Source organism: Triticum aestivum, chromosome 1D (genome assembly GCF_018294505.1).
Source record: "Triticum aestivum cultivar Chinese Spring chromosome 1D, IWGSC CS RefSeq v2.1, whole genome shotgun sequence".
NCBI lineage: Eukaryota > Viridiplantae > Streptophyta > Magnoliopsida > Poales > Poaceae > Triticum > Triticum aestivum.
Window position 1 is genome coordinate 386289019 of NC_057796.1, and position 72089 is coordinate 386361107.

Sequence of the window (72089 nt, forward strand, 5' to 3'; positions counted from 1 at the left end):
AAGCATCTTGTGGTGGGGAAAGATCTAGGCACATATATCCAGTTGAATGTGGATGGGCATGAGTTATTACTATTGACATCACCCTTGAGGTGAATAAGTTGGAATTTCTATCTTCCTCTGTGTCTGGCTGAAACTTGATGCTCCATATGTATGGTGTGAGTGTTAGCAATTATGAAAGACTAAATGATAGTTGAGTATGTGGACTTGCTGAAAGGCTCCTACATGTGACCCTTCCTGAAAGTACAATGAATTGCAATTGCATTGTTGACCAAGAACATAGTTTGTTAGTTTTCAAGAAAGTTTATGCTTCATACTTCAGTATTGTGGTGAATTGTTACTCATTCATATGAAGTCTATGATAATGATTGTTGTTGCTATGATATTGTTCATGATGCTTCCATGTCCGTATTTTGTTTTTATCGACACCGCTCTCTCTAAGCATGTGGGCATGCTTTTTTATTTCGGTTTTCGCTTGAGGACAAGCGAGGTCTAAGCTTGGGGGAATTGAAACGTCCATTTTGCATCATGTTTTATTGCTGTTGTTTATAAAGTCTTTGATCAATATAACACTTAATGGAGTATTTCTAATGCCTTTTCTCTCTAAATATGCAAGGTTTACACAAAGAGGGAGAATACCGGCAGCTGGACTTCAGGGCCTGAAAAAGCTACAACAGAGATACCTACTCCACACATCTCCAAATGGGCTGAAACTTCATGAGGAATTATTTTGGAATATATAAGAAATACTGGGTCAGAGAACAACCAGAGGAGGGCTACCAGGTGCCCACACAGCACCTGGGCGCGCCCTGGTGCTGTGTGAGGCCCCTGGCCCACCTCCGGCCCTCTCCTTCTGGTATATAAGTCATTTTACCCTAAAACTTTTATGGGGAGACTTTTGGGACGAGGCGCCACCGCCACGAGGCGGAACTAGAGCATGAGCAATTTGGCTCTCCGGCAGGCAGATTCCGCCGGGGGCACTTCCCTCCGGGAGGGGGAAATTGAAGCCTACGTCATCACCAACAACCCTCTCATCGTGGGAGGACCAATCTTCATCGTCATCAACCACAGCACCATCTCATCTCAATCCCTAGTTCATCTCTTGTATTCAATCTTTGTGTCCAAACATCAGATTGGTACTAGTGTGTTGCTAGTAGTGTTGATTACTTATCGTAGTTGATGCTAGTGGATTTACTTGGTGAATTACTAAATGTTCAGATCTTGCATGCCATTTATTTCCTATCTGATCATGAACATGATGATGATGTGTGAGTAGTTACTTTTGTTCTTGAGGACATGGGAGAAGTCTTGTCATAAGTAGTCATGTGAATCCGGTATTCGTTCGATAATTTGATGATATGTATGTTGTGATTCTCTTAGTGGTGTCATGTGAACGTCGACTACATGAAACTTCACCGTTCATGGGCCTAAGGGAACTCATTGTGGAGTAGTAATTAGATGATGGGTTGCTAGAGTGACAGAAGCTTAAACCCCAATTTATGTGTCATTCCGTAAGGGGCTGATTTGGATCCACATGTTTAATGCTATGGTTAGACTTTGTCTTAATTCTTCTTTCATAGTTGCGGATGCTTGCGAGAGGGGGTACTCATAAGTGGGAGGCTTGTTCAAGTAAGAACAGCACCCAAGCACCGGTCCACCCACATATCAAATCATCAAAGTACCGAGCGTGAATCGTATGAACATGGTGAAAGTGACTAGATGAAACTCCCGTGTGTCCTCAAGAGCGCTTTTCTCATTATAAGTACTTGTTCTAGCCTGTCCTTTGCACTAAAAAGGATTGGGCTATTTTGCTGCACCTTATTTACATTTGTCATTTTTTACACGTTACAAATTATCTTGCTATCGCTCGTTTCAGTGTTTGCAGAAATATCCTTATTGAAAACCGCTAGCCATTTCCTTCTGCTCCTCGTTGGGTTTGACACTCTTACTTATTGAAAGGACTACGATCGATCCCCTATACTTTTGGGCCATCAATCACATACAAACCACGCCGAGCTATTAAATCTCAGGTGTTGGCCGACTTCGTCACGGAATGGACGGAGGCCGAACTCCCGAAGGAATACATTGCATACTCCAACTGGACAATGTATTTCGACGGTTCTAAAATGCTAGCCGGACTGGGGGCTGGCGTCATCTGAACATCCCCTACAGGGGGCACAGTCCGCTACGTGCTGCAAATCATGTACACAGACTCCAACAATGCTGCCGAATATGAGGCATTGCTACATGGTCTCCGCATGGCCGTCTCCATGGGCATACAACGCCTAGAGGTACGTGGGGATTCAAACCTTGCAATCTCTCAGATAAACGGAGAGTTCGATGCAAAAGACCCAAAAATGGCGGCGTACAGAAATGTCGTATTAAAAATGTCGGCTCGGTTCGAGGGGCTCGAGTTCCATCATGTCACTCGAGACAGCAATCAGGCGGCAGACGTACTTGCCCGCATGGGCGCCAAGCGCGATCCCGTCCCGCATAATACCTTCATGGAAAGGCTTCTCAAGCCATCAGTAGTATGGCAGGAAGAAGGCAAGGATGTCAGTCTGGACCTGATCACAACCCTAGAAGCCGAACACGACGAAGAAATCGTCGGGGGTTCGGATATTGAGAAAACCCCTTCTGCTCATGAGGTCATGGCCGTTATCGCTCCATGGACCGAACCATTCCTGGCCTACCTTAATAGGCAGGAGCTTCCCGATGATCAAAATGAGGCCCGTCGCATAGTTCGGCGCTCTAAAGCCTAGAAAGTTCACGAAGGTGAACTATACAAGAAAAGCACTACTGGTGTTATCCAAAGGTGCATCTCCGAAGAGGAGGGAAGGCAACTCTTAGCCGAAATACATGCTGGTATGGGCGGTCACCACGCGGCAGCTCGAGCCCTTGTAAGCAAGGCTTTCTGGACAGGTTTCTTCTGGCCAATAGCCCGGGCAGACGCACAAGCCCTAGTCCAACGTTGTGTGGGATGTCAGCTTTTCGCTAATCAAAGTCACATGCCTCCCACCGCTCTGCGAACCATACGAATAACCTGGCCCTTCGCGGTCTGGGGACTGGACATGGTCGGACCCCTTAAATGGGGAAGTTGTTGGAAATATGCCCTAGAGACAATAATAAATGGTTATTATTATATTTCTTTGTTCATGGTAATTGTCTATTGTTCATGCTATAATTGTGTTATCCGGAAATCATAATGCATGTGTGAATACATAGACCACAACGTGTCCCTAGTAAGCCTCTAGTTGACTAGCTCGTTGATCAACAGATAGTCATGGTTTCCTGACTATGGACATTGGATGTCATTGATAACGGGATCACATCATTAGGAGAATGATGTGATGGACAAGACCCAATCCTAAGCATAGCTCAAAGATCGTGTAGTTCGTTTGCTAGAGCTTTTCCAATGTCAAGTATCTTCTCCTTAGACCATGAGATCGTGCAACTCCCGGATACCGTAGGAGTACTTTGGGTGTGCCAAACGTCACAACGTAACTGGGTGACTATAAAGGTACACTACGGGTATCTCCGAAAGTGTCTGTTGGGTTGGCACGGATCGAGACTGGGATTTGTCACTCCGTATGACGGAGAGGTATCTCTGGGCCCACTCGGTAATGCATCATCATAATGAGCTCAATGTGACTAAGGCGTTAGTCACGGGATCATGCATTACGGTACGAGTAAAGAGACTTGCCGGTAACGAGATTGAACAAGGTATTGGGATACCGACGATCGAATCTCGGGCAAGTAACATACCGATTGACAAAGGGAATTGTATACGGGATTGATTGAATCCTCGACATCGTGGTTCATCCGATGAGATCATCGTGGAACATGTGGGAGCCAACATGGGTATCCAGATCCCGCTGTTGGTTATTGACCGGAGAGGCGTCTCGGTCATGTCTGCATGTCTCCCGAACCCGTAGGGTCTACACACTTAAGGTTCGGTGACGCTAGGGTTGTAGAGATATGAGTATGCGGAAACCCGAAAGTTGTTCGGAGTCCCGGATGAGATCCCGGACGTCACGAGGAGTTCCGGAATGGTCCGGAGGTGAAGAATTATATATAGGAAGTCAAGTTTCGGCCACCGGGAAAGTTTCGGGGGTCACCGGTATTGTACCGGGACCACCGGAAGGGTCCCGGGGGTCCACCGGGTGGGGCCACCTATCCCGGAGGGCCCCATGGGCTGAAGTGGGAAGGGAACCAGCCCTTAGTGGGCTGGGGCGCCCCCCATGGGCCTCCCCCTGCGCCTAGGGTTGGAAACCCTAGGGTGGGGGGGCGCCCCACTTGCCTTGGGGGGCAAGTTCTCCCCCTGGCCGCCGCCCCCCCATGCAGATGGGTTCCTGGCCGGCGCCCCCCCCCCCTCCCAGGGGGCCTATATAAAGGGGGGAGGGAGGGCAGCACTACTACAGCCTTGGACGCCTCCCTCCTCCCCTGCAACACCTCTCCCTCTCGCAGAAGCTCGACGAAGCCCTACCGAGATCCCGCTACATCCACCACCACGCCGTCGTGCTGCTGGATCTCCATCAACCTCTCCTTCCCCCTTGCTGGATCAAGAAGGAGGAGACGTCGCTGCTCCGTACGTGTGTTGAACGCGGAGGTGCCGTCCGTTCGGCACTCGGTCATCAGTGATTTGGATCACGGCGAGTACGACTCCATCAACCTCGTTCATTGGAACGCTTCCGCTCGCGATCTACAAGGGTATGTAGATGCACTCCTTTCCCCTCGTTGCTAGTATACTCCATAGATGGATCTTGGTGAGCGTAGGAAAATTTTAAAATTCTGCTACGATCCCCAACAGTGGCATCATGAGCCAGGCCTATGCGTAGTTACTATGCACGAGTAGAACACAAAGCAGTTGTGGGCGTAGATGTTGCCAATTCTTCTTGCCGCTACTAGTCTTATCTTGTTTCGGCGGTATTGTGGGATGAAGCGGCCCGGACCGACCTTACACGTACGCTTACGTGAGACAGGTTCCACCGACTGACATGCACTAGTTGCATAAGGTGGCTAGCGGGTGTCTGTCTCTCCCACTTTAGTCGGAACGGATTCGATGAAAAGGGTCCTTATGAAGGGTAAATAGAAATTGGCACATCACGTTGTGGTTTTACGTAGGTAAAAGTTTGCTAGAACCTACAAGCCACGTAAAAACTTGCAACAACAATTAGAGGACGTCTAACTTGTTTTTGCAGCATGTGCTATGTGATGTGATATGGCCAGAAGATGTGATGAATGATATATGTGATGTATGAGATTGATCATATTCTTGTAATAGGAATCACGACTTGCATGTCGATGAGTATGACAACCGGCAGGAGCCATAGGAGTTGTCTTTATTATTTTGTATGACCTGCGTGTCATTGAATAACGCCATGTAAATTACTTTACTTTATTGCTAAACGTGTTAGCCATAGAAGTAGAAGTAATCGTTGGCGTGACAACTTCATGAAGACACAATGATGGAGATCATGATGATGGAGATCATGGTGTCATGCCGGTGACGAAGATGATCATGGTGCCCCGAAGATGGAGATCAAAGGAGCAAAATGATATTGGCCATATCATGTCACTATTTGATTGCATGTGATGTTTATCATGTTTTGCATCTTATTTGCTTAGAACGACGGTAGTAAGTAAGATGATCCCTTATAATAATTTCAAGAAAGTGTTCACCCTAACTGTGCACCGTTGCGAAGGTTCGTTGTTTCGAAGCACCACGTGATGATCGGGTGTGATAGATTCTAACGTTCGCATACAACGGGTGTTGACGAGCCTAGCATGTACAGACATGGCCTCGGAACACACGCAATACACTTAGGTTGACTTGACGAGCCTAGCATGTACAGACATGGCCTCGGAACACGGAGGACCGAAAGGTCGAGCATGAGTCGTATAGAAGATACGATCAACATGGAGATGTTCACCGATCTTGACTAGTCCGTCTCACGTGATGATCGGACACGGCCTAGTTAACTCGGATCATGTTTCACTTAGATGACTAGAGGGATGTCTATCTGAGTGGGAGTTCATTGAATAATTTGATTATATGAACTTAATTATCATGAACTTAGTCTAAAATCTTTACAATATGTCTTGTAGATCAAATGGCCCACGTTGTCCTCAACTTCAACGCGTTCCTAGAGAAAACCAAGCTGAAAGATGATGGCAGCAACTATACGGACTGGGTCCGGAACCTGAGGATCATCCTCATAGCAGCCAAGAAAGATTATGTCCTAGAAGCACCGCTAGGTGAAGCACCAATCCCAGAGAACCAAGACGTTATGAACGCTTGGCAATCACGTGCTGATGATTACTCCCTCGTTCAGTGCGGCATGCTTTACAGCTTAGAACCGGGGCTCCAAAAGCGTTTTGAGAAGCATGGAGCATATGAGATGTTCGAAGAGCTGAAAATGGTTTTCCAAGCTCATGCCCGGGTCGAGAGATATGAAGTCTCCGACAAGTTCTTCAGCTGTAAAATGGAGGAGAATAGTTCTGTTAGTGAGCACATACTCAGAATGTCTGGGTTACACAACCGCTTGTCTCAGCTGGGAGTTAATCTCCCGGATGACGCGGTCATTGACAGAATCCTTCAGTCGCTTCCACCAAGCTACAAGAGCTTTGTGATGAACTTCAATATGCAGGGGATGGAAAAGACCATTCCCGAGGTATATTCAATGCTGAAATCAGCGGAGGTGGAGATCAGAAAAGAACATCAAGTGTTGATGGTGAATAAAACCACTAAGTTCAAGAAGGGCAAGGGTAAGAAGAACTTCAAGAAGGACGGCAAGGGAGTTGCCGCGCCCGGTAAGCCAGTTGCCGGGAAGAAGTCAAAGAATGGACCCAAGCCTGAGACTGAGTGCTTTTATTGCAAGGGAAGTGGTCACTGGAAGCGGAACTGCCCCAAATACTTAGCGGACAAGAAGGCCGGCAACACCAAAGGTATATGTGATATACATGTAATTGATGTGTACCTTACCAGTACTCGTAGTAGCTCCTGGGTATTTGATACCGGTGCGGTTGCTCATATTTGTAACTCAAAACAGGAACTGCGGAATAAGCGGAGACTGGCAAAGGACGAGGTGACGATGCGCGTCGGGAATGGTTCCAAGGTCGATGTGATCGCCGTCGGCACGCTACCTCTGCATCTACCTACGGGATTAGTTTTAAACCTCAATAATTGTTATTTAGTGCCAGCTTTGAGCATGAACATTGTATCTGGATCTCGTTTAATTCGAGATGGCTACTCATTTAAATCCGAGAATAATGGTTGTTCTATTTATTTGAGAGATATGTTTTATGGTCATGCCCCGCTGGTCAATGGTTTATTCTTGATGAATCTCGAACGTGATGTTACACATATTCATAGTGTGAATACCAAAAGATGTAAAGTTGATAACGATAGTCCCACATACTTGTGGCACTGCCGCCTTGGTCACATTGGTGTCAAGCGCATGAAGAAGCTCCATGCAGATGGACTTTTGGAGTCTCTTGATTACGAATCATTTGACACGTGCGAACCATGCCTCATGGGTAAGATGACCAAGACTCCGTTCTCCGGAACAATGGAGCGAGCAACCAACTTATTGGAAATCATACATACCGATGTGTGCGGTCCAATGAGTGTTGAGGCTCGCGGAGGATATCGTTATGTTCTCACTCTCACTGATGACTTAAGTAGATATGGGTATGTCTACCTAATGAAACACAAGTCTGAAACCTTTGAAAAGTTCAAGGAATTTCAGAGTGAGGTTGAGAATCAACGTGACAGAAAAATAAAATTCTTACGATCAGATCGTGGTGGAGAATATTTAAGTCACGAATTTGGTGCACACTTAAGGAAATGTGGAATCGTTTCACAACTCACGCCGCCTGGAACACCTCAGCGAAACGGTGTGTCCGAACGTCGTAATCGCACTCTATTGGATATGGTGCGATCTATGATGTCTCTTACCGATTTACCGCTCTCATTTTGGGGCTATGCTTTAGAGACTGCCGCATTCACTTTAAATAGGGCTCCGTCGAAATCCGTTGAGACGACACCGTATGAATTATGGTTTGGGAAGAAACCTAAGCTGTCGTTTCTAAAAGTTTGGGGATGCGATGCTTATGTCAAGAAACTTCAACCTGAAAAGCTCGAACCCAAGTCGGAGAAATGCGTCTTCATAGGATACCCTAAGGAAACTATTGGGTATACCTTCTACCTCAGATCCGAAGGCAAGATCTTCGTTGCCAAGAACGGGTCCTTTCTGGAGAAAGAGTTTCTCTCGAAGGAAGTAAGTGGGAGGAAAGTGGAACTTGATGAGGTGATAGTCACCCCTTCCGTACCGGAAAGTAGCGCAGCGCGGGAAGATGTTCCTGTGGTGCCTACACCGACTGGGGAGGAAGTTAATGATGATGATCATGAAGCTTCGGATCAAGTTACTACTGAACTTCGTAGGTCCACAAGGACACGTTCCGCACCAGAGTGGTACGGCAACCCTGTCCTGGAAATCATGTTGTTAGACAACGGTGAACCTTCGAACTATGAAGAAGCGATGGCGGGCCCGGATTCCGACAAATGGCTAGAAGCCATGAAATCCGAGATAGGATCCATGTATGAAAACGAAGTATGGACTTTGACTGACTTGCCCGATGATCGGCGAGCCATAGAAAATAAATGGATCTTTAAGAAGAAGACAGACGCGGATGGTAATGTGACCATCTATAAGGCTCGACTTGTCGCTAAGGGTTATCGACAAGTTCAAGGGGTTGACTACGATGAGACTTTCTCACCCGTAGCGAAGCTGAAGTCCGTCCGAATCATGTTAGCAATTGCCGCATACTATGATTATGAGATATGGCAGATGGACGTCAAAACGGCATTCCTTAATGGCTTCCTTAAGGAAGAATTGTATATGATGCAGCCGGAAGGTTTTGTCGATCCTAAGAATGCTAACAAAGTATGCAAGCTCCAGCGCTCAATCTATGGGCTGGTGCAAGCATCTCGGAGTTGGAACATTCGCTTTGATGAGATGATCAAAGCGTTTGGGTTTACACAGACTTATGGAGAAGCCTGTGTTTACAAGAAAGTGAGTGGGAGCTCTGTAGCATTTCTCATATTATATGTGGATGACATACTATTGATGGGAAATGATATAGAATTCTTGGAAAGTATAAAGGCCTATTTGAATAAGTGTTTTTCAATGAAGGACCTTGGAGAAGCTGCTTATATATTAGGCATCAAGATCTATAGAGATAGATCAAGACGCCTCATTGGTCTTTCACAGAGTACGTACCTTGACAAGATATTGAAGAAGTTCAATATGGATCAGTCCAAGAAGGGGTTCTTGCCTGTATTGCAAGGTGTGCAATTGAGCACGGCTCAATGCCCGACCACGGCAGAAGATAGAGAAAAGATGAGTGTCATCCCCTATGCCTCGGCCATAGGGTCTATTATGTATGCCATGCTGTGTACCAGACCTGATGTAAACCTTGCCGTAAGTTTGGTAGGAAGGTACCAAAGTAATCCCGGCATGGAACACTGGACAGCGGTCAAGAATATCCTGAAGTACCTGAAGAGGACTAAGGATATGTTTCTCGTTTATGGAGGTGACGAAGAGCTCGTCGTAAAGGGTTACGTCGACGCTAGCTTCGACACAGATCTGGATGACTCGAAGTCACAAACCGGATACGTGTATATTTTGAATGGAGGAGCAGTAAGCTGGTGCAGTTGCAAGCAAAGCGTCGTGGCGGGATCTACATGTGAAGCGGAGTACATGGCAGCCTCGGAGGCAGCACAGGAAGCAGTCTGGATGAAGGAGTTCATTACCGACCTAGGGGTGATTCCCAATGCGTCGGGCCCGATGACTCTCTTCTGTGACAACACTGGAGCTATTGCCCTTGCGAAGGAGCCCAGGTTTCACAGGAAGACCAGGCATATCAAGCGTCGCTTCAACTCCATTCGTGAAAGTGTTCAAAATGGAGACATAGATATTTGTAAAGTACATACGGACCTGAATGTAGCAGATCCGTTGACTAAACCTCTCCCTAGAGCAAAACATGATCAACACCAGGACGCAATGGGTGTTCGATTCATCACAATGTAACTAGATTATTGACTCTAGTGCAAGTGGGAGACTGTTGGAAATATGCCCTAGAGGCAATAATAAATGGTTATTATTATATTTCTTTGTTCATGGTAATTGTCTATTGTTCATGCTATAATTGTGTTATCCGGAAATCGTAATGCATGTGTGAATACATAGACCACAACGTGTCCCTAGTAAGCCTCTAGTTGACTAGCTCGTTGATCAACAGATAGTCATGGTTTCCTGACTATGGACATTGGATGTCATTGATAACGGGATCACATCATTAGGAGAATGATGTGATGGACAAGACCCAATCCTAAGCATAGCTCAAAGATCGTGTAGTTCGTTTGCTAGAGCTTTTCCAATGTCAAGTATCTTCTCCTTAGACCATGAGATCGTGCAACTCCCGGATACCGTAGGAGTACTTTGGGTGTGCCAAACGTCACAACGTAACTGGGTGACTATAAAGGTACACTACGGGTATCTCCGAAAGTGTCTGTTGGGTTGGCACGGATCGAGACTGGGATTTGTCACTCCGTATGACGGAGAGGTATCTCTGGGCCCACTCGGTAATGCATCATCATAATGAGCTCAATGTGACTAAGGCGTTAGTCACGGGATCATGCATTGCGGTACGAGTAAAGAGACTTGCCGGTAACGAGATTGAACAAGGTATTGGGATACCGACGATCGAATCTCGGGCAAGTAACATACCGATTGACAAAGGGAATTGTATACGGGATTGATTGAATCCTCGACATCGTGGTTCATCCGATGAGATCATCGTGGAACATGTGGGAGCCAACATGGGTATCCAGATCCCGCTGTTGGTTATTGACCGGAGAGGCGTCTCGGTCATGTCTGCATGTCTCCCGAACCCGTAGGGTCTACACACTTAAGGTTCGGTGACGCTAGGGTTGTAGAGATATGAGTATGCGGAAACCCGAAAGTTGTTCGGAGTCCCGGATGAGATCCCGGACGTCACGAGGAGTTCCGGAATGGTCCGGAGGTGAAGAATTATATATAGGAAGTCAAGTTTCGGCCACCGGGAAAGTTTCGGGGGTCACCGGTATTGTACCGGGACCACCGGAAGGGTCCCGGGGGTCCACCGGGTGGGGCCACCTATCCCGGAGGGCCCCATGGGCTGAAGTGGGAAGGGAACCAGCCCTTAGTGGGCTGGCGAGCCCCCCATGGGCCTCCCCCTGCGCCTAGGGTTGGAAACCCTAGGGTGGGGGCGCCCCACTTGCCTTGGGGGGCAAGTCTCCCCCCTGGCCGCCGCCCCCCATGTAGATGGGTTCCTGGCCGGCGCCCCCCCTCCCAGGGGGCCTATATAAAGGGGGGAGGGAGGGCAGCACTACTACAGCCTTGGGCGCCTCCCTCCTCCCCTGCAACACCTCTCCCTCTCGCAGAAGCTCGACGAAGCCCTGCCGAGATCCCGCTACATCCACCACCACGCCGTCGTGCTGCTGGATCTCCATCAACCTCTCCTTCCCCCTTGCTGGATCAAGAAGGAGGAGACGTCGCTGCTCCGTACGTGTGTTGAACGCGGAGGTGCCGTCCGTTCGGCACTCGGTCATCGGTGATTTGGATCACGGCGAGTACGACTCCATCAACCTCGTTCATTGGAACGCTTCCGCTCGCGATCTACAAGGGTATGTAGATGTACTCCTTTCCCCTTGTTGCTAGTATACTCCATAGATGGATCTTGGTGAGCGTAGGAAAATTTTAAAATTCTGCTACGATCCCCAACAGAAGTCACAAAAAGAAATATTTACTAGTTATGGTGGATAAATTCACTAAGTGGATCGAGGCCAAACCAGTAAAAACGGTCGAATCCGGACTGGTGATCGACTTTATATCCGGTGTGGTACAGCGCTCCCTAAGGGAGTCAGACAAGCACTGGGTTGAGGAACTCGATTCCGTACTCTGGGTGCTGCGGACCACCCCTAACAGGACAACCAGATACACATTATTTTTTATGGTGTACGGCGCGGAGGTTGTTTTGCCTTGCGACATTATTCATGACTCACCTAGAGTGCGCATGTACGAAGAGAGAGAAGCCGAGCTCGATCGACAAGATGACCTAGACGGTCTAGAAGAGGAGTGTGACATAGCACGAGCTCGTTCTGCATTCTATCAACAGCAGGCCAGGCGATATCAAAGCAGAGAAATGCGGGCTAAAACATACAACGTTGGCGATCTCGTCTTACGTCTCCCGGAGAAGAAAAAAGACAAGCTCAAACCAAGATGGGAGTGCCCCTTCATCATAGATGAAGTACTCACATGATGAGCCTATCGCCTTCGTGACGCACCGAATAATCGCCTCGAGCCAAACCCATGGAACGCAGCTCGGCTCCGGTGATTATACGGATAGTTCGGCAATGGTTTTCCTCTCATTCTCTCCCTCCTCTAGGCTCCTTTTACTACTCTCTTTTCTGCTTTTTTGCTCTCTTTTCCTTTTTATTATACTTCGGAATATCCCAGGACGTGTTCGGATCTACCAAACTATTCGGGGCACACATCTTCAAATGTACATACCCTGCGATACCTGGGGGCTTCTTTTATGAAGCCTAATATTATAATTTTGCTTATATTATTATGTCGATTGTTTTATACATCTTTGTCATTATATGCACCTCTATGACTTAAGTTTTGGCCAAGCTGGGTTGCCTCGCTCCTGTGTTTGTACCCTACGTGCCCGATTGTTCGGCTAGGGTGTAAGGAAGCACCTCTGTGATTGTTACAACCGGGTCATTCAGATCTGTACCTCAAACGGATGAAGCCAAAAGCTAGCGTTCTTAAGGGAATAATTGGTTGGCAAAAATATTCACTTTTTATATACAAGGATAGGCTGCCCGTAAATCTATCCTTCGGATAGAAGCCTAGTCATGCACAATTACGCATAATAACCCAAGGAAAGGAACCGTTAATGGAACTATTTTCCTTGGAAGATGTTTCTTACGTTAAATAGTAATATAACATAACTCCCCAAACAAGTTTTGTCTATTCAAGCAATACGACCAGATTGCCTAGTTTTCGATTATAAAGAGTGTTTATTACATTCTACATAGTATCCGGAAACACTCCAACCTTTCGATTAGGGGCCCGAAGTCGAAGCTCTGCCATGACAAATATTGATAAGTTCGTATGGAGATAAGTTTTATGATAAAGTACATTGATACATAGAATCAAACGTCTACTCCTTATCTATGCCATCAATAAGACTATCTAAACTACAGTCTTCTTGAGAATATTCCGCGGCTAGCATCACTTGGTCATATACCAGGTTCATGGGAATCTCTTTTCCATCCGATCCCCGAGGTCCAACTCGGGCCATGTGATTTGGCTCGAGTCCGGTGTAGCGTGTCTTCACCATCGCCCACGCTTCTCGTGCACCTTCATGACAGGCTGAAGCCTTCCATAGCTCCAAACGGCGCCAAGCACCTTTGAATAGGTTCGCCAGATCCTCCATGCTTTCTAGAGGGGTATCGGATGGCCACAAGGCTTTGACCATACTCTTCATGGCTTTCTGGGCCCGTTCATGCACTATGGACAGCTCTTTTACTACGTCGCCCCGAAAGCCGGACACTTCTTCTTCATGACACCCGGTAAGCAGACCTGTAAGTACAACATTAAGCACTCCGAACTGCTGGACAATAAGACATCTCATGAACGCTTAAAAGGTTATACCGAATATGCCGCCTTTCAACTTTTGGTTTTCTTCCAAAGCGCTAGATAATTGAGCCTTTAAGCTCTTTATCTCTTCGGCTTGCTTATTCCTTTCTTCCTCCAGTTTGTTCTTCTGGTCAACAGTCTGAGCTAGTACTCGGCGACCGGCTGCTTCTTGCCTCTCAGCGTAGTCCTGGGCTTCCTTGGCGGCTTCCAAGCTTTTTTCCAATTGGCCTATTGATTCTGCAGCTAAATGCCAAAATAGATGCTTAAACATCATTACAATGTCTCATATCATATGATACCCCTTTTTCCTTACCATGGGCTTCCCTCATAAATTTTTTCACTCCCTCCAGCTCGGCGGTGGCGGCATTTAGCTTTGTTCGACTGGCCTCAAGCTCCTGGGACAGCATATTGTTCTTTTCTTTCAGAACCTGCGGTGGCAACGATCCTTAAATCGGTTAGTCTAACCGCTTCAAGTCTCGGGGGCTACTGGGATATATCCAGTAAATTTATACAAATCTTACCTGCATATCCTTTGATAGCAGGTGAGCAACTCCTTCAAGTCCATCCCGTGCAGCTAGGATATATGCATCTACGGAGCCGAAGGCATTGAATTCTTGTTCAGTAAAGGCCGGATTGCGAATGGCCTCCTTCAGTCGTCGATGATTCATCGCGCTCTCCACTTTGGAATTTGTGACGGAGACGTTATCGGAATCCTCATGGGGTGGACGGCTTGGGGCTGTACCCGCATTGTCTCTAGTCCTTGTTGATGAGTTCGGTGCCGGATTGTCTGGTGATCGGATAACTGGGTCTTTGGATGCGGTTCGCGCCGTATACTCCTTCTGTAATTAGATAGGAGGAGATGGGTGACGATTTGGTTTTATACCTAAGTACAAAATAAAATTTATACCTCTTTGTTGAAGGAGGTGGCTCGACGGCACTTCCGGTTCCTTCCACTTTGAAGATTCACCCTGCGTAGGCATTGTCTTCTTAGAAGCCGCCCTTGATGGAGTACGACGCGTCGAACGCCGACCCTTTGAAGTGCGAGTCAGTGGAATAGGTGAAGCGCGAGGGGGATGCTCCTTTTTGGAGGACGTCTTCTGAGTACTTACAGCGGAAGAAGGAAGAAGGCCGGGGTAGTCGGCTATAATGGCCACTTCCAAACCATCAAGGCTTGCTTGAAAAAAGACTCTGTTATCAAGTTCTATATATATCCGGATCCTCATGAAAGCCCGGATCTTCATTGCGGGCATAATCTTATGGCTGCGGGGAGGGACAATAGACCTTTTCGATCCACTTTCTCCATGTCTCTTCAAAGAAGACCAGGATGATTTGGTTAGCCTTTCTAAATTATAAATTGGACGATGCTGATAAACAGATACTTACCCAGTCAATAGGGTTATACATGGAGAAACCTTCCCAACAATTTAAATGGGCAAATTCTTCCTCTTCCCCCTTAAAAAGATCAGCCAGGATGGCGGCCAGAGTGGCTGGGTTATCCGGGCCCTGGCGCTTGTAACGAGACGCGTCGTCTGTTTCGTTATAGCACCATAATGGGTGTCCCCTGGACTGAAGGGGCTGAATGCATCGCTTTATCGCAATAGCCATGACTTCGACTATCGAAAGCTTGGAGTGAGCAAGCATCCTGACCTTGGTAACTAGGCTCCTTACTTCTGCACTGTCTCCCTGCTTGGGGCTCCGGGGACGCCAGTTGAAGCGTTTCTTCAAGGGAGCGCTGGAGAATTCGGGAAGCCCACGCCGAACTGGGTCCGGGAGGGGGACATCTTCAATATAAAACCATTCCGAAGTCCATTCTTCAGATTCCTTCTTGGGAGTTCCAACATGATATCCTGTCCTGGCAATGCGCCATACTTCAGGACCGCCTACTTCAAATATGGAGCCCCTTGGGAGCGAGGAACGAGGCAAAAGAACTTTCTCCACAGTTCAAAATGAGCTTCGCAACCCAGAAAGAGCTCGCAGAGAGCGACAAAACCAGAGATGTGCAGAATGGAACCTGGGGTGAGATTGTGCAGCTGGATCCCATAAAATTCCAACAGACCTCTGAGGAAAGGGTGGATAGGGAATCCTAAGCCCCTCAGCAGAAACGAAACGAAGCACACCCTCTCCTCCTTGTTGGGGTTGGGGAAGTTTTCAGCCAGTACCTCGCTGCCGATAGTAGCTAATCCCGCCCGTACGGAGACTAGATCCGCGGGAGGGAGATATCCCTCTGTCTGAAGTCGATTCAGGTGGAGGTGAGAAACCGAGCAGCTTGCCCAATCACCCGCTTGAGGGCCATGAGGGCGTGAGGAAGAACCAGGGGCGCCTGCCATGTTTGGGAGTTTTTCGTGGATGCTCTAATGTTCCTCACGAGATGTTGAATGGCATTTGGGGATCTGACCTATTTAAATATATACTGTCCTCGTGTAATGAGGGACATGTTTGTAAAATAACATTGCAGACTGTTCGCATTCGTCTGACGTGTGGAAATCGAGGCGGCGACGGGAAGGAATCATAAAGCAGAGTATAAAGGTCAAGCCGGACTGCCACCAATCCGAAGTGTAATAAGGAACTCGCCTTGCAAAGCCGAAGAGATAGGCCGGATACTACATCGTCATTGAAGGCTAGTTCGGGTGCTATTGAGGGAGTCCTGGACTAAGGGGTCCTCAGGTGTTCGGTTTACTCAACATGGGCCGGGCTGTTGGGCCGCGGAGACGAAGCAGAGGGCCGCCCCCGTGTCCGTACGGGACTCTAGTATGCGAGTTATGGTAGGCGTAGGTGTCCAGGTGTATTATTTCCTTTCTCTGTAACCGACTCTGGACAACCCTAGGCCCCTCCGGTGTGTATATAAACTGGAGGGTTTAGTCCGTAGAGCATATCAGAACAATCATAGGCTAGCCAGTTAGGGTTTAGACATTACGATCTCAAGGTAGATCAACTCTTGTAACCCACATATACATTGAATACAACCAAGCAGGACGTAGGGTATTACCTCCTTCAAGAGGGCCCGAACCTGGGTAAATACCGCTTCCCTATTGTCTCTGTTACCATGGATCCTCAGACACACAGCTTGGAACCCCCTACCCGAGATCTGCCGGTTTTGACACCGACAACGACCTCCACCTGGTCCGCGACCAGCATGCCCGCTGGCACGTCTACCACCTGCCGCCTTCCGCCGGCGGGCCGCTTCTTAAGCGTCTCCTCCTTTGCGGTTTTCGCTTTGACGCAACGTTTTCTCCTTTGAGGCTTTCGCTTTGACGCGTCGTTTTTGCCACGTCGCCGAGTTGATCTTCCAGGAGAGCATGATGCTCGGATCTTCCAGCACCTCCACCACGTCCTCCATCTCCGGCAGGCTATCCTCCGGTTCCATGCGGCGGCGGTGGCGGCAGGAGGGAAGGAGAGACTGGGAGAAAAGGGTGAGAATTGGGTGGAGAGCGGCGGGATGGAAGAAGTGTGTGGGGATTTTGTCACGAAAACATGGCGGGCATCTACAGAAGTGCTGGCTCCGCCTGCCTTTTGGGTGAGCCGTGCGTGTCGGAGTCCTACGTGTTTGCTGTTCGGACTACCGCAACCCCACCCCCTTGTTGGGTACCATATTGCCCGAAAAAAAAGTGGTCTGATCGCTCAGCGGACGGATACAGATCTGTATTGGATGGCACAGTCCGAATGTATACAGATGGTTTGAGGGTCGGCGTTTGAGATGCCCTTAGATGTTAGCATTATTTTTTGTGAATTGAATGTATATAGGTGCGTTCTAGTGGTCACTCATTTCAGTCCTTATATATATCTTATTAAAATGTTCGAAACATCTTACAATTGATATAGACTCGTTCGTCAACAAAGCATGTTGGATGAAAAAAGCCACAATTTGACGCGTACTGTAATCCCGTAACAGCAACCTGGTAAAAAGAACTGCGCGTACATGTAGCATCACCGGCATGAGCATACGCTTTCACCATCCGACATTCCGACTCCATTTGGACGGTACAGGCTCGTTCGTTAGCTCTCGATCTTCCACCACAGGTGCCGTGGCCGGTTAATTAGTTTGGCGACAAGATCCATGGCACAAACACGTGGAGAAGCAAGCACGAACGCCAATCAAGAACGTACGGTGGGCGCGGTGGGCGCGCGCTCGACACCGCCCCGCCAAGCCGAGCCGCACACGTACGCGCGCGCGGCCAACCGGATCATGATCACCGGCAGCCACCGCAGCGCAACGGAGGAAAATGAATGGCGTTGGTGGGGGCTCGGCCGTCCCGTCGCGGCCGACCCATGTGTGCCCATGTGCGTCCGCCACCCCGATCAACGTGGCGCTGCCCCCCTCCTCTCGCCCGATCGCCTCGGCCGTGCGCGCGCCGGGAGCGTGCGCGCGGCTCGATCTGGACGTGAGCTGCGCATCGATCCCCTGTGTCGCGCGCGCACGGCGAAAGGGGAGGGAGCCCGTCCGGAATCACGGCGCGGGTGGTTGCACGCTCGCGACGAGCTGTCCTCGCGCACTTACCCGCGAACGTGTCGCTGCTGTCCTGATTGACGCGCGGTGCGCGGTGCCCTGGCCGATCGGGCTCCGTTTGCATGTGGCCATCTGTTGATTGGATTGGATTCGATTCGATCGAGCTGATGTTTTCGGCAGGAAGCTTCCCGGGCGCGCGATGCCAAATTCCGTGTCGCGGGCATACAAATTTCACTGAAAACAACTTGGCATTCGCACATAGTATTAGCGTTGCGCGTGGATCAAACGGAATGGACGGAGCGTCCAACGATTGAACGTAACCAAATGGCGCGAACTAATCGGAGAAGCAGAGCGTGGCCTCCCATCGAAATTTCCGCTGTTTTATTCGCCGAGGAACCGCCGGACTCGAGAGGATAAGGACTGATCTCTCTCTCTCTCTCTCTTGCAAGTGCATCCTGATGCATGCACGAGGCGCGGCCGCAGAGGTCCAAAATCCTTGTTAAAACGTTGTCGCCTGGCGACATGCCGCATGTCCACGGTACAGGGCTGTCAGTGCGTGCATGCATGCACGGATGCGGCCATTGCAGGCGTTCTGCCACCCAATCCGTGCTTCAATATCTCTTCCTGCACGATTATTATTTTCTCAGCCAATTTTTGCAGCAGCAAACTACATTTTATAGGTGGTCAGGACAGGAGTAGCCATTCCTATATTGCCATTGCAAAACATTTCTTTTTTTTTTGCAAAACAAATAACATTTCTTGATTATATGTTGGGTTGTACATCCAAGTACCCCCGCAAAAAAGGTGAACTCCACTTACAAACAATAAAAACATCATCTACTGGACATATAGATTTGTTTGGCTGGAATACTAAAGCATATGTTCTGAACGTTTGCCATGAGAGGCCAAAAAAATTGGCTGTGTGTTACACCGATTTCCAAGTGTACAGCACCATTTTCATGGGATTTTTCTTCGTTTCTATGACTCCTGGCAATGGCCACCTGCTCGATTCTATCATATGAGATGGACAAGGTAACTAACTAATGTGTGTGATAATTGTTTCTCGTGAATAATGGAAATATCTATGTACTACCAGGTGATGCCAAAACAGTTCGTTAATGATGTTCCTTTGTCCAACAAAAGGGAAATTAACTCTTATCACCAGCCGTCCAAACTGAGCATTCGTCCTCCTATATAAAGCCTCCGCCTCCCTTGCTCTCTTCCCACCACAACACCATCACCCACCCACACACACGGCCAAGGCGACCGAAGCGAGTCCTCGTGTCCCCGTGCACACACACCTAACCTTGAACCATGTCGTCGCAGCGGATGGGGCGTCACCAGCGCCGGGCGTCGCAGAGCGTGTTCGCGCTGCCGGAGAACTTCGCGGTCCTCGACGACGTGCCGGCGTCCGACGAGCACCGGAAGGCGGACGGCGGCGCGACCGAGCAGCAGCAGCAGCAGCAGCAGGGGGCGGGGCGCCACCGGCGGGCCATGTCCATGGCCGTCGCCTCCTCCAGGGACCTCGAGATGATCAAGGAGGACATCGGCGGCTACAGCAACTACAAGATCGGCGCCTAGATTAGTAGCGGCGGCGGCGGCGCGCACGGCCGGCACGGCTCAGAGCACACACGTGTACGGTGTTCGTAATACGTGCGTGCGTGCGTGCCAGCGTGCTGGGCGGCGGTCTCGGCCGTGTTCGGGCCTCGCGCGCGCGGCGGAGCTTTGCTGCAGCCGGTGGTGCCGGAGGCCGTGGCGCGTGCTGGTTCGTTGTGGTTTGTGTATGGTCAAGCGGCCGAGCCCGGTCGAGGTCTTTGCTTGCTTCGATTCCCTTTTCTTTTGCTCAAGACATGCATGTAAGGTGTGATGTTATTTACGAGTTTAAAGCTCTTCAAAGTTCAAACTACTAATGGTGTATCTGATGATGTTTCACCATTAGCGGCTGTATGCATCTATTGATGCAGAGGCCGGGGAGGCGGGGATTTTAACCTCCTTTTTCAAAAAAAAAAATTAGCGTTACTCTGAAAGTCCTAAAATGTCTTTCTTTTGTTTGTTTGCCAATAATGCTACACCTACGTGATGGTTTACTAAAGGTTACGTAAATCCATTCCACGCTAACTAAACTGCCCCCCCTGATTTTTAGGGTGGGCCCGTGTGACGAGGTAAGGCCCAATATAATTTCACCACGTCGGATGCTACGTAAGGTAGGTAGAAATCCTTACGTAAGTGTAGCATCACACAGCTGTACCCATAACGTGAAAAAAGAAGGGACCGTTCAGATGCCTATTCTTTTAGTTTCAATCGATCGCTCACAGCCGTTGGATTAGGATCCAACCAACAACCTAGGATTGGATGACAGGTAGGATCAACCCAACCCCTACAACTAAACAATGCCTTAGGAAAATATAAAACGAACGTCTCCGCCTCCGACATGCCCTAGCCTAAGAGCAAACTCTAGCAGAGCCTCTAAATTCCCTATCCGCAAAATCATTTTATGATTCGCCCTAAAACAATTTTACGCCAGTTCATCTCCGATGCAGAACAGATACCGTAAATTTTAAAACTTAAAATTAAAAGGTTCCCGCTACATAGATCAGTTCGGAAAACTTAGATCAACGGAGGACCGGCGGCGGCTCACGGCTTCATGTTGAGGAAGTGCTCGGACACCGAGTGGTAGAGGGTGTAGGCGAGCTCGTAGTCCGCCTTCGCCGCCTTGAGGCGTTCGGCGGCACCCTCTTTGCCGGCTGCCACCGCCTCCTTCGTGGCATGGTGCACGATCTCTTCCTCGTGGAGCTTCTTCCTCGTCAGCCAGAGCTGCTCGTGGAGCTCGCTGAAGCGCTGCAACGCACGGTTGCCGCCGCTGCGGGAGAGGGCGCCGCGGTTGCGTGCCCGTGCCGAGCGCCACGGCTCGACGGCGGCCTGGCTGGAGCTGACGGCCTCTGTGTCATACCGGATGAGCTTGGGCGACGGCAACCCACGGCAGGCCCTACGTCTGCGCCCTCCCGCTATGGATGTGCGTTTGAGAAGGAAAAAGCCGGTGGGAATCACTCGCTGGAGCTAAGAAAGGAAGGTGGCACAGGGGGAGTGGACTGCCGCGAAAGGGGACAGATCTATCCGAGACGGGAACTCTTAAACGTCCCCACCTACATATAGCGGCGGAAGCATCAGTTTGCAGGCCGCCCATATATTTCTTTCTCATGGACCGGTTAAAAAATAGCGGTTCTGTTCCTACTCGCAAACGCTAAACCAGCCGCAAATATACGGGCCGGCGGTGGGAAAACACAACTGCTAGAGATGCTCTAAACGCTCGCTCCCGCCCCTGTGGCTGACGGACGCTGTCGCGGGTCGACCCGTCCTTTTCTAGCTGCCCTTGGCTATCCCTCTGACCCCCCCCCCCCTCCTCACGTCATGTTCTTCTTCGGTTCTGACAGTCCTCTCGCAGCACCTGACCAGCCAATCTCTGACTCCCCTCCACCTGAAACACCTTTACCGCACCATACCTTCTCCGGGTCGCTCACTTCCAAGGCCTCGTCGACATTCGCCAACCTCACTGCGCTCACAGTGGCGCCGTCGTTTTGGGTTTCAGTGCCTTGTGAAATTTTGAATAATATGGATTCATTTTTCAGAAGACTGAGAAAGGCAAAACCGAAGAAAGAACATTCGACCACAAAACATAGGAAACATATCCGTGCTCTCGCTGAATAACTACCACTCCCCAAAACAGCATCAGCACAGAAAATGAAAACCGCTGATGCTCTGTCCCTGATTCACGAAACACGCGCATGTTCATCCCACTTTCCTTTCTCTCTCCAAACCCAAGTGGGGTGTGCGCATCGAACAATCCAGCCACGCACGCATGTTCTCTCATCTCCGTATATGGCAGGGTATAGCGCAATAATACCCTAAAATACTAGCGTATATACTTCAATAATGCACCCCTGCCGATCAGGATCTGTACGTACGCGCAGCTGTACCGCCCGTACCGTACTCCAGGTCCGGGGTACGCGACGCATCTACTCTGCTGTATTTCTGCACGACGATCGCGTGCGTGCTTTTGATCTCGCCGTCGCTCTCGGGGCTGCTTATCCTGCATGATTGCCCCCCAGATCTCGATCTGGAAGAACATGTACACACGCATGACGGATCGTGCAGGTGCAGCAAGCGGCAGCTGGGTGATGATAATCCTTGATTTGACGGCTCTGTTTTCGATCGGTTAACGCGTACGGTATTCGGTGGATATTTGTACGGTTGGCAACCGTATGGATAGATCCGCCTCGCTTTCGTTTGATATACATGTACAGTGACTGATGAGGAAAAAGAGGAAGCGACCTTGTCGCCTGTGTGATCGGTCGCGGCGGCCGGCGGGGAAGCAGGTGGAGGCCGACACGTCGCGACGGGCCGGACAATTTGTACTCGCTCCTACACTGACAGGCCTGCTTATGTACTGTAGTATACTGTCCAGCGTACGTTCTTGTGTAGCTACGGCCTACGTGTATCTTTTTCATCCTCTAGAAAAACAGTACTTCTACTTCCGTTTCGAAAAAAAGAACAGTACTGGGCTCGCTGTGGAGATGGTAAATTCATAAAAGCTCATGGCATGCAGTTACATAATCTAGTGGGATTCATTCTCAAAAAAAAAAATTAGTCTAGTGGGATTATCTCAATCAAAATAAAATAAAAACATAATCTAGTGGTGTCAAACAGCAAGGGCTCATTACCCGCAAAAAAAAAAAACAGCAAGGGCTCATGCAATATTAGCGATAGTATACTACGATTCATTACCCGCAAAAAAAAAAAACAGCAAGGGCTCATGCAATATTAGCGATAGTATACTACGATACCGGTAATCAGCAGACAAACCGCCTAGGTGGAGAAGGGTTTGGGCTCCTTGACGCAGCCGACTCCGACGGTCGCGGGGAGGGAGGTTACGGCCGGCGGATTGCCGACGTCCATGCCGATCTTGTACCCCATCTTAGCCATCATCTTCGCCACGGTCTTGTTAGCCTGCAGGCTACCAGGGGCCGGCTCTTCCTTCCAAGCCCCCAGCAAAGGGGCCTGGCCGTGGAACGCGGCCGTCGTGCTTTCCCCGCGTGGGCGGAAGAACGCCTCGTAGTCAGGAGAATCGCCGTCAGGGAACACGCCGTAGAAGATCTGGCTGCGGTCCTGCGGGTGCGGTTGCTGCCGCTCGGGCGGCGATCGCAGTGGGAGTTCGGCTCCATGCCGCCGCCGCCGTCGCCGTCGCCGATGCTCTGCGCTGATTAGGGTTTAGACTTCTGTTAGATCGTAGTATGCAGGGGAAAATAAGGGGTTTCCAGCAATCTTATTTACGGATCCAAACGCAACCCGATACGGACACAACACAACACACAAGTCCGACTGAAAAAATACAGGACAGCCTACCGATCAGGATCAGGTAACTCGATTTTTTTTCTTTGCTGGCACTCGTATTTTTTTGGCAGTTAGATCTCCATCCAATGGCCGGAATATTTTTCTAATTTACGAATATATTTTTAAATGCCGGAACATAATTTCAATTCTTGAACATTTTTTAAAATTCACAAGTGTTTTATTCAAAATTACGAACATTTTTAAAACCCATGAAGAATTTTCCATATTCGTGATTTTTTTCAAATTCACAGACATTTTTAAATCACTAAACGTTTAATAATAATAATAAGCAATTGTAAAACTCTGGATTATATTTTCTATAATTCTTCACGAATATTTTTCTGATTTACGAATATATTTTTAAATCCGGAAAAAGTTAAATTCTTGAACCTTTTTTCATATTCATAAGTGTTTTATTAAAAAATTTGAACATTTCCAAAAGTCCTTTTAGTTTTTCTCATATTTGTGAACTTTTCAAAATTAACAAACATTTTTCTTAAATCTCTGAACATTTTAAAAATTCTTTACCATTTCAAAAAACTCATGAACAACTATAAACTCTGGAATATTTCTAGAATTCATGAATAATTTTCTAATTTATGATGTTTTTAAAATACCGGGACATAATTTAGATGTGTGAACATTTTCTGAAATTTCTAAGTGTTTTATTGAAAATTGTCAACATTTTTTAAAAATCCATGAAGATTTTTTCATATTCGTGAACTTTTTAAAATTAAAAATCTTATTTAAATCATTGATTTTTTTAAAAATAAACTTCACCAGTTAAAAAAATTGGCCAATTGTGAAAATCTAAGTTTTTTCAAGAAATATATTCGTGAGAAATTTTGTATTTTGTGAAAATTATTTGAATTTATGAAAGTTTAAAAAATTTATGAATAGCTTGGAAGTTAACAAAAAAAGCTGAATGTTTTTAATAAAATGTCGTTTTCAATACTGTCATATGGGACTCGAGAACCAACTAAACTCTTACATGTGAGGTTTACTTTTAGGTAAGAACTCGGAAGCTCTCCTAGGCTTCTATTTCTGGCAAAATGGACAAAATTGACCTTTGGGCTAAACAGTTTCACAAAGTGAGCCGTGGGTGAAAGAATTTTATACAGCTGACCCTTTTCTGTGGCGCCCGACAGGTAGGCGCTGCCCTACACTGTGCCGCACCGTACTGACAGGCGCGACAGACCTAGCCAGCATGGCACCCCCGGGACCCATTCCTAGTTGTGCAGCGCCTAGCTGAAAGGAGCTGCACTACCTTATATTAAAACCCTTGTAACTTTTAATCCGTGCATTTGATGAAAATGTGCCTTATATGAATGTTGTGCATTTTTCTGTGTTCTACACAATGGTGGCATTTTCATCTATGTTAGGATTAGTTTCCTTGATGGAAACTCTGTTGCAAAAGTGCATCAATATAACTAACATAATCTGTTAAAACTTACAAACTTGACATGATGATAGCCATTGACCTATAGCTCTTATGCGTTTGCATCCTACATGAGTTGTTGACAGATCTGTTGCATATCTTGACATAATCACATCTTTGAGTTTTACAAAAGCCCTTTGGCATGAACTTGCTATGTTTTTCATTTAGAATTTTGTGTGGATCGGTTTAGTTCTCCTTCTGACTAAACTCTGGTTTTTCATTATGCTAGTAAGATAAGCCTTCTGACTTCCAGCTAGTCTATACCTCTATATCTATATCTATACCTACTAATAAAGCAAAGTGTGTTTCGTCAATTTTTTCATTCGTTCACCGCCGAAAAGATTTTTTTCTATCCGAGGTGGTACTAAATTCGTATGTGTTTGTCTGCTAGAAAAAGAATTTTCGTATGTGGGCCACGGGCTATGGCCCAGCGAAGCCAGCCCACTTATTTTTCTAACCACACAGCTGGGAAAATTCTATTTTCCGCACTGGGCGATAAGTAGCTGGAGTGTCGCACATGACAACAAATAATGGGCTGGCACATTTTTCTTTTTTCTGTGTTTTACTTCTATTTTTATTCTCCTTTCCCTATCTCTTTTTTCTCATCCAAGTATCTTTTTCTTTTAGAATTTATTTCGTAAATAAAAAATTCTCAAAAAAACGTTCGGAATTGAAAAAACAAACTTTGGAAAATGTTCAGAATTCCAAAATTTGTTGCTATTTTGAAAAACATTCGGAACTTGCAAAAAGTTGCCCATTATTTTAAAAAATATATTATTATTTTTGAAAATTGTTCGGGATTTCTAAAAAGAAAATGGCATTTCAAAAAATGCTCCAAATTTGAAAAATATTCATGTTTCAGTGAAATTTCTAAATTAAAATAATGTTTGTGTATAAAAATGTTTTAGTGAAATTTCTAAAAGTTCTTATGATTTTTCAACACATGTTCCCGTTTTAAAAAATGTTCACAAATTCGAATAATATTCATGTTTTTATAAAAAACTTAGTGTTTTCAAAAAATATTTGTGAGTTTCCAGAGATGTTCCCTTTCATATTTTGTACGTGTTTTTCGAAAGTGTACATAATTTTCAAAAAAATGTTTAGGATTTAAAAAATTATTCATGTTTCCTAGAGTATTCAGAAACTTTATACCTTAAAATCCCCTCGATTGAAATGATTGAAAGGAAGAGTAGCTAAATATTCCTTTTTCGTGTGCACACAGGGTTTTGCTTGCACATATAATTCTCACTTATTTTAAATGCATACTATTTTATCTCCCGTTGCAACGCACGGGCATATGTGCTAGTAGCACTAACAAGCTAGTTTTTCTGTCAACTCTGTTTTGTCATTCTGGTTAGCACGAGGCCGTCTGGGACTATCAAGTTCAAACTGACTCACTTTGTACCGAACTTATACCCTATATATATAGCAGTACGCAACACAAGCAGTTGCAGCTTTTCCAGTAGCCTAAAAACAAAATCCAAATCGGAGGACATGTGCTCTTGCTACTGACAGCAAACATTATAGGTGCTAAATTTTAAGAGTATATAAGTATATATCTTTACAAAATGCAAAGTTTTGTTGACATCTATGGACTTGGTGAAATTAGCAAGTGTCAATCTGGTAGAACATTGCCTTAGGTACTTTAGTGTTTCAAAACATAGAGATGCATATATTTAGTGGGTATGAAAATGACATGGACTTAAGGTAGACATAAGATTTTCTAACTTTCATAATTAGATTATATTCATATGATGCGAGGATTAATTACTATGGATCTTACAAAATTCAACTTTCTGTAATAGAAGTTCATTTATATCATGTTGGTCACTTAGATGCAAGAAATGAACATGTTAAAGATGATTAACATGGCAAGGATAGGCATGGCGTGAAATTACACATTATGTAGTGCAAAACTCATGTAGGATGCAAATACATAAGAGCTATAGGTTAATGGCTATCATCTTGCCAAGTTTGTAAGTTTTAACAGATTCTGTCAGTTATATTATGGTGCACTTTTTGCAACAGATTTTTCATCAGGAAAATTGATCCTAACATAGATGAAAATGCCACCATTGTATAGAACATAGAAAAATGCACAACATTCATATAAGGCACGTTTTCATCGGATGCACGGATTAAAAGTTACAATGGTTTTAATATAAGGCAGTGCAACTTCTTTCAGCTAGGCGCTGCACAACCAGGAGTGGGGTCCGGGGTGCCACGCTGACTAAGTGTGTCGCGCCTGTCAGTATGGCACTGCAACGCTATCTGTCGGACGCCATACAAAAGGGTCAGCTAGGCGAAATACTTTCACCCATGGTCCATTTTGTGGACTGTTTCATCCATAGGTCACTTTTGTTCATTTTGCCTCTATTCCTAGGGAGTTTATTAAGCTCGACGGATGTTAAATCAGTCTGCCTTACCATTTTTAATTGAATAACCCTTTGAGAGCGGCGTTACTGAGATGGGCTGCATCTGAACATGTTATCTCGATCGTACGTTCAGCTCTAGGGATTTGCCCTAGTGGGTCCATGGCAGAAAATACTGGTGGAAGAAATTGACGTCGACTGGCGATATACGGGGATGAACAGTGATGTACGCCAGCGCCCGGGCTCGCCCTTTTGAAATGCACGTTACCCTGACGAGCCGAGCCGTGGATCGGGTCCGTCACGAGAACCTGACCCAAAGATCAAAAACGTAATCGCCGTCTGCTGCGTAGACGCGCGCCGTCTGCTACAGGCCCAGCCAGCGGCCAACCGTGTCCTGACGGAACCCAGCACTCAAACAGACACAATTCCTTTTTCCTAATTTACAGAATACTGTATCTTTTTGCCTTGCCTTATCCTGTTCCACACTCCATAGCCACTCCTTGTACAGCTCCGTGAAAGAGGATTCCGACGAGGTGAGGTCCGCCGCTCGGCGCCGTAGCTGGCGGCCAGACGGGAGCTGTCGCGGCTAGCGCCGCCCGCCTCCGGCCTGTTGCGCCGCGTGGGGCAGTGGCCTTGACTGGAGGCAAGATGGGGTCCGTGCAAGCTAAGCTAACTTCACTCGCTTCAGCGGCGCTGCACCGCACGGGGCTGTATCCTTGGCCGGTGGGAAGACGGGGGCCGTCGCGGCTAGCTCCGCCCGCCTCCGGCGAGTCCAAGGCTGTGGCCGACCCGCTCCCTCGTAGAAGGCGGAACCACAGCGCGTGCACCCAGTCGGCGGGCGCGGCCGTGGCCGGTGGCGAGATGCCGCGGAAGGTCGTTGGGTCACACTTGAAGAAGGCGTGAGCTCGATGCATCTCAACAGGCAAAGGTGATTCTAGTTGCTTGCTTACTAGCTAACCAGCTCTCACTTATCCACGTATTGACATATGCACGTGCTGAAAATTGGAAGTATACGAGCTATCCAGCTTCATCTATACATCTTCTCTGCTTTTTAATCACACAAGTGTAGGTAAAATCACAAATTGGCGAAAAATCCTTTCAAATTCAGTGCCCAAGACCACATTTAACTGGAAAGCTAAACCGTGAAAAAAATTACCAGCAACTAATCAATATTTTTCTTGACGGTCGAACAGTTACACATCTAACATCAAAAGGAATAGTAAGGTGAATTACTACATCTCAAGGGGAAGTATTACATCTGAAGGTAATTGTTTTGTAGAGCAATAATCCTCAGAAGCAAAGTTTATAGAGAGCTATTCAAAAGTGTCTCTCTTGTGCATGACTTGATTGGCTACCCAAGTCTTGAAAATAGAAAGGAACGATTTTGTATGAGAAATAAACTTGAATTTGAGAGTACGACTTGTAAGTGAAACAATACCTTAGCGGGCAGCTGGTCATTTTGATTTGTTGGCCATCCCAAGCCCGGTAACACAACAGAACTCTACATTGTTAATCCAAAAGTTAATGCAAGTGAATGACTAGCAGAACTCTACATTTTGATTTGTTGGCCATCCCGAGCCCGGTAACACAATAGAACTCTACCTCGGTGATTCTTCTAAGCGAAACAAATACACTGGAAAGAGGAAGCAGTCGCCGACCACCGGTAAGGTGAACCCGGAGGCACCGGGATGGACAAGAAAGTATACGTGCAATCACTACTGTTATTAATTGCAAATTAGTAGGATTTTTTTTGTGCCCATTATTAGATATGTTTGAGTGGCATTCGTATTGAAGGCACCTAAAAATTGTTGCCCATTGTGCTTAATTAACCTGTATAGCCTATCATGTGATTCGATGAGCTAAGAACAAAAAAGAAGTCTTGCCCATCCCCTGTTGGCATTGTACATAAGTTCAAGGCATCTGAAAAAACAGTGCATTTAATTTCAGGTTATGAATTGGGCGTGCCCCTCCGGATAGAGCACCCTGTGCTGGTAGAGTCACTCCTTTAGAGGAAACAATAAGGAGATGCGCTGATGAACCGCCAGACAATGTAAGAAAGCCAGAGATTTGTATGAGTTTTGATTCCCTTGGAGAAGCGTACGATTTCTATAACTTGTATTCTTGGGAGGTTGAATTTGGTATAAGATATGGCAAGAGCCGTTTGAACGTCGAGCGGTCAAAGTGTTTGCAAGAGATCATCTGTGGATGCTCGGTCAGCACTTAAAACCTTTTGAAATTATCTTTGACATTATCTTTCATAATTATTGCACTGGAATTCATATTTAAATAGCTGATGGAGTGGGAAAAAATTGCAGGGAAAACCAGAGCAACAGAATAGCCGGTCTTGCCGCTGCGAGTGCCCTGCAATGACACAGGAGGCAAGAGAAAGGAGTCCCCGACTCAGTCCGTGGAATCATCCGAGAAAGTGAACCCAGAGGCACCAGGATGGACTAAGAGGTGAGATTGACTCTGCAATTTACATGCCTATGTCGATGGAGATGTCTGAAATTGTGCTTACTATTATCGATTGGCTGGCCTCTTAGAACCTGATGCGATGGCAACAAATTAATTTGTGGTGTTTGATCGCTAATTCGTGGTGAGGCTGTAAATGCTGATCCATGTGTCACTGATAATATGGTCTGTTTGTACATAAAATCATGACACAAATCAAGAAATGTGATACCTTGCAAGAAAAACGAGATGAAAATTGACTGACAAATTTATTTGTCTATGTTGTTGCACATATCTGAAGCTGTGCTTAGTAGTGTTAATTGGCTGACCTCTCAAAGTCTCAGGCTGTGGCAAATGAATAAATTTCTGTTGCTGGTCACTGTCTGATGATTTAGTTGTAAAATGCAATGCTGATCCATTTTTCGCAGATAGCATTGTCTGTTCTTAGGTGGATTTTGTCACTAATCAAAAAAATGGAATGAAACCATGCTAAACAAACAGATGTTGCTACCAAGTGAGCAGAGTCAAAAAAAACTTGGATTTCTTTTTTGCAGGTTGAGAGTTGGCCGTGCACCCCTGATAGCCACCGTGCGTTGGCAGAGTTACTCCATTCGAAGAAACAATCAGGAGGTACGTTGATAAGCCATCAGACAATGTGGTCAAGCCAGAAACTGGAATGAGTTTTGACTCTCAGGGAACGTATGATTTCTACAATCTTTATTCATGGGAGCTCGGATTTGGTATAAGATATGGCAAGAGCGATCTGAATGTCGAGCTGACGAAAGGTATGCAGGAAATTGTGTGTGGATGCTCAGTGAGTACACATAAGACAACACTTGTTTTCTTGTAATTTGCTTGTTCATTGGCTATGCGGCTATCTTAACTGCAGCTGATAACTTCCTTTTGCAGGGGAGGCCTGAGCAGCAAAACAACCGGTCTTGCTGGTGCGAATACCCTGCAATGTTTTCGAGGATGGGGCTTACTAGGTCGAGGAAATTGAAAGAAAGAAGAAGTACATTGCAAGACACAACAATGCCGACAACCGTGGGAAGTGGAGCAAGGTTGTTTATGAGGTGACCATGTTGGACGATGGCGAGTGTTTCGAGTGTGAATGCGGGCATTTCGCTCAGATGGGAATGCTGTGCTGCCATGCTTTCAAGGTATTTTGGGATCACAATGTTGGTCGTTGCTCATCTGTCCGTGAAAAATAATGTTTCATTTTGCTTGTTTCAGGTGATAGATATGTTGCGCAGATACCGAAGCGACACATCCTCAAGAGATGGACGAAAAATGCTAGGGACATCCTGGCCCAGCACCTTGCTCACTTCCAAAGAGACCAAGCCGTGAACCGATCTTTCATCTGTCGGAGCTTGATCCTTTACCTAGATGCCATGCATGGAGCTGGTTAGGTTTGGGGATTAATCCGTCGTAACGTATGCGCTCGTGCTGGGTCAGATAAAGGATATAATTGTGGAGGCATCACCGCTAGCTGAAAAGCCCGAAACAAGAGATGTGCTTGGCTATGAGGAGAGACAAGCTGTTGAGGCGAATCGCAACCACATTGCATTGGCGGGCACAAACGTCAACATTTGAGGGAGAGATGGTTGACAACGAGAACAGTGTGACCCTTTCTGGTAACTGGGATGCACTTGCTGACTGTCGGCTCCGAGCAACAAACCTGGTTCCCATGCTCAAGTAGGGAGAAGGCATCATATGAAGGACTGAGTAAAAGGACAAGGTTCTGCAGCATCTGCAAATTGCTAGGTCATAAGAAGACTACCTGCCCTGAGGGAGGTGACATGCTAAACGGCCTCGCAAACCTGCAAGTGCAAGAATTGTGGCATCGCTGGACACGGTCGCACTACGTGCGCCATGCTGCTGGGTGTTGCTGCATCTTAAGAGTTCCGACAGTCATGTACGATAACTCTGAATTTCAAATTTGAAGGATTTTCTAGTGTGTGATTTCTGCATGGACATGACGCTTGTTCCTCCCTGAGTATAAGCTATGTATGTCAAACGATGCTAAACTATGTGGAGTGGTAAAATTTTGTTTCGGCACCATTGATGTCGCTTGAGACAAATATGATTTAAAAAAAAATGCACTAAGGCACCGATTGGATTGAGTTTTCCACCAAAATACCTCCATAAGAAAAAGTCAGGTGAGTTGGTTCCAAGTGCTTGGTTCGTCGTCGTATTGGGTCTGTATTATTTACGCTGGTATTCCCTGTTACGTTCGTATGCGGCAGGTTTAAGATACACGCTTCTACACATCGTTTCTTTTCCGGGCGGAAATCTTCTGTGGCCGGTATTACATGCCTGTAAACTAAATCCGGCAGTATCCTGTTACAGGGAAGCAGGGTCTTACTATGTTTTGAAACTGTCCCTGGGCAGGTGCTCCGATTACTTATCTACCGGCTGGGCCGGTAGATGGTCGTTAGGTGAACGTCAAGCCGGAATGGCTCAGGCACAAAAAAGGGGCTGATCCATCCAACTGCATCCTGTACCGGAACGGCAGAGTTGTTGGGTCGCATATTAATGAGCGGGTTCCAGCCTGAAATACATCTACAATACGGCTGCCATGTACAGACCAAAATACATTAAACACGTGGATCCCGAGGACAGCAGGCAGACGAGATAACAGGCTCAGCTGTGCTCATGATAAGAAGCGAATTTTCGTAACCCTTTGACTTTGTGGCCCTAAATTTGTGAAACGTCCAACTGTCCAAGTAAGTGAATTGACCTAGAATGGAACATCTCCTTGGTGTTTGCCTCGTAGTAGCACCAAAGCGTAGTGCCCTAAAAAGAGTATTAAAGCGTAGTTCGATTCCATTTTGCAAGCTCCGGAAGACGAGTTGTCTGTTTCAACCGGTTTCTGGACGAATCTCGTAGAAACGTGTCTGTGGGCTGTGGCATGTGTAACCAAGGCATAGTTCATTTTCGTTGCCTCGAATTTCCACACTCTTCTCTGAATTATTCGGCCACTGGTTCCATATTTGGGAGAAGGGGCATCAGATTCCTTCGACCACTTGTTGCCCGACTGCTCTCCACGGTGATCCCTGGAGTCCGGCCGGGACGGTCCAAAACTGCAAGGGCCCGCGACTAGGCCCCTGGGCCTCCGCCGGATCAAAAATCCCGTCAAATCACAGCCGTCCAGCGCGCCCTGCCGCTTTCCTCCCTTACCACGGCGGCGGCGGCGGCGGCGGGAGGCGAGTGGAGACGAAACCCCGCCCGTTTCTTCCTCGCAACTCGCAGCCGTCGCTGAACCTGTACTCCACTCCGCTCCGATCCCACCTCCGAGGCGCGGCTTGCAGTGTGATCTCACTTTGCGTGCGCTTGAGAGGGGTCCGTCGTCGTCTCGTCGGCTGCGGTTCGATAGGCCGGAGGGAATGGCGGCGGGAGGTACCGCGGAGGGCGAGGAGCTCTTCCTCCTCCGCTCGGCCGAGGAAGGGGAAGGGGAAGGGGACGGGTTGTGCGTGGGGGAGCGCCCCTGGCGGCTCAACTTCGACGGCTTCCGGCGCCAGGGGCCGCAGCAGGAGAATCCGCCGTCCCGCGGCCTCCAGGACTGCCTCGGCGTGCTAGGTCTGCCTCGTCCGTCTCTTTCAAGTCATGCCTGATACTCTATCTGGGTGTCTCTGCTCTGTGACTTGGATGGTTTGATCTGGACTTCTCGGTTTCGCCTTTAACTGAATCAGTTCAGGACTTAGCGACTTGTCCTATCCTCTAAATTTTGTTTTGTTAATTAGCTGGACTGCAGGGTATCAATACTAAATTAGTACAGTCCATTCTTGTATAAAATACTTAAAATAATCAGGGAATGGGGTATGCATGTTTGTACTTATATGGATGTGGGCATGTGGCATCATGGTTCTGTTTGAAATGATTGTGCGGCTTCTACTACAACTGGTTATTGCAAATTTAATTCTTATTCGAGTAACAGGTAGATGATGAGTATTGCACTGCCTATAGGAGTGAAAGGGAACTTCTGTTACTTCATATATAATGTCCGATTTGCAAATGGAGGTGGAATTTATCATCTCAGAGTTCAAAGTATTCATTCTTCATACCAGTGTTGAGTTCTTCTTTGAATTGTTGCTAGGAACTTAGAATATACTCCCTCCGTACATCCATTTGAGCGACAAGTAATTCGGGATGGAGGGAGTATGTATAAGTGGTGTGACCAAATTGGGTCCATTGTTGTGGATTTCTGTTGAACTCAGTTTGCCTAATTGTATGAACCTTATTGTCGGAATCTGATATCCAAATTTGCAATGTATAACTATTTTTACAGCTCAAGGACCTGGAGATGTTGTGGCTGAATACTACCAACAACAGTTGGAGATGTTGGAAGGTTTCAATGAAATGGATACTCTGACAGACCGTGGTTGCCTTCCTGGATTATCCAAGGTTTGTAACATGAAATAAACCTTCTTTGCAGATAAATTGTACAGAACTTTTATATCAAACTGAAGCAATTCCTTTGTACCTGCATTTTATCCTACATGCAGGAAGAACGTGAGAAAATTGCCCGGAGTGAGACATTAGCCATCCGATTATCTAACATAGCAAACATGGTTCTTTTTGCTGCAAAAGTTTATGCCTCAATAAGGAGTGGCTCCCTAGCTATTATTGCTTCAACACTGGACTCTCTACTTGACTTGTTGTCCGGGTTTATTTTGTGGTTTACTGCCTTTTCAATGCAAACACCAAACCCATACAGGTACCCAATTGGTAAAAGGCGCATGCAACCTTTGGTGAGTTTTCATTTGGCCTTTTTGTTCATACTTTTGTTGATCCATTTGATTTTTCGCATAATCGCTACATTTTCCTGCACTCTTGGTTTTCAATATTCCTTCAGTACAAGTCAATATGAGCATTACTCAACTGAGCCTTGAGTACAAAATGAATAGAAGTAAGTAACTGTGACCTCTTTTGTTTTCCTCGAGAACTAAGACTTGGGCTCAATAATGCTCATTTATCCTGTTATGTGAACCAAGCAACTTCAAATGGCGATTATATCACACAACATTGCCAAAAATGGGCACCTCTGCAGAGTATTCTTATGCTTAATCCTTGGACTGCAGACAGAACAATATTGGGTAGCACTGTCCATCTATCATATGACTAAAATTAAGGATCAATCAGAATTCATGACCTTAAAATCTTTCGTCTTGTATTGGTACTCCATAGAGTGATTGCTATTTTTGTTATTTCCCTGTTCTTGTTGATAACTTACCACTATCTGTTATGTAGGGAATACTTGTTTTTGCATCTGTTATGGCAACACTCGGTCTTCAAATTATTCTAGAATCCACACGCTCATTGTTGTCATCTAATGTAAGTCCTTCTCTTATCGTGTTTCCTGTTCTGTGAGTTTCCCTGCTCTATGTTTGGCTGATTGTTGAACATAGTTAAGTATTTGCATTTGAGTTGGCTCTTTATTCTTTAGTCTTGTAACTAGAATCACACCCTTGTAAGTAATACCCTAAAAAAGGAGAATCACACCCTTGGAACTAATACCGCAACTTACACAGTAAATCAACTAATCTTAGAGATAAATCAAGCTGCAAAGTGTCTCAAGCAAATGAGATAATTGATTAATTGTAATCCAGCGCAATGACAATCAGTGCCTAATTTTGTTTATGCTGTACTTCAGGGAGCTGAATTCCGCTTGACAAAAGAACAGGAAATGTGGGTTGTGAATATTATGCTGGCAGTGACGCTGGTGAAGCTTCTGCTGGTTATATATTGCCGCTCATTCACCAATGAAATTGTGAAGGCATATGCACAGGATCACTTTTTTGATGTCATCACCAACATTATTGGGCTTGTGGCTGCACTTCTTGCTAATTATTTTGAAGGCTGGATTGACCCAGTTGGTGCCATCATTGTAAGTGCAAAAACGCCATTTCAGTTTTTCTTGTGCAGTAGAACTATAAAGTATTTGAGTCTTCTATCAGTTTGGCTGCACAAGACATGGACGACGATGCGCTGTTCTGCATTTATCTGAAAATTGTAGAGTAGTAGCTGTAATAGTAACACACATATTCTGAAAGCATTTTTCTCTCTCTCTTCTGCTTTGCAGCTAGCGATCTACACAATCAGGACATGGTCCATGACGGTGCTGGAGAACGTGCACTCCCTGGTCGGCCAATCGGCCTCACCGGAGTTCCTCCAGAAGCTCACCTACCTGTGCTGGAACCATCACAAGGCCGTGAGGCACATCGACACGGTGCGGGCGTACACGTTCGGCTCTCACTACTTCGTCGAGGTCGACATCGTCCTGCCGTGCGACATGCCCCTGCAGGAGGCGCACGACATCGGCGAGGCCCTGCAGGAGAAGCTGGAGAGCCTGCCCGAGATCGAGCGCGCCTTCGTCCACCTCGACTACGAGTTCACCCACCAGCCCGAGCACGCCCGGTCCTACGACACATAACATAGCCTGAACCCAGCGGCGGCGCCGTTCGTGGAACTTCAGAGACAGAGAGTCTGAGCTGAAACTGTTGAAGTCGGCACAGTTTCAGAAATCTGGGTGTCAAACCTGTCCACTCGCAGATTCAGTTGTGCAGTTTGATTTTTGTTACTGTTTTGATCTGATCTCGCTGGAATGGAAGCATATGGTCTCCTTGTCACGACTGACCAGTTAAGAGTGCGACCTGTGTAAACGCCTCCATGCGGCCTGCGTTGCCATTAATGCACCGGCTAGGAGTAGTAGAGTAGCACTGTAGCCAGAACGAGACCAGTGGCGTCGCGCTCACAGGAATCTTGGCGCACGCCTCGTATATGGAGGCGTACGTACGCCCAGTGGCGGAGCTAGGATCAAGCCACGACTCGGGAAAGCCCCAGGCCAATCACTTGGTACAGTATTAAACAGTGTAAAATCTGCTAGAGTAAACAAAGGAGCCAAGCCTCACGACCCAGGCCGCCGCCCGGGCAGCCTGGGGCTTGTCTCCGCCACTGCGTACGCCGTAGATGTCCGGCTCAGCCCACGCCAGGAAAGAAAGTGAAACGACCACTGGAACAAGCCAAGAAAAGCAGGCAGCAGTATCTATCGACAGTCTTTCCCATTCCTGTACGCTTACGTGGACTGGCGATTTTATAAGATGCCCATGAACAGTTAATCTCCAGTCTATATAAAATTATATCAACATCTGGAACACCAAATATTTGTTTCATATGACATATTATATATATTTGATATTGTTGATCTTATCAGATTTTTCTATATATTTGGTCAAACTTAAAAAGTTTGACTTAGGACGATCCCGTAACTTCGATTGTTTTCCTTACATGTTTTCTCCCTGAAAAAAATGAAAGTACGTTGTATACACTGATACTCTTCTCAAAATGTAATTTTGACCATTAATTTCCTATAATAATATTATTATAAACATAACAAATTGTTATATCACAAAATTGTTTTCAGATACAAAGTTACGCATATGATTTCCCACATCCAATTGAAACATTTCAAAAATACAAGTGGCCAGATATTTTAAAAGTTTCTCATCCTTTTAATGGCCAGATACTCATTTCTTCTTGTTGCATTTGATGATGGGGACGTAAAGTGAATATATATTTGGATGTCATGAACATTATCACATATGTGCATTTAGATGATAGAGACGTAAAGTGAATATATATTTGGATGTCATGAACATTATCACATATGTGCATTTAGATGATAGAGACGTAAACAATGAAAACATAACTGAAAGTCATGGCACGTATTTGAATATCAGATGAAAGTTCAAGAACAATTCAAGAAAGCATTTTTTAAAACTAAGAAATAGTAGAAACAAGTACAGAAAATGGTTTTGCAGAAACAGAAATATATAAAATATTTTCCCAGTAAAGATTTACTAGAATAATCAGACAAAAATTAACAATAGACATTGGAACAAAATATTGGTTAAATAATAAGATTTTTATTTTTAAATTAGGGAATACAACAACAAAATATGTCTCATTACAAAATCCGTAGGTTAAATATGTCTCGTTATTATGCATTAGTGAAGTCTCAAAATATTTCATAGCTTTAGTGAAAAATAATATATTACATTATCCTATGGTATTTTTTGCATAACCCACATATTTTCTAATAGCATTTCAACAAAGATATGGCACTTATGTGTATATTAGATAATACCTCACGAAAAACAGGTTATAAAATAAGGAATAAGAAAAATATGAAAACAATTATGTATAGAAAAGCTAGAAATGTTCAAAATAGTTTTCCACTAAATACTTTAGAATAACAACCATACCAAATATGTTAGAAATTTGAAGAAGCTACTGGTGATATAACATAAAGTTTCTACGAAAAAATCATAATTTTAAAATTAATTTTAACTTTAATACAATGTTTAATTTGAATGGACCGTCTGGTTAATTTTTTTCTTGTTCTTATGCATTGTCCTAAAAAATTAACAATTTTACTAAAATATCCTATAGTAAGTACTGGCACTTATGTGTATAAGTTGAAGAAAAATTCACTACGACAGGTTTGTAAACTAACAAACACGAGAAAAAAATAAATAGAAGAATAACTAGAAAATAAATAATATAATTTTATGAAGAAAATGTTGGAAATAATCAAAATTTATTATTTAATACGCAAATAAATTTTTATAAAATTATTAATTTTAACTTCACCGAATTCCTGGGCTACATATTTCTCATTTTTATAAATTAGTAAAGTTCTGGATGTTTAACAACCTTACAAAAATATTATGTTAATTTATTATATATTTGTTCCCATTTACCGACATATTTCTATAACTTATGTGTAACAGATTTTAGTTCCAGAAAATTCAACAAAACATATTTTAACACTAAGAAATACTCGAAAGCAAATATAAAAAACTTATTTATAGAAAATTAGAAATGTATTAAAATAATTTTGCAGTAAATATTTACAAGAGCAAGGATTCGAAATATAAACTAGGATATTTACGTAAATAGCATGAAATTTATGAAAATCAAGGTTATTTGCAAAAAAGAAGCTTACTTAAAATGGGATAATAAATGCAGAATAATTCATTTTAACTTTACTAAATTATTTAGTTAAATATTCTTGGTGTTATGCATTGTAAAGTTACAAATATTTATTAACTTTAGTAGAAAATACGTTAATTCATCATATATTTTTTCTCCATTTACCCGCATATTTTGTAATAACTTTTCAAAAATATCCAAACGTGTGAAAGCATTGCCCTGCAACCGTACTGGAGCAATGGAATCTTTGATATCTTTGTCACCTGAGAGACCAATAATGTTTGATAGCAGAGTTGACAGAGCAAACTTGATTTTGGAATAGTCAAGATACACACAATCATATGAGAACCAGGGCATGGACAATCCAAAATTTCATCTTACTCTTTTGGTAATATTATGTTAACATGCGATTGTTTTTTGCTTGATTAATTAGCTTATGGATCATTAGCTATTTTCAATAATAAGATTAGTTATATTAGAGGAATACCCAGCTAGATATCAATTTTATTTTAAACTAATAATGAAGTAGCGATAATTCCGGTTACGGCATAAAAAGAGTGACGTGCACCTTCTAACCCATAGTCATGTCACATTTGCTAATGTCAGACGGAGAACGTATGTCAACTGTGCACGAAGATTCAGCGCAAATGTTCTGCATGCCTGCTCTCGTCTCTTAGGGCTGGCTCTTCGTTTAAAGACAATTAAGAGACAGTTCATTCTCTATATATGCAGCCTATCTTTTTCCGTTTCTTACTCTGAATCATGTGGAGAATAACCTTTTTGTATATATTTTTCGAACCATGACAAAAAATAAATAAATGATCGATCGGCGTGTAGACGCCACCACTGGCGCATATACTCTTACTCGTTGCCACGTGGTCGCGAAAGGATCAGCAGTGATAAGATTAGAGCTGGCACCTGAAGACCCGGGGCCGTACGTAGGGTCCTCTTGAATATTCCATGCAGTGATTTGTATATGTACACGTCCACACAAACACTAAAATGCTTGCTTGCCAGTCCTTGTAGTCGATCGTACTGCATGCATGCATGGTTTCAAGCTACCGGTCTGTTATGAGCTAGGTGCAATTAATAAATTCGATCCTCCTAGACATAATGGATCCAATTAACGGAAGACATGATATTCATACAATTAATTAGCTGGAAGGTGATGCATGCGCATGAGCTTGGACATAAGCAGCAGCCTTCTAGCCCTCGTCGTCGTCGGAGGTCTTGGAGGCAGCCGCGTCGGAGAGCATCTTCTGGATCCGCTCCATCGTCGCCGCCTCGATGTTCCGCTCCACGCGGTCCCTGTTGTAAGACTCGAAGAACTCCTTGTTCTCCTTCTCCAGCTCTTTCCACACTGCCAGTAAGGTCCATTTTAAGTGATCACACCTCTTACATCGTCTTACATATATTCACATGAAATGACATAAGAAGTGGAGCACTATTCTAGCTAGCTAGTGTAATCTACCCGCCGGCAAAAGATTGTGCAGACAGTTAATAAACGTGGTCTGCGAAGAATCAAGTCAATTTGAGCTGAAGCTGCTAGCATGCAGATATTTCCTTTTATGCGTCTAAATATGATAGCATCATAGCATGAAGACCTAATTAGGCAGGACGTATGTGCTTTGCCCAAACGGCTGGGGCGCACAACCTCCTTTGTCTAAAAATACACCCCATACTATATGCTTTCGCGGTACTTGCATGCAGTAAGGAAGATATACCAGTGGCAGTGACGACCGGGTTGATCTTGGCATGCTTCTCCAGGGCCTCCATGCACCCCTCCTTGTTGAGGTTGAAGCAAATGCACTTCTCTATCAGATGGTGCACCTGGAATCAATCAATTAATGGCAACGCACAAAGATTCTAATTACAACCTAGGTAGCATCACCTGATGGACATACACGCACATCCGATCTATGGGCGCTTATATAGAAATAATAAACGCTAGCTACACATACCATTCTGATGTAGGAAGCCGAGGATGAGTCGCCCATGGCGGATGAACTTGGAAGGCAGGTGCCGTGCTGACGCCGAGTAGAACCAACGGGATAGACTGATAGAGTGGTAGCTGTGGGCGCAACGAAGGCTGGCGATGAGGTAGAAATAGGGGAGGCGGGGGAGGGGGACGTGGAAGGGTTGGCACGTGGGCGCCGCCTCCCCATTGGCGGAGAGGTGGACGGGCAGATTTTTCCGGGCCCGCGCCTCGCTCTCGCCTGCTCTTCTGTGGCTGGAGAGTGTGGGCGAATGGCGCCGATCGGCCGGGCGACCCCGGCCGGCTATGGCGCTAAGAACTAATTGTTGCTTCACCGTTTCTTCCTTGGCGTCTAGCCTGCGGCTCCTGTGCTCGTGGTCTTTTTACTTGGATAGAAATTAACGGCTGGTATGTCATTTCTTCCTCTCTTTTCTCTCTCTCGAAACTGTGTGAAAATTTGAGGTTTGACAGGGCTCGTCCTCTAACTTTCATCGTGTCTATTAGACCTACGTGTGTTTCTAAAGGGAAGGAGCTGAGTTGACTTCCGAGACAACACAAAGGTCGACGTATGGTGCTAATGAACTTCCACGTGCCATTGCCGACACACGCCCCATGTTACTTACTTGGACTTAATTTGGTTCAGAGATGAGTTCTTTTTCTTTTCTTTTTTGTGAGGAGACCTGAGTTCTTTTATCACAAGAAAAAAACTCTAATCATCTATCTATTCCACTGGTGCTTTTGTTGGAGTCTACCGTGAAATTTTCCTTTCTAGCAACCAGCAGCCAGCAGCCAGCAGGAGCGAGGAGCTCCGCATTTTCCTTGGATAGTTGAATCCGGCCTTTCTTGGTCGTTTGGAAAAAGGAGCCCCACATCTTCATTACTAAGGAATTAAGCAAAAACTAGATAAAAATCATATGCTAAAAGTACAAACCAAGCAGAGTATGACGAAAGAAAAAATGGGCCAAAGCGGTACAAACATACTATTAGACAAAAACGCGCTGCCAATACACATATAGACAACAGAAATAGGAGCCAAGCCACGCGCTCCTCCGCAAGCAGACTCATGTGCATCAACCCCTACATACATAGCTATGTCTAGCATCGACCCCCACTATGAGAAGAAGAGAAGACACGGCCGATGAAGAGAAGCACCCTAGGTACGCCACTATAGCAAAACATAAGGGTTGCAAAACCCCGACCCCACCTTACACCACTGATGAAGTACCCATAGCACCGACATGACACTGCGCCCCCTACCAAGCAGGCTAGATTGGCATGGCCCGTGCCACATAGCAAAAGAGAATCCCAGTACATGCAACCGATTAGAAGTCGCACCACCACATACCAACCGTGCACCGCACCACAACTGCCGCAAGGAAAAAAAGAAGGTGCATGAGCTGATCTAGGTCATTCAAGGTGGGATGAAGATGTATATTTGCTTCTTTATTACTATGAGATATGCTATTAAGCTGTTTCATGTACATTCTAGAGAGAGGAAAAAATCTTCTAGTAGACAAGTCATATGATTTACTCTCCAGGTGCAAATCTTGTAAGTAGACAAGTCATATGATATTACTATGAGTAGTACGAGAGTGGCGTTTTGGCACATGGGAGCGCGTGCTCTTGGTTTTTAAAATGTGTTTTAACATATTTTGAAATGTCAAAAAAATCCAAACAAAATTTTGGCATGTACATCTCGATATTGTACATGCTGACAAAATCGTTTCGTGAAAAAATGACAAGTTATGTGTCGCCTGTAAAAAAGACAAAATCCGATGTTAAAAAGTGCTTTTCACAAGACATCCTTTTGTCTTTTTTACACAAGCCACAAAAAATAACGCTCCGAAACTTGAGATGCACACATATAATGTCGAGATGTATCCGCCGAATTTTTGTATGAATTTTTTTCACACTTTGAACTATTATTCAAAAAAGATTAATTCATTTGGTTGAACCAAGGGCCAGAGGGTGACAGAATTGCATTGTAAAGACCGCACTTTTTTCTGATAGCATGATTGGATGTTGCGTGGTTGCAGACCACAAGCGTACTACAGATTCGGAAACCGCAGAAGAACCGACCTAGCTATCTCCGGAAGGAGGAAACTATCTCGTGCATGTAGATAACATGGCCCACCGCGCAGTGACCAAAGATCAAGTCCCATAAGATCGCGTGGTGGCCCACCTAACCAAAATGTAGCCAACCGCTGCCCAGAAACAGATCCCGGATCTATGGAAGGCCCCGGGAACGGACACACACGTACGTAGCAAAAAAAGAAGGAAGCCCAAAAGGAAAACGAAGAAATAAAAAAAAGTGTGACCTAAAATGTTCACTCCCATGATGGATCCGACTATTCTACGATCTATACTACTACAAGTGTGCAACGATCTGCGTGATATAGAGTGGCAATGCATGCCTGTCCTCGTCGGGTAGGCGTTAATTGCACCAGATACAAAAAGCCTTAAATGCACTGAGGTTGACCATGAACAGCCCGTGGATAACGTCCAGGCATGCATGAACTCGTAGGAACGCGCAACAACCATGGGTGGGATGGGATGCATAGTGCATCAGGCATGTAGCGATGGAGCTATACCCAGTATGTTAATACGTATTGATAGCCAGGCAGTTGAATCAAGCTCTGCCTTGTAATAGTTCCTCCCATATTTGTCCCCTAACCCTAGGAGCCTAGGGTAAACTCCCCCCTCTAGGCTTCATCGGCGGCTGGTGGAGGGGAGGGGAATCCTGTCACGTGCCTCCGCTTCGGTTAATAATTTAGGTTAGAGTTTTTAGTCCCTGCAGGTGCGGCGGTCGGGCGGATAGCGACACTTCTTCTTCGAGTTTGTTTTTGGGCTCGGATCCTTCTTGAGTTCGTCCATCTGAACATAGTCAACGGAGCTCCGATGTAGACTCCTGTCATCTCTTTGGGGTGGCGAGGTTAGGGTTTCTCTCATGTGATGAGATTTGGTGGCAGGTGCTTCAGGTCTATGCAAGGGTTCAGTTGCGGTTCCAGTGTGCTGGTCCTTAGAGGCACGTGCACAAGGACTTCCCGGTTCTGATCAACAAGATCAAGCCGGCTCCGGTAGGGGAGCGGCGTGACAGTAGTGGTTGTTCGGTGGTCTCCGAATTTCATATAATTTTTATTATGGTCGTTTTAACAACAGATCTGATCGTTTTCGAAAAAAATCTGCCTTGTAATAACCGCTCGAAATGTGTGGTTAGCTATCTTAAAAGAAAATTACCCGCAAAAGAAAGCTATCTTAAAAAATATGCCTTGTAATTAAATGTTCAACGGACTAGGTGAAAGTGAAACTACTCTGTACATTTGTAAATATTTCATTTAATTTATAAAATTATAGTACAATCTTAGAAGGATCGGTCTAGCGTTTTCGGGTAGAAAAACGGAATAGGTGAAACGAGGCGGACCGACATGAATATTCTGCCTGCGTTCACGAAAGGGGGATAGGGTAATCCACACTTCCGTCAGCAGCAGGAAGTATCTCCTGATTGCTCACGCGTGACATGGCACAAACTGATTGGCCTCCTGAATTGCATGCGGGGAGGGCAAATAATAATTGGCCTGCGACACACAGGGACAATGCAGCAGGTACTACAGTCGTACCGTACGTACTGACCGCTGGCTGCTACAAAATGGGCGCGCCTATAGTTGGCCGGTTCCACCCACTCATTCGATTCACACCACCAATATGCATGGCCGGACCGTGAAACGATTACCACGAGCTGTACCCTCTCGATCGTTTTGGCAACTAGTACGCCAACAGTGTTACCCTAAGTACATGTTTAGTCAAAGCCGCATAAGACCATGGAGGTGGGATCAATGTCAAGTTCCTAAATACTCGTACAAGTCATTTTAGAGATTCTAACATGGACTACATGCATACGGAGCAAAATGAGTGAATCTACACTTTAAAATATGTCTATATACATCCGCATGTAGTACGTATTGAAATCTTTAAAATGTCTTATATTTAGAAACGGAGGGAGTAGAAGTCAGTGGCAAATTTTGCAAGACAAAGTGAATCAGATGTAGTTGAGTGGAGCAGGAGGAGTGCTGATTTGTGCAGTCGGTTGTCTTCTTTCCCAATATCCTAGCAGAAACAAGTGTTTGGTGGAGGAGCAACAGTGTGCTGGACAATTTGCTGGAACACTCACAATGTTGCTCCGGTTTAGGCAGAAGTTTCCTGAAGATCCTGCAACGGTTGTGTTTAATCTATCTGGTCACATTTGGCATTTTATCCTGGACAATGTTGTACTCCTAGAAGGAACAAAGAGCGAAGAAGTTTCAAAGAGTGCGCAGAGATGCATGATCAAACTGGTGATCCCGAAGGCTCCGTCGAAGAGGATGATCATGCGGTGACGATTCCCCTACGGTGGCATTTCAGCATTATATGCTTGTTCTGTGGTTGATAATGCTCCCCTGATGCACTTTTGTTTCTGTGCTATCACATGCTGAGCTAGTGTTGGCTGTATTGTAGATATACGTGCGTAGAAACTAGGAACTGATATCACTTTACTTTCGGTTAAACTCATGCACCGGCGTTTTATCCCAAAGTCTAAACTATGGACAAGAGCATGCAATATAGTAGTATTTCATTAGTTGTGGCGTAATATAATCTAGGAGTGCTTCGAATTAGGTAGGGTCAGCTAATATCGCGTGTGTTTGCTATAATCTACGACCTGATTTCCAACAAATAACAAGAGCTAGTACTAGGCTACTAGCAGCTAGGCAAGAATCATGGAATGCTCGAATGGACTTTTCACCTGCTTGATACGATCGACGATACATGCATGCGCGTGATTCCCTCTGCACCCCAGCCCAGGGATACATGCATGAACAGGCTGACGCGTGAGATCGATCTCCTATTCTCATCGTCTACCTGATCCTATCCGATCCGTAGCATCCACCGTCCCCGAGCACGACGCACTGTGGATCACAAGTCGCCGATCGATTGATCGACCGGTGCCGCGGCTTGCTAGCTCCGAGGGGTCGACCGGCGCGCGCCAGACAAGGGACCTGAGGACATGCAGGAGTCCGGCCAAGAGCTAGCTACCTAGATTGTTTCGCTAAAGCTAGTGTACGGGTAGCGCGGTGACCTCCCGGCCACACGTCGGAGGCAAGATTATTCCACCCCGGCCAGTGGCGCTGGGTACGAGCAGCGCGTATCTAGCGGCACGCGCGCGTGCGTGGTGCAATGTACCTATACAATAGACTATACCTCACCTCTGGTATTGGGAGCTTGTCGTTAACCGGCGGTGCTACAAGGAATTAGGGTTGTTGCGCCTCGTTGAAACACATGTAAGATTGTTCCTACTTTTGCAGGTGCATTGCTTTGAATCCAAGATTCAATAAATTATGAAGTAACTCTCACAACTCCTCCCATAATATAATACCTTTTTACACTACACTAGTGTTAAAAACGCTCTTATATTATGAAACAGAGGGAGTAAGAATTATAATACTTTTTTCTGGAGACATCTCCTCCGCAACATCAATCTTTGCATGATGAAATATTTTAGTAAAGAGACTGCAATTGGATTGGAAAATCATTACTGTTACTTGTTTACATGCACGACTTGATTACCGATAAAGATTTCTGAAATCCCCTTGAGTCGCCCATTCAAAAAGATTCCAACTCTACAAAAAATCAAACCAATAGCATAAAATCTCATCAGATCCGAATAATCATCTCTATGAAGACATAGAGTTCTCTTTCTCCACGGCACCCCCACGAAAAAATGGAGTAATTATTCGAAAAAGACTATGATGACTGCTAGATGTCGACGAAGACTCTATAATTTCGAAGATCGGAGGCCCCCCCCCCCCCCCCACCTCCTAACGCTAAAACAACATCTAAAGAAGATGGGACAAAAAAATTCCTTACGATGGCTGCTAGAATTCCTTCGTCTCCTTGCGAGAACGGGTTTCCTTTCTCCTCTTGTGCATAGCGTCGTGGAGCAACTTGTGTATGTAGTTTAGGATCAGGCATATATGCGGTGAGCAGTCTCCAAATCATTCAAATTATATGTTGAGTATATAAGCAATTTTTTGATTAAATTAATCCAAAAATAAATCATGAGCATGACGTAAACAGTACTAAGCACAGAATGATATTTGATCATATAATCATGTGCTAGGCAAATAGTAGAAAAATCTACACAAATAGCTAGTACTGCATACACGAAAATAAACAGGAGCGGGAAAAATGCGTTATACCCTCCAGTAGGTCAAGATGAAGCCGCGGCGACGGCGTCGGCGTCGGTCTCCTTGGCGGCCTTCTTGTCAGCAACGGCCTTCTTGGCAGCGAGTCGGTTAGCTTCGGTGGCGGTGGACATGGTGAGGACAAAGGCGACGTGGCCGTAGATGAAGTAGTGGATGTAGATGGATGACGGTGAGCAGTCGCGTAGGTGACGCTCCCCAAACACCTAATTGCCTCTCTCCTGTACATGATCTCAAGGGGCAGGGTTTCGGAGGCCTACTCTCCCGTACAGTCATGCACTCGATGGACGGGATGGGATCATCGGCAGCAGGAGCAGGGAGTGGAATGATGATGGGCAATGCGCATGGAGGCAGAGCAGATGTGATGCGTTCTTCGTGGCGGCCAGAGTTCGCCGACACCTCCAATATATAGGCGTTGCCGGGTGGAGAAACATGGGCTGGACCCACGTTCGAGTCGGTAACGGCTCATGATCTGACGTCTCAGATCGTGGCTCGTCCGTTAAGAACTCTCCATTCCTGACCGGCAAAAAATAAGTGCAAGCGCACAAGTGACACAGGCCAGAGCTCGGTTCAACTCCTTCACGAAACATACGAGCGCGGGTGGCTGAGGAGGAGCGTGCGGAAATCACTTATCTTCTCAAGCTCCAATAGCATTTGGTGTGGAAGAAGAACACTTATAAAGAGGTCCAACTCTTTCTCCAAATTCGGGATGATACTAAACTTCCACCACTTTCCTTGCCATGACACCTATATGGACCCTTAGAGATTTTTCTGAAATTGTTGGATGGGCCTACAGCCCGCCCCATATTTCAACATTATATATGGCGATGCTGCTACATGGGAGCTCCTATCTGCCGCATGTGACGGCAAATAGTAGCTTGATGCACAAACGAATAGCCACCTGGGCCTGCCCAACGGCGGGCCTCCGCTGTTCGAAATTCCAAAAATAAGTGTTGTTGTTGGGAGTCTAACACAAGACAATCCGCTCTAAGGAGCGGGAGCCTAGCCACCCCAACATAAAAAACTTTCATGATTAATAAGTAGCGCGACGTTCTAAGAGACAACATTAGATTTTAAATGTTTTTTGAAAATTCAAACGCGTTATTTTGTTGTTGAAAAACTAAATACTTATTGAAACAAGACCATTTTTCAACATTGTTAGCAAAATTTTGAAAACACAAAAAATCTTCAAAAAATTGGAACACATTTTCAAATTTTGAAAAAAGTGCACTGAAACTATGAACAATTTTTCAAAAACATGAACAAATTTTCAAACTCTGAAATTTTATGAAAAGAAAATAATTTTTGAAATTGCGATTGTTTTTTGAATAACATGAACAAAACTTTGAAACTTTGACTTCTTTTGAAAACGTGAACAAATTTCAATATTAGAACACTTTTAGAAAAGGAGAACAATTTTTGCAAACATGAATAAAATCAGGAATTTCTGAAAAAAATGAAAACGCGAACAAATTCTGAAAAATGAGATTTTTTTGAAATTACGAACAAATTTTGAAAACATTATCAAAATTTTGAAACTTCAATTTTTCTAGAAGGCATGAACAAAATTTCAAAATTCTGAACTTTTTGGGGAAACACGAACAATTTTTAAAACTTGAACAAAGTTTGGAGTTTTTGAACAATTTTTGTAAAAAAATGAACAAAATTTGAATATTGTTAACATTTTTGAACTTCATGATTATAAGAAAAGCAAATAGAAAATATAAACTTGAAAAATATTAAAAAATGAAAAAAGAAATAGAAAAAAGAAAAACGAAAAAAAGATATAAAGCCGAAAAATGAATGAAAGAAAAGGACCGAAAGAAAACCAAAAAACCGGTATAAAAAAATCTGGTTGAGGGAACCTTCTAAAAGGCTCCCAAAACTGGCTGCCTCTCTCTCTATGGGGAAGTGGGCCGGCCCAACTCTCGCGCTCCGGGGGATCGCCTGGGCGAATGCTCGACAGTTTGACTTAGCAAGCGTCAAATAGGATTTCCCTGCTACTGCGAATTGAACCAGGCTAGTTAGCTCCAACAACAAAGCCGATCCGGTGCCTACTCTTTAAATAAGCTCTGATAATTGAGAGCAACTAGTTGAGGAGCACTCCTTCGGGAGCCACACAACGATAAGCGTCACTTGGCACATTCTCAGCCGCCCGCCACATGTCGCGCTCTGAACGCTCCCTCCTGAATTTTTTCGCACACGTTTTCGACTTTCTATACTTTTTTTTGCGATGTTTTGGTTTTTCATCGGTGTTCTTCTTTGCACAAAAAACACGTTTTTTTTCTTTCACGAGAGTCACGGGTTTGCTTCTGTGAGAGGCACGATTTTGCTTTTGTCAAAGTGACGGCCATGCCTCATGGAAACGAAAAAAAATATGTTTTCTGTTTTTCTTCCTTTTCGCGAGAGGCATGGTTGTGCTTTCGCGAGAGTCACGGCCGTGCCTCTCGAAAGCGAAAAAACGCGTTTTCTGTTTTTTTTCTTTCACAAGAGGCACGGTTTTGCTTCCGCAGACATGATTGTGCTTTCCCGAGAGTCACGGCCGTGCCTCTCGAAAACGAAAAAAACGCATTTTCTGTTTTTTTCCTTCCGCAAGAGGTACGGTTGTGCTTTCGCGAGAGGCACGACCGTGCCTCTCGGAAACGAAAAAAATGTGTTTTTTGTTTTTTTCCTTCCGCGACATGCACGACTTTGCTTCCAAGAGAGGCATGGTTGTCATTTGCAAGAGGCACGGGCGTGTCTGTTTCGGAAAGGGAAAAAACCCGTGCTTTCGGTTCGGTTTTTTCGTCCGGTCTTTTTCATGAAAAAAAGTTCGTGAAAACCTATCAACATGGGATCTAGTTTTGAAAATCTCGACACGAGGAATCCAACGGTGAAAACGGTTCGAGAATTAGACGCACGGTTTAAGAGATAAAATATTTTGAATAAATGGATTTTTGAAAAAAGGGAAAACTCCCAGCTTGCGACAAGTGACGCACATGCAGCGCGTCACTTGTCGCAACCTGGAAAGGTGGGAGTGATCTTTGCAATGAGTACTCATTAATTAGTGATTTCACTGATAATTGTGGCATTAATGAAAATGAGCAGAGAAGACAATAATAACAAAGAAATTGGATTTGCGTTTCTGAATTTTTGCACTCGCAGCCACGACACAGGGATACAATCTAAGAGCAACTCTAACTGACCCCGCATCCGCCCCCGACCCGCAAAATAACCGCCAAAATGCGGATACGGGCCGGAAAGCCTGCCCGACCAGACTCCGCATCCCGCCCCGGCTCGCAAAAATTTTTAGGGGGCGCGGCAAATTCCCGACCCCAACCCGGGAAAACACGGGTTTCCCCCTCACGGCTGCGGTGCCCTGCTGTTGGAAATGTGCCCTAGAGGCAATAATAAAAGGTTATTATTATATTTCTTTGTTCATGATAATTGTCTATTATTCATGCTATAATTGTATTGTCCGGAAATCGTAATACATGTGTGAATACATAGACCACAACGTGTCCCTAGTAAGCCTCTAGTTGACTAGCTCGTTGATCAACAGATAGTCATGGTTTCCTGACTATGGACATTGGATGTCATTGATAACGGGATCACATCATTAGGAGAATGATGTGATGGACAAGACCCAATCCTAAGCATAGCATAAAAGATCGTGTAGTTTCGTTTGCTAGAGCTTTTCCAATGTCAAGTATCTTTTCCTTAGACCATGATATCGTGCAACTCCCGGATACCGTAGGAGTGCTTTGGGTGTGCCAAACGTCACAACGTAACTGGGTGACTATAAAGGTGCACTACGGGTATCTCCGAAAGTGTCTGTTGGGTTGGCACAGATCGAGACTGGGATTTGTCACTCCGTGTGACGGAGAGGTATCTCTGGGCCCACTCGGTAATGCATCATCATAATGAGCTCAATGTGACTAAGGCGTTAGTCACGGGATCATGCATTGCGGTACGAGTAAAGAGACTTGCCGGTAACGAGATTGAACAAGGTATTGGGATACCGACGATCGAATCTCGGGCAAGTAACATACCGATTGACAAAAGGAATTGCATACGGATTGATTGAATCCTCGACACCGTGGTTCATCCGATGAGATCATCGTGGAACATGTGGGAGCCAACATGGGTATCCAGATCCCGCTGTTGGTTATTGACCGGAGAGGCGTCTCGGTCATGTCTGCATGTCTCCCGAACCCGTAGGGTCTACACACTTAAGGTCCGGTGACGCTAGGGTTGTAGAGATATATGTATGCGGAAACCCGAAAGTCCGGATGAGATCCCGGACGTCACGAGAGGTTCCGGAATGGTCCGGAGGTGAAGAATTATATATAGGAAGTCCAGTTTCGGCCACCGGGAAAGTTTCGGGGGTTACCGGTATTGTACCGGGACCACCGGAAGGGTCCCGGGGGTCCATCGGGTGGGGCCACCTGTCCCGGAGGGCCCCGTGGGCTGAAGGTGGAAGGGAACCAGCCCTTAGTGGGCTGGGGCGCCCCCCTTGGGCCTCCCCCCTGCGCCTAGGGTTGGGAACCCTAGGGGGGAGCTTCCCCCTTGCCTTGGGGGGCAAGGCACCCCTTCCCCCCCACTTGGCCGCCGCCCCCCTTGGAGATCCCATCTCCCAGGGCTGGCGCACCCCCCCAGGGGCCTATATAAAGGGGGGGGGAGGGAGGGCAGCAACACAACAGCCTTGGGCGCCTCCCTCCTCCCCTGCAACACCTCTCTCTCTCTCTCTCGTAGAAGCTCGGCGTAGCCCTGCGGAGACCCGCTACATCCACCACCACGCCGTCGTGCTGCTGGATCTCCATCAACCTCTCCTTCCCCTTGCTGGATCAAGAAGGAGGAGACGTCGCTGCACCGTACGTGTGTTGAACGCGGAGGTGCCGTCCGTTCGGCACTCGGTCATCGGTGATTTGGATCGCGGCGAGTACGACTCCGTCATCCACGTTCATTGGAACGCTTCCGCTCACGATCTACAAGGGTATGTAGATGCACTCCCTTCCCCTCGTTGCTAATATACTCCATAGATGCATCTTGGTGAACGTAGGAAAATTTTAAAATTATGCTACGATTCCCAACAGTGGCATCATGAGCCAGGCCTATGCGTAGTTACTATGCACGAGTAGAACACAAAGCAGTTGTGGGCGTTGAGTTTGCCAATTCTTCTTGCCGCTACTAGTCGTTTCTTGTTTCGGCGGCATTGTAGGATGAAGCGGCCCGGACCGACCTTACACGTACGCTTACGTGAGACAGGTTCCACCGACTGACATGCACTAGTTGCATAAGGTGGCTAGCGGGTGTCTGTCTCTCCTACTTTAGTCGGAACAGATTCGATGAAAAGGGTCCTTATGAAGGGTAAATAGAAATTGGCAAATCACGTTGTGGTCATACGTAGGTAAGAAATCGTTCTTGCTAGAAACCTACAAACCACGTAAAAAACTTGCAACAACAATTAGAGGACGTCTAACTTGTTTTTGCAGCAAGTGCTATGTGATGTGATATGGCCAGAAGATGTGATGAATGATATATGTGATGTATGAGATTGATCATATTCTTGTAATAGGATTCACGACTTGCATGTCGATGAGTATGACAACCGGCAGGAGCCATAGGAGTTGTCTTTATTATTTTGTATGACCTGCGTGTCATTGAATAACGCCATGTAAATTACTTTACTTTGTTGCTAAACGCGTTAGCCATAGAAGTAGAAGTAATCGTTGGCGTGACGACTTCATGAAGACACAATGATGGAGATCATGGTGTCATGCCGGTGACAAAGATGATCATGGTGCCCCGAAGATGGAGATCAAAGGAGCATAATGATATTGGCCATATCATGTCACTATTTGATTGCATGTGATGTTTATCAAGTTTTTGCATCTTATTTGCTTGGAACGACGGTAGCAAGTAGGATGATCCCTTATAATAATTTCAAGAAAGTGTTCACCCTAACTGTGCACCGTTGCGAAGGTTCGTTGTTTCGAAGCACCACGTGATGATCGGGTGTTATAGATTCTAACGTTCGAATACAACGGGTGTTGACGAGCCTAGCATGTACAGACATGGCCTCGGAACACAGGCAATACACTTAGGTTGACTTGACGAGCCTAGCATGTACAGACATGGCCTCGGAACACGGAGGACCGAAAGGTCGAGCATGAGTCGTATAGAAGATACGATCAACATGGAGATGTTCACCGGTCTTGACTAGTCCGTCTCACGTGATGATCGGACACGGCCTAGTTAAAGCTCGGATCATGTTTCACTTAGATGACGAGAGGGATGTCTATCTGAGTGGGAGTTCATTAAATAATTTGATTATATGAACTTAATTATCATGAACTTAGTCTAAAATCTTTACACTATGTCTTGTAGATCAAATGGCCAACGTTGTCCTCAATTTCAACGCGTTCCTAGAGAAAACCAAGCTGAAAGATGATGGCAGCAATTATATGGACTGGGTCCGGAACCCGAGGCTCATCCTCATAGTAGCCAAGAAAGATTATGTCTTAGAAGCACCGCTAGGTGAAGCACCAATCCCTGAGAACCAAGACGTTATGAACGCTTGGCAGTAGCGTGCTGATGATTACTCCCTCGTTCAGTGCGGCATGCTTTACAGCTTCGAACCGGGTCTCCAAAAGCGTTTTGAGAAACATGGAGCATATGAGATGTTCGAGGAGCTGAAACTGGTTTTTCAAGCTCATGCCCGGGTCGAGAGATATGAAGTCTCCGACAAGTTCTTCAACTGTAAAATGGAGGAGAACAGTTCTGATAGTGAGCACATACTCAGAATGTCTGGGTTACACAACCGCTTGACTCAGCTGGGAGTTAATCTCCCGGATGACGCGGTCATTGACAGAATCCTCCAGTCGCTTCCACCAAGCTACAAGAGCTTTGTGATGAACTTCAATATGCAGGGGATGGAAAAGACCATTCCTGAGGTATATTCAATGCTGAAATCAGCTGAGGTAGAGATCAGAAAAGAACATCAAGTGTTGATGGTGAATAAAACCACTAAGTTCAAGAAGGGCAAGGGTAAGAAGAACTTCAAGAAGGACGGCAAGGGAGTTGCCGCGCCCGGTAAGCCAGTTGCCGGGAAGAAGTCAAAGAATGGACCCAAGCCCGAGACTGAGTGCTTTTATTGCAAGGGAAGTGGTCACTGGAAGCGGAACTGCCCCAAATATTTAGCGGACAAGAAGAAGGCCGGCAACACCCAAGGTATATGTGATATACAAGTAATTGATGTGTACCTTACCAGTACTCGTAGTAGCTCCTGGGTATTTGATACCGGTGCGGTTGCTCATATTTGTAACTCAAAACAGGAACTACGGAATAAACGGAGACTGGCAAAGGACGAGGTGACGATGCGCGTCGGGAATGGTTCCAAGGTCGATGTGATCGCCGTCGGCACGCTACCTCTGCATCTACCCACGGGATTAGTTTTAAACCTCAATAATTGTTATTTAGTGCCAGCTTTGAGCATGAACATTGTATCTGGATCTCGTTTAATTCGAGATGGCTACTCATTTAAATCCGAGAATAATGGTTGTTCTATTTATTTGAGAGATATGTTTTATGGTCATGCCCCGCTGGTCAATGGTTTATTTTTGATGAATCTCGAACGTGATGTTACACATGTTCATAGTGTGAATACCAAAAGATGTAAAGTTGATAACGATAGTCCCACATACTTGTGGCACTGCCGCCTTGGTCACATTGGTGTCAAGCGCATGAAGAAGCTCCATGCAGATGGACTTTTGGAGTCTCTTGATTACGAATCATTTGACACGTGCGAACCATGCCTCATGGGTAAGATGACCAAGACTCCGTTCTCCGGAACAATGGAGCGAGCAACCAACTTATTGGAAATCATACATACCGATGTGTGTGGTCCAATGAGTGTTGAGGCTCACGGAGGATATCGTTATGTTCTCACTCTCACTGATGATTTAAGTAGATATGGATATGTCTACCTAATGAAACACAAGTCTGAAACCTTTGAAAAGTTCAAGGAATTTCAGAGTGAAGTTGAGAATCAACGTGACAGGAAAATAAAATTCTTACGATCAGATCGTGGTGGAGAATATTTAAGTCACGAGTTTGGTGCACACTTAAGGAAATGTGGAATAGTTTCACAACTCACGCCGCCTGGAACACCTCAGCGAAACGGTGTGTCCGAACGTCGTAATCGCACTCTATTGGATATGGTGCGATCTATGATGTCTCTTACCGATTTACCGCTCTTATTTTGGGGTTATGCTTTAGAGACTGCCGCATTCACTTTAAATAGGGCTCCGTTGAAATCAGTTGAGACGACACCGTATGAATTATGGTTTGGGAAGAAACCTAAGCTGTCGTTTCTAAAAGTTTGGGGATGCGATGCTTATGTCAAGAAACTTCAACCTGAAAAGCTCGAACCCAAATCAGAAAAATGCGTCTTCATAGGATACCCTAAGGAAACTATTGGGTACACCTTCTACCTCAGATCCGAAGGCAAGATCTTCGTTGCCAAGAACGGGTCCTTTCTAGAGAAGGAGTTTCTCTCGAAAGAATTGAGTGGGAGGAAAGTGGAACTTGATGAGGTGATAGTCACCCCTTCCGAACCGGAAAGTAGCGCAGCGCAGGAAAATGTTCCTGTGGTGCCTACACCGACTGGGGAGGAAGTTAATGATGATGATCATGAAGCTACAGATCAAGTCACTGAACTTCGTAGGTCCACAAGGACACTTTCCGCACCAGAGTGGTACGGCAACCCTGTCCTGGAAATCATGTTGTTAGACAACGGTGAACCTTCGAACTATGAAGAAGCGATGGCGGGCCCGGATTCCGACAAATGGCTAGAAGCCATGAAATCCGAGATAGAATCCATGTATGAAAACAAAGTATGGACTTTGACTAACTTGCCCGATGAGCGGCGAGCCATAGAAAACAAATGGATCTTTAAGAAGAAGACGGACGCGGATGGTAATGTGACCATCTACAAAGCTCGACTTGTCGCTAAGGGTTATCGACAAGTTCAAGGGGTTGACTACGATGAGACTTTCTCACCCGTAGCGAAGCTGAAGTCCGTCCGAATCATGTTAGCAATTGCCGCATACTATGATTATGAGATATGGCAGATGGACGTCAAAACGGCATTCCTTAACGGCTTCCTTAAGGAAGAGTTGTATATGATACAGCCGGAAGGTTTTGTCGATCCTAAGAATGCTAACAAAGTATGCAAGCTCCAGCGCTCAATTTATGGGCTGGTGCAAGCATCTCGGAGTTGGAACATTCGCTTTGATGAGATGATCAAAGCGTTTGGGTTTACACAGACTTATGGAGAAGCCTGTGTTTACAAGAAAGTGAGTGGGAGCTCCGTAGCATTTCTCATATTATAGGTGGATGACATACTATTGATGGGAAATGATATAGAATTCTTGGAAAGTATAAAGGCCTATTTGAATAAGTGTTTTTCAATGAAGGACCTTGGAGAAGCTGCTTATATATTAGGCATCAAGATCTATAGAGATAGATCAAGACGCCTCATTGGTCTTTCACAAAGTACATACCTTGACAAGATATTGAAGAAGTTCAATATGGATCAGTCCAAGAAGGGGTTCTTGCCTGTATTGCAAGGTGTGCAATTGAGCACGGCTCAATGCCCGACCACGGCAGAAGATATAGAAGAGATGAGTGTCATCCCCTATGCCTCGGCCATAGGGTCTATTATGTATGCCATGCTGTGTACCAGACCTGATGTAAACCTTGCCGTAAGTTTGGTAGGAAGGTACCAAAGTAATCCCGGCAAGGAACACTGGACAGCGGTCAAGAATATCCTGAAGTACCTGAAGAGGACTAAGGATATGTTTCTCGTTTATGGAGGTGATGAAGAGCTCGTCGTAAAGGGTTACGTCGACGCTAGCTTCGACGCAGATCTGGATGACTCGAAGTCACAGACCGGATACGTGTATATTTTGAATGGAGGAGCAGTAAGCTGGTGCAGTTGCAAGCAAAGCGTCGTGGCGGGATCTACATGTGAAGCGGAATACATGGCAGCCTCGGAGGCAGCACAGGAAGCAGTCTGGATGAAGGAGTTCATTACCGACCTAGGGGTGATTCCCAATGCGTCGGGCCCGATGACTCTCTTCTGTGACAACACTGGAGCTATTGCCCTTGCGAAGGAGCCCAGGTTTCACAGGAAGACCAGGCATATCAAGCGTCGCTTCAACTCCATTCGTGAAAGTGTTCAAAATGGAGACATAGATATTTGTAAAGTACACACGGACCTGAATGTAGCAGATCCGTTGACTAAACCTCTCCCTAGGGCAAAACATGATCAACACCAGGACGCAATGGGTGTTCGATTCATCACAATGTAACTAGATTATTGACTCTAGTGCAAGTGGGACACTATTGGAAATATGCCCTAGAGGCAATAATAAAAGGTTATTATTATATTTCTTTGTTCATGATAATTGTCTATTATTCATGCTATAATTGTATTGTCCGGAAATCGTAATACATGTGTGAATACATAGACCACAACGTGTCCCTAGTAAGCCTCTAGTTGACTAGCTCGTTGATCAACAGATAGTCATGGTTTCCTGACTATGGACATTGGATGTCATTGATAACGGGATCACATCATTAGGAGAATGATGTGATGGACAAGACCCAATCCTAAGCATAGCATAAAAGATCGTGTAGTTTCGTTTGCTAGAGCTTTTCCAATGTCAAGTATCTTTTCCTTAGACCATGAGATCGTGCAACTCCCGGATACCGTAGGAGTGCTTTGGGTGTGCCAAACGTCACAACGTAACTGGGTGACTATAAAGGTGCACTACGGGTATCTCCGAAAGTGTCTGTTGGGTTGGCACGGATCGAGACTGGGATTTGTCACTCCGTGTGATGGAGAGGTATCTCTGGGCCCACTCGGTAATGCATCATCATAATGAGCTCAATGTGACTAAGGCGTTAGTCACGGGATCATGCATTGCGGTACGAGTAAAGAGACTTGCCGGTAACGAGATTGAACAAGGTATTGGGATACCGACGATCGAATCTCGGGCAAGTAACATACCGATTGACAAAGGGAATTGCATACGGATTGATTGAATCCTCGACACCGTGGTTCATCCGATGAGATCATCGTGGAACATGTGGGAGCCAACATGGGTATCCAGATCCCGCTGTTGGTTATTGACCGGAGAGGCGTCTCGGTCATGTCTGCATGTCTCCCGAACCCGTAGGGTCTACACACTTAAGGTCCGATGACGCTAGGGTTGTAGAGATATATGTATGCGGAAACCCGAAAGTCCGGATGAGATCCCGGACGTCACGAGAGGTTCCGGAATGGTCCGGAGGTGAAGAATTATATATAGGAAGTCCAGTTTCGGCCACCGGGAAAGTTTCGGGGGTTACCGGTATTGTACCGGGACCACCGGAAGGGTCCCGGGGGTCCACCGGGTGGGGCCGCCTGTCCCGGAGGGCCCCGTGGGCTGAAGGTGGAAGGGAACCAGCCCTTAGTGGGCTGGGGTGCCCCCCTTGGGCCTCCCCCCCTGCGCCTAGGGTTGGGAACCCTAGGGGGGGAGCTTCCCCCTTGCCTTGGGGGGCAAGGCACCCCTTCCCCCCCACTTGGCCGCCACCCCCCTTGGAGATCCCATCTCCCAGGGCTGGCGCACCCCCCCAGGGGCCTATATAAAGGGGGGGGCGAGGGAGGGCAGCAACACAACAGCCTTGGGCGCCTCCCTCCTCCCCTGCAACACCTCTCTCTCTCTCTCTCTCGTAGAAGCTCGGCGTAGCCCTGCGGAGACCCGCTACATCCACCACCACGCCGTCGTGCTGCTGGATCTCCATCAACCTCTCCTTCCCCTTGCTGGATCAAGAAGGAGGAGACGTCGCTGCACCGTACGTGTGTTGAACGCGGAGGTGCCGTCCGTTCGGCACTCGGTCATCGGTGATTTGGATCACGGCGAGTACAACTCCGTCATCCACGTTCATTGGAACGCTTCCGCTCGCGATCTACAAGGGTATGTAGATGCACTCCCTTCCCCTCGTTGCTAGTATACTCCATAGATGCATCTTGATGAACGTAGGAAAATTTTAAAATTATGCTACGATTCCCAACACCTGCATCACAGAGAAGCAGTTGGCGGGAGGGACATTTCAGCCCGCGCTCTTTTCCCCCTCCTTCCGCCGCCGCCCGCCCTTGCTTCCGCCCGCCCGCCGCCGGCGATTCCGGCCATATCTGCGGGCGGAATCGCTCCGCGGGGCCGCCCCACACCCTCCCGCGCCGAGCCGCTGCACCGCCCCTCCGGATCCGGCGAGAAGAGCCGCCCCCAGTCGCCGCCGCCGTTGGGATCGACCACCGCCGAGCGCACCACCCTCGTCGCCGCCCGGGATCACTCGCCACCGGTTAGTCCCTTTTTTGTGATTTTTGCGCGCTGTGTAGTAGATTGACGCGCCGGTGTGCGTGTACATGGAGTTGACCCCGTGCGAGAAGTTCTTGCTATCCGATTCGTCCGATTCGGACGACTCGGATGTGGAGACCATGCTTGCGATCTTTCGGCAGCAAACATTGGTCATGGCGCTTGCCGTGAAGGAGCATGAAGACGAGTACCGGAAGAGGAGGCGAGGATCTACTGTCGGGCGTCTGTGCATTCCGCGGAATCGCCATCTTGGAAACGAGATGTTGATGCAAGATTATTTTTCGGAGAATCCTACATATCCTGCACACCTCTTCCGCAGAAGATACCGAATGCGCCGATCCCTTTTTGTGAAAATTGTTGAAGCTTGCGAGGCAAATTGCCGGTATTTCACTCAAAGAAGGAATGTTGCGGGCTTAAAGGGATTTAGTGCATATCAAAAAATCTCCGCAGCTATGCGGGTGATTGCATATGGCGTTCCGGCTGACTATGCCGATGAGTATCTTCGCATTGGTGAAGATAGCACAATTGAGTCTGTGCGTAGATTTGCGAAAGTGATCGTCCGTGTCTTTGGTCCCGAGTATCTTCGGGCACCAAATGAAGATGACACAAAGAAATTGATGGCATCTAATGAGAGGAGAGGTTGGCCTGGGATGCTAGGTAGCATTGATTGTATGCATTGGAATTGGAAAAATTGCCCCAAGGCTTGGCAAGGAATGTATTGTGGCAAGTCTCGTGATGCAACAATTGTGCTAAAGGCCGTAGCATCCGAGGATTTATGGATTTGGCATTGCTTTTTTGGTATGCCCGGCACACTCAATGATATCAATGTGTTGCAACGCTCTCATTTGTTTGCTAGGCTTGCTAGTGGTGATGCTCCTGCTTGCAACTACACTATCAATGGGCATGAATACACAAAGGGGTACTATCTTGCAGATGGTATATATCCTTCTTGGTGCACATTTGTCAAGAGCATCAAAGAACCCAAAACAAAAAAACAATGTGAATTTGCAAGGGTGCAAGAGGCAGCCCGAAAAGACATTGAAAGAGCATTCGGTGTTTTGCAATCTAGGTTTGCCATTGTCCGTGGTCCTGCTCGTTTTTGGGATAAGAAAACCCTGAAGAACATCATGACTTGCTGTGTTATCCTGCACAATATGATTCTTGAAGATGAGAGAGGAATGAACTTAGAATTCTTTTACGACAATGTGGGTAGCCGTGTCAAACTAGCTAGAGACCCAAACCGCATTAGAGCTTTTCTTCAAACATACAAGGAGATTGAAAATGCAGACACACACTTTCAGCTTCAGGAAGATCTCATTGAGCACCATTGGCAAAGGGCTGGACAGTGACTAATTTTTGTATTCATGACAAGTTTTGTATTGCATTATTTTAGGTTTGCTACGGTGATTTGAATAATTATTTGTAATGCGGATGATTATTATTTTATGTTTGATTTGAATAATTCAGTTTGTTTTTGATTGTTGAATTATGTTGGATTTGAGATTTGCGGGCTGATGATATGCGGGGATGCAGCGGCGTAAAGAGCAGAACCCGCATAGCCGATCCGTAAAAAAAACATATTTCACGAATATACTTTTTTACGGATCCGTTTGGGGGTTTGCATCTATGCCAGCCCGCGCCGGCCCATAAATGCTGTTTTGCGAGAACTGCAAACACATTTTGCGGGCTGACGTTTTGCAGGGTCTGCTAAAGTTGCTCTAAGACCACTGTGGCGCTTCGCTCCATGTACATAGAGCAAACATGTTACAACATCCGTCACAGGCTGAAAAGGGAAATGAAAATCTCCGTCTTAGTCGGCACGAACCTGGGGCTGGAGGTTTTCGGGAGCGTCTGTGCCCACAATGAGACGAATACATTTGTTACATTTTGCTTGTTACATTTATTATATTTTTAAATATTGAATTAAAATATACATATTTCAAAAATAAATTTACTTAATTATTGAAAAGCATTCATCATGCTTGTACATGCAACACGGAAATTCATTCGTGCAACTTTTAGAGAATATTTGTGCCATACATAAAAAATGCCTGTGACATTTAAAAATATTCACACGTTTAAACACTTGTTGTGACATTTAAAGAAAAACACTTGTTGTGACATTTAAAGAAAATGTTGCAAGAATATAAAAATGTGTTAACATAGTTTTTAAAAGTCTTCATATAATTCAAAACAATTATCACATTTTAAAAATATTCAAGTGTTTCTAAAATATTTTTGTGGCAGTTTAAAAAATGTTGATGGAATGTAAAAAATGTTTGTGTAATTTATATCATTCAAAGAAATATTCGGGATATTTCAAATAACATGTACTAACACTTGAGGGCTGGTGCGCCACCAGGTCAAAGTAGAGTCGACTGACGGCGGTAGATGACGCAAACCGATCATCGACCGGAAAATCAAAGAAAAATAACACTGATCAATTGACCGGTGAGAGAGAAAATACCCAATCAACGGATCAGAAGAAAGATCGTCTAGGGCAGTCGGTCAACACGACCGTCGAATGAACCCTAGGTACGGGCGGCGCGGCCCCCGGCGGCAGTCATAGAGACGACCGCCCCGGGGGCGGCACGCGGGGTGGAAACGGCTGGCGGCGGCTAGGGTTTGGATCGGTTAGGCTGATACTATGTTAGAAGGGATAGAGAGTGAGATTCGTGGAATCGTTGTTGTATTGCTTGAGCCTTGTGGGCATATATATAGGAGTACATGATCATCTTGGAGTACAAGGCAAGGTGGAATAAATCCTACGCTATCCTATGTTTCTTAAATAACAATGATACTCAACATCACATTGCAGTCATAACGGTAGCAACACAGACGATAAGACCGGAGAAAAATTCCGAAAGCAAGCCGACGAACAACAAATGTTTCCAAGCTTTTATAAAATGCTTATGTCATTTATATACAAAATTCAGTATGGTTAAAGAAAGTTCACCATGTATTTAAAAAATGTTCAATGTGCATTTGACAACATGTTCAACATCTATTCTGGAAAAACGGTCAACATGTGTTTGGAAAATGTTTAATGTGTATTTGACAATTGTTCAACAGGTATTTGACTAAAAAGTTCAACATGTATTTGAAAAAATTTCAACATGTATCTAAAATATAATCACCATGTATAAGAAAATGTTCACCCTATATTCAAAAGATTCGACATCTATTTGAAAATATTAAAAAAAGCGAACGAAAAAACATTGACTAAACCAAGAAAACTGATGAAAACCAATACAGAGAACACGCAGAAAACGGCAAAAAAGGAGCGCAGAAGCTTACTTAACCGGTTCATACAAACCTCCTTTTTTTTAGAAGTATACAAACCGCCTAAAACCACTCTAGAAAGCGACAGGAATGCACCTTATTGGGCTGGCCTGGTAGTGAAGGGCGGAGGGGATGCGGTGTTCTGTCTCGCAGAGAGCGGGATATAATAGGGTGTTTCTTATTTGACCCATTCTGCATCAAATAGGCGTCCTTTTGTACGACGCTGGGGATTTAGGACGATCCATTAGCAGCTCCTTTTTTTGCGGGGTATTAGCAGCTCCTGTTACTCAAGTTTTAGGACATTCCATGTTTGTCTTGTTTCTTTTTCGGTTGTTTTTCTGTCAGGTTTCCTGTTTTTTGTTGTGTGTGTGTGTGTGTGTGGGGGGGGGGGGGGGGGGTCCTCTTATTCTGAAAATATTAATATTTTTTCACATTTTAAAATACTGATTGTGTTTTTCAACAGATATTTGGAATTTCAAAAAATGCTCATAATTTTCAGGTAATTTTGGGAATTAAAAAAAACATGTTTTCTAAAAAATATTCAGAATTTCATAAAAATGTTCATAATTTTAAATATTGTTCGGAATTTTAAGAAATTTTCACATTTTAAAAAGTTGTTCACATCTTACAAAGGATGTTCCCAAAAAGATTGTTATCATTTTTTTAAAAGGTTGCTACAGTAGCCTGGTTCGCTACAGTGTCGGCCTCTACAATACCCTGGTTTTTTCATTCGCTATAGTAGGTACATTGGGTTCACCTGAATAGGAACGTGCGTACCTTACTGGGAGATCTAGTTGTCAAATATGCTGCCATTTGTACATTCACTATTACGCTACATGATTAGGGTTTATTGTACTCCACCAATATCGCTATCGAGGTTGAGTGTTTTCTATGATGGTTAACGACCCCGTTTCAAAGGACGACTGCTCAGATGGTGGTTGTGGGATAAAGCAAGGCTAAGGTAAAGAGATGTGAGGATGAAGGCATGGTCGCGACTTTGAAAAACATAAAGGAGGGAGAACTTGATGATATGTACGTTGGAGAAGAGGAAATCAATGGACTTGATAAGGCAACACGTTGACTGGTAGTAGCAAGGGCGAACACCTCAAGATTCTATAGTTTGAAGCTCGGAAGGAAACCCTAAATTTCTTCTAGAGTTTGGCCCTAGATCAAGAATTCAGGGAGGTGGATGACAACATATACATTGTACAAATGTTCTGTTTGGGCGATTGGAAAGAAGTTACCCACTAGGGGCCATGGATCTTCCAAGAGCTAATGGTGATGCTTAATGAGTACGATGGCCGCACCGCCCTGGCATCGGTTGTGTTAGGGAAAATGGATGTATGGGCTCAAATTCATGATGTATCCAATCTATACAGAAAGATGAACATTGTGGATCAAGAACTGGAATTGTTAGAAGCATGGAGATGAACATATTCTTTGGGGGGAACTACATCAGAGTGAGGGCTGTCATAGATATATCCAAGCCATTGATTCATTTTACACCGCTAAACCTTGTTGGAAAGGAGATGATTTTGTTACCGGTCAAATATGACAAGATGGACTACTTTTGTGACGTTTGTGCCATCCTGGGACATGACATGGAGGAGTGTGGGGATGGTATTCACCCACCAAAGAAGGAGTATGGGAAGTGGATGTTGGCAAAGTGGAGAGCTTCGGTTTCAAACCTACGTATGGGACATGGAGTTAGCTACAGCTCCTCCCAGCAAGGCCGAGGACCGAGGGGATAAAGGAGGCATGGCCGCAGAGGTGGAAGAAGTGTGGTGTGACACGTCTCCAACCTATCTATATTTTTTATTATTCCATGCTATTATATTATCCATCTTGGATGTTTTATATGCATTATTATGCTATTTATATCATTTTACGGGACTAACCTATCAACCTAGTGCCAAGTGCCAGTTGCTGTTTTTTCCTTGGTTTGTCTTTTACAGAAAATCAATACCAAACGGAGTCCAAACACGAAACTTTTTGAGGATTTTCTTGGATGAGAAGACACCTAGGAACCTTCAGGAGGAGGTTGGAGGGGCCACCGGTTGGCGAAAAGCTCGAGAGGCGTGCCCTAGGGGGCGCCCCCAGGCTTGTGGGCCCCCTATCGCTCCTCTAACCCAGATATTTGCTCTATAAATACCCAAATATTTCCTGTATACCAGAAGGCACACAGAAAGTACTTTTCCGCCACCGCAAGTTTCTGTCCTCGTGAGATCCCATCTGGAGACGTGTTCCGCTACTCCACCGGAGGGGGACCTGTTGTTCTGAAAATATTAAAATTTGTTCACATTTTTGAAAACTGATTGTGTTTTTCAACAGATATTTGGAATTTCAAAAAATGCTCACAATGGAAACTAGAAAAATCATGTTTTCTAAAAAATATCGAGAATTTCATAAAAATGTTCATAATTTTAAATATTGTTCAGAATTTTCAGAAATGTTCACATTTTAAAAAGTTGTTCACATTTAACAAAGGACGTTCCCAGAAATATTGTTATCATTTTTTTAAAAGGTTGCTACAGTAGCCTAGTTCGCTACAGTGTCGGCCTCTACAATACTTTGGTTTTTTCATTCCCTATAGTAGGTACATTGGGTTCACATACATAGGAATGTGCGTATCTTACCGGGAGATCTAGTTGTCAAATATGCTGCCATTTGTAAATTCACTCTTACGTTACATGATTAGGGTTTATCGTACTCCACCAATATCGCTGTCGAGGTTGAGTTTTTCTATGGTGGTCCAACGACCCCTTTTCAAAGGACGACCGCTCAGATGGTGGTTGTGGGATATGCGTTAGGAAGCAAGGCTAAGGTAAAGAGATGTGAGGATGAAGACATGGCCGCGACTTAGAAAAACATGAAGGAGGGAGAGCTCGATGATAACTAAGTTGGAGAAGAGGAAATCAATGAACTTGAGAAGGCAACACGTTGACTCGCAGTAGCAAGGGTGAACACCTCAAGATTCTATAGTTTGAAGCTCTGAAGGAAACCCTAAATTTCTTGTAGAGTTTAGCCCTGGATCAAGAATTCAAAGAGGTGGATGACAACATATACATTGTACAAATGTTCTGTTTGGGCGGTTGGAAAGAAGTTACCCACTAGGGGCCATGGATCTTCCAAGAGCTAATGGTGATGCTTAATGAGTACGATGGCTGCACCACCCTGGCGTCGGTTGTGTTAGGGAGAATGGACGTGTGGGCTCAAATTCATGATGTACCCAATCTGTATAGAAAGACGAACATTGTGGATCAAAAACCAGAATTGTTAGAAGCATGGAGATGAACAAATTCTTTGGGGGGAACTACATCAGAGTGAGGGTTGGCATAGATTTATTCAAGCCATTGATTCACTTTACACCGCTAAACCTTGTTGGAAAGGCGATGATTTTGTTACCGGTCAAATATAAGAAGATGGACTACTTTTGTGAAGTTTGTGCCATCCTGGGACATTACATGGAGGAGTGTGATAATGGTATTCACCCACCAAAGAAGGAGTATGGGAAGTGGATGTTGGCAAAGTGGAGAGCTTCGGTTTCAAACCAGCGTATGGGACATGGAGTTAACTACAGCTACTCCCAGCAAGGCCGAGGACCGAGGGGACAAAGGAGGCGTGGCCACAGAGGTGGAAGAAGTGTGGCGTGATACGTCTCCAACATATCTATAATTTTTTATTGTTCCATGCTATTATTATATTATCCATCTTGGATGTTTTATATGCATTATTATGCTATTTTATACCATTTCAGGGACTAACCTATCAACCTAGTGCCAAGTGCCAGTTGCTATTTTTTCCTTGTTTTGTCTTCTACAGAAAATCAATATCAAATGGAGTCCAAATGGAACGAAACTTTTTGAGGATTTTTCTTGGACCAGAAGACAGCCAGTAACCTTAGGGAGGAGGTCGGAGGGGCCACCAGTTGGCGAAGAGCATGAGAGGCGTGCCCTAGGGGCGCCCCCAGGCTTGTGGGCCCCCTGATCCTCCTCTAACCCAAATCTTTGCTCTGTAAATACCCAAATATTCTCCATATACCAGAAGGGACACCGAAAATACTTTTCCACCACCACAAGTTTCTGTCCTCGTGATATCCCATCTAGAGACCTGTTCCACTACTCCGCCGGAGGGGGACATGTTGTTCTGAAAATATTAAAATTTGTTCACATTTTCAAAAACTGATTGTGTTTTTCAACAAATATTTGGAATTTCAAAAAATGCTCAAAATTTGCAGGAAATGTTTGGAATTAAAAAATCTTGTTTAATTTCAAAAAAATGTTCATAATTTTAAATATTGTTCAGAATTTTCAGAAATTTTCACATTTTAAAAAGTTGTCCACATTTTACAAAGGACGTTCCCAAATAAATTGTTATCATTTTTTAAAAGGTTGCTACAGTAGCCTGGTTCGCTATAGTGTCGGCCTCTACAATACCCTTGTTTTTGAAATCGCTATAGTAGGTAGATTGGGTTACCCTACATAGGGACGTGCATACCTTACCGGGAGATCTAGTTGTCAAATATGCTGCCATTTGTATATTCACACTTATGTTACATGATTAGGTTTTATCGTACTCCACCAATATCACTGTCGAGGTTGAGTTTTTCTATGGTGGTCCAACGACCCCGTTTCAAAGGACAACTGCTCGGATAGTGGTTGTGGGATATGCATTAGGAAGCAAGGCTACGGTAAAGAGATGTGAGGATGAAGGCATGGCCACGACTTTGAAAAACATGAAGGAGGGAGAACTCGATGATATCTACGTTGGAGAAGAGGAAATCAATGAACTTGAGAAGGCAACACGTTGATTGGCACTAGCAAGGGTGAACACCTCAAGATTCTATAGTTTGAAGCTCTGAAGGAAACCCTCAATTTCTTCTAGAGTTTGGCCCTATATCAAGAATTCAGAGAGGTGGATGACAACCTATACATTGTACAAATGTTCTCTTTGGGCGATTGGAAAGAAGTTACCCACTAGGGGCCATGGATCTCCCAAGAGCTAATGGTAATGCTTAACGAGTATGATGGCTGCACCGCCCTAGCGTCGATTGTGTTAGGGAGAATGGACGTATGGGCTCAAATTCATGATGTACCCAATCTGTATAGAAAGACGAACATTGTGGATCAAAAACTGGAATTGTTTGAAGCATGGAGATGAATAGATTCTTTGGTGGGAACTACATCAGAGTGAGGGCTGGCATAGATGTATTCAAGCCATTGATTCACTTTACACCATTAAACCTTGTTGAAAAGGAGATGATTTTGTTACCGGTCAAATATGATAAGATGGACTACTTTTGTGAAGTTTGTGCCATCCTGGGACATGACATGGAGGAGTGTGGGGATGGTATTCTCCCACCAAAGAAGGAGTATGGGAAGTGGATGTTGGCAAAGTGGAGAGCTTCGGTTTCAAACCAACGTATGGGACATGGAGTTAGCTATAGCTCCTCCCAGCAAGGCTGAGGGACGAGGGGATAAAGGAGGCATGGCCGCAGAGGTGGAAGAAGCACTACAAAAAAAATACACTTCCGTGATGATACGTGTTTGTCACAGTAGGTCGCTTTTTTGTCATGCATGTACATCCATGACAGAATGAAGATAGTCATACCTGTGCTGTCGTAGAAGTGTTCCATGACATTACCAAAATTATCATCACGGAAGTGTCCACTTCCATGACGATAAATCGCGCGTCACAGAAGTGCTTTCGTCAAGGGTGACCGACACGTGGCATCCATCGTAACGAAACGCTGTTAAGCTATCGGGTCGGGTTTTGGATCCGATAACCTGTTAACAGCCCCGACCAATGGGGATTTTCCACGTGTAAAATCATCATTGGCTGGAGGAGACACGTGTCAGGTCCGCGTTGGCACAGGTGTCCCTCATTCAATGGGTGAGACGCGCCTATGATATGTTGACACGTGGACCGGCCCATCAAGTTTAAATGGACCGGCCCAACTGAAGGCCCACAAGATTTTGCGGACCATAATGGGCCAGCCCAGCTAATGGCCCACAAGATTTTGCGGACCATAATGGGCTGGCCCAGCTAAAGGCCCACAAGATTTTGCGGGCCATAATGGGCCGGCCCAAGTAAAGGCCCACAAGATTTTTGTGTGCCATAATGGGCCGGCCCAGGTAAAGGCCCACAAGATTCTTGCGGATCATAATGGGCCGGCCCAGCAAAAGGCCCACGAGATTTTGCCGACATTAATGGGTCGGCCCAGCTGTAGGCCCACAAGATTTTGAGGACCCTAGTAGGCCGGCCCATTAACTGGCTGCCATGTTTTGGGCCAAATGCCGGCCCATATTTGATCCGGTCCATTAATGGCCTGCCACACTCCGGGCCTAATAGTGGCCCATATGAGATCCGGCCCGTTAAAAGCCTACCACGTTCTGGGCCAAATTACGGCCCAGATCAGGTCCGACCCTTTAAGAGGCTTTGGGCTCAATTATGGCCCATATCAGATTCGGCCCGTCAACTGGACACTATGCTTTTGGGCCCACTTGCTAAAGGCCCACTTAGTAATTCGGCCTGATATTAGTTTTGGCCTATTAAGGGCCCGTTTAATATTTCGGCCCTATATTAATTTCGGCCTGTTAAAGCCCGTCATATAGTTGGGCCTAACTACGGCCCGGTTTGCATCCGGCCTGCTCGCAACCGATATCTGATTGGGCTAAACAAGGACCGAGACAATTTTGGCCTGTTAAAAGCCCATGATTTGATTCGCACAATCATGGGCCGGGGTTCATTTCGGGCTGCTGCCGGCCCGTGAGCTGTTCGGCACGTTTCAGGCCCAACCTACATCGTGATTGCATGACGGCCCGATTATGTACCGTAATTTTATGGTTTGGCCGGTTTATTGCGAAGACAGGATATATATATAGTAAAATAACTGCAGCATCGTGAATAAGAAAAAAACCTAGACTATACAATAAAGAAATTACGGCATATTACATCCACTGGGCATCAAAGTTCGCCACTATGATAATAAAGCACAAGCAGACAGCAGATTACATACACTGGGCATCAAAGATCGCCACCAGTGCAAATAAACACGCCGACAAAATAATATACAAAACCGACAGCACTTCAATAGAGTTCAAGAAAGGTTAGCCCTGCTGGGGAGCTGCAGCGCAAGCAGCTGAGCAAGATGATGAGATGCGCTTGTTCAACACTTATATCCTCCTCACTCTGAAAGGTAAACAAGCAAACAAATGACAGGTTTTGCACATAAAAGTATCAGTGCTGACAATTGATCACATTTCTTACTGACGAATAAAGTGACATAGTTTAAAATTGCATTAACACAATATGGTATTGTTCAGGTCAAGACATGGCAGGAAATGACATTGTGAAGGAGTTGGCAGCTTCACGACACCACTGGATTACAGATCAAGAACATATAAGTATCAATGGTTAGTGTGCTGTCAATTTATACCATTTCAGATTGGCAAATAAAGGGACGGTTTAAATAATAGTAGAATGATATGACATTGTTCATAGTTAAGACATTGCAGAATATGACATTGTGCTGTAGTGGGTAGGTTCACCACACCACTGGATTACGGATGAAGAACAGAAGCATACATGCAGTGCAAAAGAAGATCACTTGCTCTGTATAGTTTAATTTACATGGTATGAAGAAGGAACTTGGTTGTACAACTGAAAACTTAAATTGAGAAAGGACAAACTTTTGTTTATGAACTACATAATAAACTTTAAACAAGCAATTTGATGCAAACACCAAAAATAAACAGCTGTTGCAGTCATGCCTAACCAAATATATACAACAAAGTTTGAAGGCTTGAGATGGATAAACTTACATTATTGGTGAAGACAGGCTCTATAAAGGCCTTGTCCATGCTGATGGGGGGGGGGGCAATTCAAGAAGTTTACCACAGAATCTTCTTCAAAAGCATTGCCTTTATTCTACATTTTGTTAAGAGTAAATATAGATGTGATAATATACGAAAAAATGGAGAATATTTAAGATAACATGAAGAGTGATGCTACATAACCAAGTAGCTATAAATGTAAGTGCAGCGATACAGGCAAAAGGTACAGCCAAGAGCAATGCACAGCTAAACTTCTTCAGTACCAACCTTATGGTAAGAGTAAATATAGATCTGATGTGTAGAAAATGGAGGGCAAAGGAAAATAAGCTGCAGAGTGATGGTACATGAACAACTACCTGTCATTATAAGTACACTGATAAAGGACAACATGTACTTACAAGAACAATGCAGAGCTAAAAAAACATTGGCATTGGATATATTCTACACTAATGTAACCATTCATACAGATCAGATAATTTGGAGCGAACAATTGATAAGCAAGCTATCATGCATACTGCTGTCACATAATGAACCAGGTATGTATGCAAGTACAGTGATACAGGACAACATGTACTAACAAGAGCAAAGCAGCGGGCAGCATATTTGTGATATCCTGTCGTTCTTGTCAAACCGGAATTCTTCTTCGAGCAGATTTCCTGCAAAAAAGATCCGTAAGGCACATGCGGAAAAGTAGAAGTTCAAATTGTCATGTGATTTCATAGACAGTACCTCATCCTGGGAACGAGACCAGTGCATAACAAGGTTTATCCATTCAATGTCTTCTAAATTTAGCACAGGAGACTTCACCGGAAATTCGTTTATAGACTTGCCATCAAAGTGTGATTTCCTCAGGTAACACCGATACTGCTGCAATGCTTCCTTGAAAAGCACAAGCAAGCTTTGCTCGTCATGACTATCCAGATTGACCCTCGCCTAGTTACAACAATGTAATGTAAATCATTGATGTGTTCAATCAGCAGAAAACAGGAAAATAATAACCATGAATAATAGCACTTACACGTAAGTTGGACAGGAAGATGTGAAAATGGTGTTTGTCTTCACAATAATCTTCCCATGATGGGAATATATGCACGTAGTCCCTAACAACATTGAAAGCATTGTCTTTTAATCTGGGAATAAATGGAATGGGGTTCCAATCTACAGGAATTGGCCGTCTCTGCAGTTGGGATAGGTCTTCGGCCGGTGGACTTGCTGTACTTTTTGCTGGAGTGGGATTTTTCTGTGGTACAGCTGGTGCTATGGCAAATGAAATCGGTATACCTTTTGCTGGAGTGCAGGTCCTGTGTGGTGGGGCTAGTGGTGTGGCCAGTGAAGTATGGGTACAGTCTGCTGGAGTCGGTCCTACGCTTTGTGTCACTGGTTGTACAACCAATATAAGTGGGGTGCTATCTGATTTCTCCGGCACCACCACGTTTTTCAAGGACTTTGCTGGTGCTCCTTCAGGTTCGTCAATCACCCTCTTCCTTTTTGATGTCTGATGCACAAGAACAACATTTGAGTG

The 72089-nt window shown here is 45.3% G+C and overlaps 3 protein-coding genes across 4 annotated transcripts; 2 read left to right on the forward strand and 1 right to left on the reverse strand.

Moving 5' to 3' along the window:
* Window positions 1-19418: 19418 nt before the first annotated feature.
* Window positions 19419-20222, forward strand: LOC123170543 (uncharacterized). The gene has a single exon (XM_044588406.1). It carries the CDS (start codon window positions 19510-19512, stop codon window positions 19774-19776), a length of 267 nt encoding a protein of 88 aa, XP_044444341.1. The 5' UTR covers window positions 19419-19509; the 3' UTR covers window positions 19777-20222.
* A 12631-nt stretch (window positions 20223-32853) lies between these two features.
* Window positions 32854-36477, forward strand: LOC123182279 (metal tolerance protein 5). 2 transcript variants are annotated; one of them, XM_044594795.1, is made up of 7 exons: window positions 32854-33423; window positions 33656-33781; window positions 34133-34248; window positions 34350-34595; window positions 35095-35178; window positions 35498-35731; window positions 35927-36477. In XM_044594795.1, the coding sequence occupies exons 1-7, from the start codon at window positions 33231-33233 to the stop codon at window positions 36275-36277; spliced, it is 1350 nt and encodes a 449-aa protein (XP_044450730.1). In that variant the 5' UTR covers window positions 32854-33230; the 3' UTR covers window positions 36278-36477. The 2 variants fall into 2 exon arrangements, with proteins under 2 accessions (XP_044450730.1, XP_044450729.1); XM_044594794.1 differs by lacking the exon at window positions 33656-33781 and having other exon boundaries at window positions 32855-33423.
* Window positions 36478-39773: 3296 nt separating this feature from the next.
* Window positions 39774-40931, reverse strand: LOC123170553 (uncharacterized). Its single transcript, XM_044588415.1, has 3 exons — window positions 40800-40931; window positions 40563-40668; window positions 39774-40198 (listed from the first exon to the last, which is right to left on the reverse strand). Exons 1-3 carry the CDS (start codon window positions 40833-40835, stop codon window positions 40044-40046), a joined length of 297 nt encoding a protein of 98 aa, XP_044444350.1. The 5' UTR covers window positions 40836-40931; the 3' UTR covers window positions 39774-40043.
* Between the last annotated feature and the right edge of the window lie 31158 nt (window positions 40932-72089).

Bases quoted from the DNA above. Each gene is read 5' to 3' on its own strand.
- LOC123182279 (XM_044594795.1), top strand. From the start codon at position 33,231: ATGGCGGCGGGAGGTACCGCGGAGGGCGAGGAGCTCTTCCTCCTCCGC. The intron at 34,596-35,094 runs GTGAGTTTTCAT...TCTGTTATGTAG, and splicing joins AAAGGCGCATGCAACCTTTG to GGAATACTTGTTTTTGCATC. The intron at 35,732-35,926 runs GTAAGTGCAAAA...TCTGCTTTGCAG, and splicing joins ACCCAGTTGGTGCCATCATT to CTAGCGATCTACACAATCAG.
- LOC123170543 (XM_044588406.1), top strand. From the start codon at position 19,510: ATGTCGTCGCAGCGGATGGGGCGTCACCAGCGCCGGGCGTCGCAGAGC.
- LOC123170553 (XM_044588415.1), bottom strand. From the start codon at position 40,835: ATGGGCGACTCATCCTCGGCTTCCTACATCAGAATG. The intron at 40,669-40,799 runs GTATGTGTAGCT...GATTGATTCCAG, and splicing joins CGGCTTCCTACATCAGAATG to GTGCACCATCTGATAGAGAA. The intron at 40,199-40,562 runs GTATATCTTCCT...CCTTACTGGCAG, and splicing joins CCCGGTCGTCACTGCCACTG to TGTGGAAAGAGCTGGAGAAG.